The sequence below is a fragment of the Tenrec ecaudatus genome, chromosome 6, assembly GCF_050624435.1.
Source record: "Tenrec ecaudatus isolate mTenEca1 chromosome 6, mTenEca1.hap1, whole genome shotgun sequence".
Taxonomy (NCBI): Eukaryota; Metazoa; Chordata; class Mammalia; order Afrosoricida; family Tenrecidae; genus Tenrec; species Tenrec ecaudatus.
In genome coordinates this window covers 110,354,247-110,415,194 of record NC_134535.1, presented here as the reverse complement: position 1 = coordinate 110,415,194, position 60,948 = coordinate 110,354,247, and the positions used below count along the sequence as shown (strand labels likewise).

Genomic DNA, 60,948 nt, shown 5'->3' with positions numbered 1-60,948 from the left:
AGTGGGCAGATCAAACCCACTAGTCACTCGGGGGAATGAAGATGAGGCTGTCATTCTAAAGACTGACAGTCATGGAGACGCTATACATGGTGAGTGTGAGTCAGAATCAACTCAAAGGCAGTGAGCATATAAAAGCAACTTTTATAGACTAATATTTTGATAATATTATTCTTTCAATTTCCATCTCAAACATTTGTTTTATAGGAAGTTTCATAGTTGGTGTTGGAATAACTGAAAAATAGGTCAACAATATTAGATACATAATTTTTAATATTTGATTACACTTATATGTTCGCTGAACAAAATGAGCAGGTACATGACATGAGTGATAATATGGAAAAATAACCAAAATCAAGAGATAATATTTTAATGACTATAATCTATTTTATAAACATCCTGTCTAGAGTGAATAGAAAAAGCTATAGAGTCGTTCTAAATAGAATGAAAATCTAGATTCCTTTCACTTCAAAATGATAAGCTGGAATAAAATTTTTAAATCTTCTCATAAACAGAATGAACATTCCAGTCTCTGAATAACCTCAGTATTAAAAGCACACATGCAGTGGAATTAAATAGATTACCCTAACAGGAACCCTTTAGAACCACTCGAAAAAGGAGCTGTGGGAATGTACCCCTGGCGTGCATGAAGAAGGTGGTAGCTTTTTGGCTTAGACTCGAAATAGCACTGGCTCTAAGGTCCTGTCTAGAAGGTCGTCACAAATGACTTCCAGAGAAACTCAAAAGCACAAGAGACACCTCAGACGTGTCATGAGTAAAATGTCCTCTTTCGAACTTTTGAAGGACCCTGCAGGCCCTCTTAGAAATGTAACTATTGATTTCAAAAACAGCTAAGTTGTACAGTGTGTTCTCCGTCACTGGAAGCACGGTGTCATCGAACATTACAGTTTAGTTTTCATGTCAACAGCATTCACAACTTTGGAATCTTGGTGCATATCTTTGAGTTCACTTTGCTTCCCTGTACCCTTTGACTCTGTATGCGTCATTCCTGAGGAAATATTTTCACCAGGTAGTTGGCGATTTCTCAAAATAAATAGAATCGTTAAGGCTGGAACATAGCTCGCACCTCTTAGCGCTGCTGGCAGTCCAAGATAGATGTACCTACACACACACACACACAAAAAGGGGGGAAAAGCTATATTATATTTTGTTTTGCAAAACAGTGTGATGAGTACAAACTAACTTTGCATCTCTTTAAATACTAATATTTTATTCCCATAAGGACAAGAGCACCTAACCTTGCATATTGATCTTATATGAGCAATGCTGTCCTCTCTTATTAATATTAATGTTTCCAAAGTTTTTAAAATTTTCCCATCCAGAAAGTCCAATTTTCTAATTTCTTATTGATATTTTTACTTTATCATTTTCCCCATTGAATAGGAACTCCCATTTAAGTATAATGTTGACAATTGATAAGAGTTTTGCTTTGGTATTTAATAAGATGCTTTCAAAGAATCACCAACCACTACAGAAGTTTTTATTTTGTTTCACAGATGGCTTCTGATGGGCTAAAAAGCCTCCTCCCTTCTATTTTGAGTGTGCTCAAGGTTTAATTATGAGTATTCAAATTAAATCATTTTTTTACATCTAAGATGTTTCTCCTTTCCTCATAGGACGTGGTTGTTCTTAGGTGTTACTGAGTCGACTCGGAGCTATTGTGTGTGTAACAGAACGCAACACTGCCGAGTCCTGCGCCATCCTCGCAATTGTTCTCATGGTCGAGCCCACTGTTAGCAGCCATTGGTGAAGCCAACCTTGAACCTTTCTTCTTTTCCACCCCGCCCTCCACATGACCCAGCCCTTCTCCAGGGACTGGTCTCTCCTGATCCCACGTCCCAAGCAGGTGAGACAAAGTCTCCCATCCTGGCCTCTAAGAAGCATTCTCGTTATACTTCTTCCAAGACAGCTCTGCGTGTTCTTTTGGCAGTATTAACAGGCTAGATTTCATTAACATGATTACTCTAATGATGAAGCCCTAGGGCGTTTCTAGGCTGTAATCTGTACCGGAGCACATAGCCAGGTGTTCCCCCTGGAGGGTCTACTGGGTGGGTTTGAGCTGTCAATCACTTGGTTAGAAGGAAAATGCGTAAGCATTTCTCACCAAGGCTTCTTTTTCCGACATCACTAGAGTCAATACGCCAGTTTTATTCAATTGTTTGCATACATATTTCTAAATAAGATCAGCCTGTGCACTGTTTTCTTATGCTGACCTGATCCAGTCTGAATTCCAAGATCTTACTGACTTTGAAAAACTGTGATTTTTTTTGTTTTCTTAATTAACTTGTATATAGAGGTATCTTTAATTTATTGAAGGCTTGCTCAAACTAGCCTTACAAGTATCTGGAGCTGGAAACTTTGAGGGGTAGGGATCTTTGATAAATATGTTTAAATGACAAAGAGAATGCTCATGTTTTCTATTAATTCAATGTTATATATATATCTAGAAAACCAGTTATACCCAAACCAGATTTTCTCATTTCTTGATTTCTGGTTTATACTTGTGGTTCAATACAAACTCAAAATCATTGGGTCAAAAATATAAGAAACTTTTTCCTGATGAGGTTTACAATATTGTTTTATTATAAATTTGTAATCAGTCTATTTATTTCTCTGGATAATCACTCTGGGGAAAGAGTGAACATTTTATTGTGGTTTAAGTGAGAGTTTACATAGAAAAACGGTATCTCATTCATTTTGCTTTGTGTAACACCTCAATTTACCAGGACTCTTTCCATTTGCACCTTGGATTCCCCATTTCTATTCACCTAGCTTTCCTGACCAATACTACCCACTGGGGTTCCTTTGGTTAATTTTTCTAAGCATCACACTCTTCACAGGTATTATAATTCACAGGTATTATATTATAATTTTGTGGACCTGTCAATTCTTTAGCTTAAAGGTGACCTTCAAGACTGGGTTCAGTTCTAGATTTGAAGGCCTTACCAAGTGCCATAGTCACAGAAGTTCCAATGATCGCCATTAGACCAGTACATCTATATATATATATAAAATTTGGAATTTTGTTCTACATTTTCTCTCACACTGTTCAATATTTTCCACAACGATATGGATCATAACTGTCATTTGGACTCGCAGGTCTCGAGCTCACCTAGACTGTGGTTCTTGAGATCCATTCGTCCTTTGAACTAATTTTCTTTTTGTGTCTTTGTTTTTTCATCTTAGACAGGAAGGGACCACTAGCTGTATCTCAGATGGTCACTTGAAAGATTTTTAAACAATCTCTGGGTACTACTTATGAGATTTTTTTTTGTTTGTTTCCTTGAGTTTGAGGTTTTGAAATATATATTTATTCTGCTGGGTACTTGGAATGGACCCATGGCTCTTCAACTACATAAAACTCGAAGCTATTATTTCTTTAATTTATCTCTGCCATATCTATCTAGGACTTCTTTTATATACACATTTAGTTCTGTAGTCTTTCTCATCACTGAGGTGGTGCTTCTTTTTTTTAATCTCTTCAAATAATTGTGTTGACTTTTAGATAAATACTTTATCACCCTGGACAAGAAACACATCAGCCCTCTGCCTCAGAACAAGGCATCATCTTTTCTACGGTCCTGTTCAGTTTGAATATCCTGGAAAAGTAGTCAGAACGAAAGCTGCCAGTGCCTCTGTTAACGTGGTACATAAAAGGTGAGGCGTTTGTGAGCAATCCTTGTAGAGGCCAGGGCAGAGGGAAGGTTCCAACTGAGAGGTAATGAAGAGTCAGGCTAATAAGATGCTGGAATGATGGAAGAAACATAGGTACTTTAAAGAGTAATACAATTTTGATAGTAGCTTAAGTATAGCCAGTATCTTCAATGGCATATGGATTGCAGGTAAACTGAGAAAACCTTCTGAAAGGCTAGGTTAGGGAAGTCATACACTAGCCACAAATAAGGGACTGAAGTACAAGCATCGATGTTCATTCTGAAAATAAAGTCAAAATGTTTGAGACACTTGACATTGAATATTAAATGTGGATTTTGCCATTTTATGTAATCTACTGCCGAGCAAGCAGTTCGAAACTATCATCATGTTTACCTGAAGTTGGTAGAATCGTATATCCTGCATGCTCCCGGCTCACCACATTTCAAAGTTCCCCAGTGTAAACATGTGGAGTCCACTAAAGCTCCAAAATATATAGGTGCAGGAATTCCAGCTACAATTAAAAGAGAGAAAACTCACTCAACAACGTAACAATCAGGACACATTATTTTGCTGGTGAATATTTTTCCTTTCCTTGTTAGTAAAACAAATAAAACAGTAAAGCGTAAAGCTCACGCTCACATGTTATTTTTATAAAGTAAAAGTTGGCTATAAAGGGTCTCCACTTTAAAGGATAGGTAGTCTGATGAATAAATACAATTTGAAAGTCATTGCTGAGAAAAATATTTAATTAAAGATTCTACAATTTTTGTTTATTGCAATGACTTGAGCCAATCATGTGAATATTGTAACAAACCCTTTCCCGTTCATTTGATTGGCAAGTATTCGAATCACTGATTAATTGTATTGAGGTCAGGAGGATCTTTTTTTTTAAGTACTTTTATTGGGGGCGCTTACATCTCTTATCACAATCCATACATTCATCCAGTGTGTCAAGCACATTTTCACATATGCCGTCATCATCATTTTCAAAGCATTCTCTTCCCACTTGATCCCCTGATATCAGCTCCCCTTTTCTTTCCCTTGTCTCCCCCACCTGCCCTCCCTCACAAAACCTTGATAAGTTATAGATTATTGTTTCCATATCTGACATCGTCCTCTGGCACCCCTCACCCACTTCTGTTATTCATCTAGGTTGATTCTTGTGATCACTTCTCCCTATCTCCCCAACCCTCCCCTAGTCCTCCTGGTATCTCTCCTCTCATTGTTGGCCCAGAGGGAGTTTATCTATCCTGGAGTCCCTGTGTTGAGGGCTCTTATCTGTAGCAGTGTGCATGCTCTGGTCTAATCTGGTTTGTAAGGTAGAATTGAGGTCATGTTAGTAGGATGAAGGAAGCACCAAAGAGCTAGAGGAAAGTTGTATGTTTCATCAGTGCTATACTGTACCCTGACTGGCTGATCTCTTCCCTGTGCTCCTCTGTGAGGGGATGTCCAATTGTCTACAGATGGGTTTTGGGTCTCCACTCCATGCTCCACCCCAATATTCACCTTGGGTATGGTTTTGTTCTGGGTCTTAGATGCCTGATACCTGATCCCATAGACACCTCATGATCACACTGGCTGGTGTGTTTCTTCCATGTGGGCTTTGTTGCTTCTCATCTAGATGGCCGCTTGTTTAACTTCAAGCCTTTAAGACTGCAGACGCTATATCTTTTGAAAGCCGGGCACCATCAGCTTTCTTCACCACATTGACTTATGCACACGTTTGTCTTCAGCGATCATGTTAGGAAGGTGAGCATCACAAAATGCCAGATTGTTACAACAAAGTGTACTTGTGTTTAGGGAGTACTTGAGTCGAGGCCCAATGTCCATCTCCACCCTTAATTCCAAGGAAATCCTCCCTCTCTTAATTTTTATTCTTGCACTAATTGTGAAGTGTTGCTAATAAGCAAAGGGAAAATATTTGCTAAGCTATTATTCTGAGTGATATTATAACAAAGCATTTAATAATAGTCTGAAAATGGTAAGAAAATATTTTTACCAAATACTCTTGTACAAAATGTATGTATGCCCACACCAAGAGACTTCTCTTCAGACTTGATACACCTGAAAAATAAATTCACAAGAGGTTTTAAGTCTCCTAGTGTTTGTTACAAGGACCCATTTCTAACAATGATGGTTAGCAAATGTCTAACCCTCGAGGTGAGACCTTGGTTATTAGAAGAAGAATGATCCAGTTTGTAGTCTACTCAGAAGCCCCATTTCTGGCCCTTGTCATCTAAGCAATGTCAATTTTGCTTGTTCCTTTTCTATCAGAAAGTTGGTGAAGAAGAAAAGGATTCATGTCATTTTCCACCTGCATCTCCTCCTACTAAATTAGCCTGGTGGCGCTGCTGTGTGAGGGTTGCACTACTGCTGCCCAGGTGGGTGATTCCAGCCCATGGATGGTCTGTCTGTCTGTTCCAGGAGAGACTGACAAGGCCTCTGAAACCCTCAATCGTGTCCGGGTGAGTTGGCCTGGACTCCATGGCAGGAGGTTGGTTGAGTTTTTTCTGATTTATTATCTTATTTGTATTAGTAGTTCTTGCTTCTAATGGTTAAACTTCCAGCCTAAAGCCAGAGACAATGGATAGCTAGCTATATTCAAGTGATTTCCATTAACAGCATGGAAGAAAGAAGTCTAAGATTTGGCGCTACAACAAGTGTAAAACTTTCCAAAGGAAAGTGATGGGAAAATCCAAAAACAAACCTATTTTAACTGACAACAATAATATTTTCAAGAGTTAGAAACAGAGTCATTCTATTCAAAAATTTCCCTACCTGCTCACTGTTGCCCAATATCCCTAACAGTGGAATGAAGATTATAATTCCCTCCCACCCCTAAAAAAGAAAAACTTCTGGTATTTCATACACTTCAAGTCAGAACTGCTATCTGCTGGAACAACTCACTTTCAGAACTCCTCTGCCCCCCCTCCCTGACTAGCTGAAGGATGATAAAATAATAGCAGGTCTTCTTCAGAAGAGAATGCAATCGGTTTTAGCACGGTATCACTTTGATGTCAAGGATTTCGTCTTGCTTGGATACACAATCACTGTGCATGGAGGCAGCAGGGTAGAGCTCAAACAACACATTGCATTGGGTAAATTGGCTGCACAACACCTCTTTAAAGTGTTGAAAAGCAAGGAGGTTACTTTAAGGTCTAAGATGCACCTAGCCCAAGCCATGGTATTTTCTATTTTCATTTTTAAATTATTTTATTGGGGACTCGTACAACTCTTATCACAATCCATATATGCATCCATTGTGTCAAGTACATTTGTACATTTGTTGTCATCATCATTCTCAAAACAGTTTCTTTCTACTTGAGCCTATAGTATCAGCTCCTCATTTTTCTCTCTTTCCTCACCTCTCCCTCCTTCATGAACCCTAGATAATTTATGAATTGTTATTATTTTGTCATGTCTTACACTGTTAGACGTCTCCCTTAACCCACTTTTCTGTTGTCCACCACCCAAGGAGGGAGTTATATGTCAATCCTTGTAAGCTGTTCCCCCTTTCTACCCCACCTTCCCTCCACCCTCCCAGTATTGCCACTCTCACCACTGGTCCCGAGGGGTTCATCTGTCCTGGATTCCTGTTTCCAGTTCCTATCTGTACCATTGTACATCCTCTGCTCTAGCTGGATTTGTAATGTAGAATTGGGATCATGATGGGGGGCGGGGGGGGAGGAAGCATTAAAGAACTAGAGAAAAGTTGTATGTTTCATTGTTGCTATACTGTACCCTGACTGTCTCATCTCTTCCCTACAACCCTTCCATGAGGGGATGTCCAGTTGCCTACAGATGGGCTTTGGGTCCCACTCCACACTCCCCCTCATTCACAGTGTTGTGATATTTTTGTTCCTTGATGCCTGATACCTGATCCCATGAACACCTCATGATCACACAGGCTGGTGGTGTTTACAGTTGTCTCATATTCATGTGAAAGTTGGACATTGACTAAGGAAAAACTAAAGAAGAATCAATGTGCTTCAATTATAGTGATGGCGAAAAATATCGAAAGTACCCTGGACTGCCAAAAGAACAAACAAATTTGTCTTGGAAGAAGTACAGCCAGATTTCTCCTTAGAGACAAGGATGATGAGACTTCATGTCATGGGCATGTTATCAGGAGAGACCAGTCCCTGGAGAAGGATATCACGCTTGGTAAGGTGGTAAAGTAGAGGGGCAGGCAAACAAGAGAAGGCCTTCAACAAGATGACTTGACAGTGATTGCAACAGTGAGCTGCAACATCAGAACAATGATGAAGATGACACAGGACCAGGAGGTGTTTTTTATGGTTGTACTGAGAGTCACTATCAGTCAGAACGGACTTGACAGCACCTAAAACATTATGCTATTGGGATATTTTTGGTATAGTATTTTACTGGATTACTATAAAACCCAATAAAGTAAGTAGGGCACCACTGTCCTTACTATCTATCTGACACAGCTTCTTGAGAACTACCTCATCAATTCCAACAACAAAAAATTTTAGCCTAAAGATATCAGATTGCCTCAAATGAATCTGTTAAAATCCATACAAAGCTAATCAAAATTCACACATAACTCAAAATCCAAGAGTTGAGAAATCAATTTGGAAAGAAAAGAAGCAAGAGTAAAGCTGCCAAGAGTGTAAAGGTGAAGAAGACTTACCAAATGACACATTAGCCAATACTGTGAGACCGTAACTAAGTCAATATGGAACCTCCCGACACATCTGTGGATGCGGATCAAAGTGCAAAGCAGACCTGTGTCTGTATAAGAGCTTTCGATACAAATATGGACACCACAAACCAAGAAACCTGTTATTAATGTCACAATGCTGAAAAAATACCTCACTTTATGTAGCAAAACAAATAATGGATATCAATCTGCCTTTCTCGATACGTAATGATGGACTTGAGGTGAATTCAACACCTTTCTGTAAAAGATAAAGCAGTAGAGATAGTAGGATAAGATTTGGGGGGTTATTTTGTAAATTGTGAATGGGAGACCTTTTAAAATATGGCCCCTAACACACAAAACTTGAGGCAAAAAAAATTAGTGCAATTTGGACTTAACAATAGTTTGAACTTCATCTCTCAACGACTACCCTGGAAAGACAGCTAAAAAAAGAAAGATCATGATATCATGTAATCAACATTGCATTTATGCCTCCAGTTTACAAAGAAATCACCACATTCACCAGAAAAATTATAGAAACTATAATGGAAAAGGAGAAAAATAAATGAAAAACGCCATGAAACAGATGCCCAAGTAATTATAAATAAATACAATTTTAATAGATGCTGAAATTCACTAGATCAGAAAAACACATATTAAAGCATAAGAACATCAGTGAAACACCATTTTACCCATATTAGAAAGGTAAACACTCCAAGTCTTGGTGAGCCCCTAAAAAAGGGAAAACTGTCCACTGCAAGGTCCATGATTCCAACCCCCAACCCCTCCACAGGGCAGCGATGCCGCTGGGTGCTTCTGTAAGGGTTTATGGCCTTGGTAAACCAAAGGAGCAGTTCTACTCTACCCTGTAGAGTCACTGTGAGTTGGAATTGATTCAATGTCAGTGGGTTTCAATTTGGTTTTAACTAAGAAATTGGAAACTCTCATGTAGTGATGATGTAAGAACATGCATACTAGCAGTACAAATGAATTTATATACACATGGGCCTTATGACTCAGGATGAGATTTGTAGAAAACTTCCATCTATATAAATATAAAAAAGCAAAATATTATATTTTTTGTAATTTGTTGTAATCTCTGGATACATAGGAAAGTATCCAGAGAGTGGCATATAATGTTCACATTAAAATGGGGGACTATGGTGGATAGATGTTGGGAATGGAATTAAAAAAAACATAAACTATAGTCAAATAAAATAAGAAATAAAATTTGCCTTGGCCTATGATGTTAATACATTTTGAACTGAGAATTATAATTAACTTAATGGTGTTCCAATAAAGTATGAAAAAAAGGGGAAAATGCAACCCAATCTCAGGATTGTTTATTAGGCATGAAGAGTCATGTAATTGAAATAGTGCTAATCACCCTAAGTTTGAATCCTGACTGCAATTTTCTAGCTCTGTAGATTTGGGGGAAAATAATATCATTTTTTAAATTTGATTTTTATTATCTCATGTGTATGTGTGAATGAAGGCTCTCTTTCCTACACAATATTGCCGAAGAGATAATAAGAATTAACATCTATAATAGAATATCTTACAGATTTATAAAAACCCTTGAAAAATCTCTGACCTTTTATTTTTCCCATAGTCTTGTAAGAGAATTAAGCATTTATTATTATTCTCATATTTATTTAGGAATAAATAATTATGGTAACACGGGCACTACTGGAAGCTTTCTCGTCTAGTGTCCTGTGAGTTGAACTATAAGAAATGGCTGGAAGAAGGATGGGAAGTGTGTTTAGATCATAGCTTGCAAACCCCATAGGGTAGTTCTATGGTTGCTATGAGTCAAAATGGACAGTGACAGATCTGGATCATCAGAAGCATGGTCAGTCAGTCAGCGAAATCCTTCATCAATGAATAACAGTGACCTAAATTTTTAGACAACATGGACCGCAAGGGCCTTTCTTAGGAAAGCTACCTTAACAAATGTACAGAGAGTTGTTGAACTCAATAATGAATATAAATATTGTACCTCAAGAGAACCATATATCCAGGTATGGCAGCTAAGGAATAAATGAAACTACTGAGAGTCGACAGTATTAAAAAGTACTGGAGCATCAGGGCACACGTGTCTCCTTTGTCACATAGTCCAAGAACGGCAGAGGAATTGGCAGATGATTGGAGGCAGCTACAATTTTGGAACACCTGTAAAAAAGTAACATACAACTCTCCTTAAGGAGGAAAAACTCTTGAAGACAAACTTAATTTTTATTGAATAGACAACAAGACCAAATTAGAAACTATTTATACCCTTTATTTCATATCTTTTACGGTGGGTCACAGGATGAAAGAATAAAACATAATGTTGAAGAATAGCTTCAGGGAAAATGGTATTTTGTTTCTACATACTTAGAGTAAATTTTCAATAACTCAGCTTTTGTACATTTAAAAAATAATAAAACCGTGTTGCCACAACAGTAAATATGACCAAAAAGTGTGTGTCAGAATGCTCAACTGAATGTTTAGATATTTATCGATAAATGTTTTAAATGTATAATTTATTTTAAAACCAAGTAAATTCGATCCTTTTCTAATTGTGAAATATTTCCAACTCTTACTAAATACCAAATTTATACTTCAGTTTCCAATTCCAACAATTTAAGTACTGTGACATTTTTAAGCAAGAAAATATGCTTAGTTTTATTTTCGTAAAATCTCTCAGAATATGGGAAATACACCAAAAAGAGGAAAATAGCAAAAATAAATGAGGTAAGAGGAAACCAGATGGTGCCCAGCCAACACACCTACCACTGTGACCACAATAGAAAATCTCAACTAGACTAGGTTGGGCGAGGGGGGGATGAAGATCAAAATCAAAAAATATTAAAGTAGGAGCCCTGGTGGTGGAGTTAGATCACATTCGGCTCTAACCACCGGTGAGAGTTCAGAACCACCCGTTGCTCTGGGAGAAAGGTGAAGGAAGCTTTCTACTCTTATAAAGAGTTACAGGCGTGAACACTCTCAGAGACAGCCCTATTCCATCCTGTCCTATCGGATAGAGGTGGTTGCTGCAGTCAGTGTGGTTTGGGTTTGGAATGAGCTGAATGACACTTGAGGAACCCCCAAACTATTGCTCTCAGAAAACCTTCACTTAAACCCGAACACACTTCCAGAGACGAAAAAATAGATGGGGCTGTGAAACAATGTGAAAAATGTGTTCCTCAGAAAAAAGGCAATGATGCAAGAGCATCCGGATGGCATTTGCCCCAAACCAGTGGGCAGGGAAGCCATAACAATGGACACAGAGAACCCAAGAAGGAAATGTTGCGAACTCATTTAGGGAATTAGGACCAATGTCATGTACAAACCAATATGTTTATGAATTATCAATTGGGAAAATGAATTTATTATGTAAACTTTCACCAAAAACACAAAAGAACTCTTTCGTTTGTTATTAATGATACCTGAACTGCCAACTTTCTCTCGGAAATCAAAATATTTCAAAGTGTATTTTAATGTCATTTATTTCTTAAATTTCAACTTTTTGGAAATTATGTATCTGTATACTTAGGACTAGGAAGGTTTTAAATAAAATGTAGGAAATCAAAGGTAAATCAACCCCCTATGAAGAAAAAACAGATTTTCTACATACAAACAAACAAATAATAATTTGGTTTTGAAGAAAATTTTCTGTTTTACTTTTCATTCAATGAAGGCTCAGGTCATACCTGAAAGGCATCAAACAATTAGACAAAACCAAAGTCTTCTTATAAAGAAGATCCAGGCTATTACCATATTTATCCCTGATCCAACAGATTCCTTGCACCCAGCAAGACAGGCTGACATGTACGACAAGCCATTGTCCCCACAAACAGGGTCCCAGATCTTGGATGGGCAGCTGCAGTTCACGTTGCAGTCAGCAAAGATGGTACTGCCCACATACAAGTCATGCTGCATTCTGAAACAAGATAAAACGAAGCCATGGCTATTGAAGTGCTGCTATTGTCCTTTCTTTCCTTTCAATTCCCAATTCCATTTCCTTTCCTTCCACATCAAAGAAAGAGAAATCTGATCAAAGATCTCCTATATTGAATCAGAGATTTCTAAACGTTGACTTCTACTACTTTAAATCTATTTTTCCCCCCTTAGGTCCTTCACAGTCTAAAAAGCAGTCGTGGATTATATTTCGGGAGAAGTAGGAGGCAGTAAGCACTGTAGGTTTATTTTCATTCAAAGATATAGCCTTGACACAGTTTTGAGGATAAAGCGTGACTTTATTGCCAAGCTTTATGACTTCTTATTGATGAGAATGTAGCCCGGGGCTGACTCTTCAACATACCACAAATTGCGTGGATCAGAGTAAGGTGTTCTTAATCCTTGCCTACTACTTAAAAACTCTGTTACCTCTGACACTCATTAGCCTCTTAAAATTGTTCTGAAGATTCATTAGAGAAATTAACAAAAGTAGTTTTATGACTGTTCCTTTCTTTATGGTCTGTTTCATCCTGGCCCTTTGATTGAAGGGTGATTCCCATTGTCAAATGACTCCTAAAGACCCAGTTATCAATGGATAATCAAACCCACTGAGCATTTCTAGTCAAGTGCTGCAAAACATCAACGGTGTGGTGTAGGTAGCTCTTCATAAAAGATACCTGCTTCAGTCTCTGCAAAGACAGTTTGTCAGTTCCTTATTTTAAATAAATAAGCATTAATCGAGTGTCTACAATAGGCAAGGATTTTCTCAAGTACCGTCAGAATTTAAATATCGATTTTACCTACTCTGTGAGTTTAACAACGTGGCAGAAATTAACAAATTCAGTCAAACTTTATGACAGAAACATCAACCCCTAGAGCTATCAGAAAGATCAAAATCTGCACATCCTATTTACAATGTGCAATCTAAATATTTGAATAAACAAATACATTCTTCTAGTAAAAATAAGGAAATTTGTTTTATGCTCAGGGTAGCATGATTGGAAGTGCACTAGGATGGAAGTCTAGTTACTAAATTCAAGTCGTAATTCAGTGATTACATCACTGTGTGGTTTCGTACATAGTACACCATTTCTTTGGGAATCCGAAAAATTAGAGATGATTGTACTCAACAATGCTTAAGATTCTTCTTGATTTTAAATGTTGTTTCTTTATAGATGCAGTTAAAGAGCTTTATCAGGAATATCTTGGTCATTTAATCCCTCTTAGTCTCAATTTTTTTATCTGTAAAATGGAAGTAATAATAGCTATCTTAAAGAGAGATGACAAGACTCAACTATGATAATGCATGTAAAATTATACTTTTATATTTTAAAAGAGTTCAACCTTATTTTTTTGGTAATGATATCAAGAACATTTGAACATTTGAAGGTGCCAAATTTTAATTTAGCTGATTATTTAACTAACTGAATATGCCTGTTAAGTAAATTTTTTAATTAGCATCAATATGCAAGCCTTCATATAAGCTCAGATAATCCTCAAAACTCAAAAGCAAAAATTATTTAATACTGTAGATATAACTATGCAAATGATATATGAAATAAGTGAATTATAATGTGCCATGTACATGTACACTAATCGCTGTTTTAAGACCATGATTTTAGTTAGAGAACTGCATACCCTTCATAAGATGTGGTTAGACCAGCAACTGATGCATTATCACAGGTTGTGAGAAAACACAAATAGTAGAGAAGATATTCAAGTAACGATAACCAACAGCCTATGTGGGCAGCTTGCTTGACTGTAATCTTGAACTTTTTCATAATTAAGCCACCAACAATGTATCCAATGCATATTGGAGGTAAATTATAAATGCCTGTAAATGGAAGCAAAACATTATTGAAAAAGTGATTTATCAAGACAACAAACATTGTCATTTTATCGATTGTGTCTTATATAAGAAATCATATAGGCCTACCTCACAGTGACTAGGAGCCCTGGTGGCGCGGTGTTTACAAGTTGAGCTGTGATCAGCATGTCAGCTGTTCAAAACCACCAGCTGCTCCTCGGGAGAAAGAGGGGCAGAGGGCTTTCTACTCTGGTGAGCAGTTACAAGGCCCGCAAACAGAGCCCGTCTACCCTGTCGGATGGGTTGCTATGACTCAGCACCAACTCAAGGCAGTGAGTTTGAGGAACTCACAGTGAGTAAGTCCGATTTGATTTTATACCTGTGGGTTATACGTCACAGCTTTTCATATGTACACACTCAGTCAAGGTAAATTTTGAAAAGTGTACTATAATTGCAGGGTTTTGTGTAGAGACCAAAACCAACATCTCTTTCCTTCGCATACAGTAGAAAAAGAAACTTCAACATAGACTAACCATTTCCAGGCCTTGTCCTGGGTTCTAAGCACTCCTTCCTGCCCTTAAATGTTACGTAAAGTAGTTCCCGCTGTGAGCTGATGGAACCAACCCTCACCTGTGACCACGGAGTTGATTCTGACCCTACACAGGGTCTCAGCTTTTCTCCTACAGCTTTTCTACCATTGCAAAAGCTTCTTCTTTTCCTGGAACTAACAGCACAAGCCCGCTGCAGTTGAGTCGATTCCCGTATGGAGTGACCTTATAAAACAGAGTAGGATTTTCCCACTGGCTTTCCCAGGCTACCAGGAGTTACGGAAACGAAATGCCACATCTTTCTCCTGTGGAGACTTCCGCTGCCCGACATTTTGGTTCGCGATCGAGACCTTTGACCATTGCACCTGTGCAACTCACCGCCTTCAGGTCAACTCCAGCTCAGAGTGACTTCCTACTGGGTTGATGAGTGTGTAAACATGTATGCTAACAGACAGCCCAAACTTTCGTTCAAAAGAGCTGATGATTTCAAACTGCTGACCTTGCAGTTGGCAGCCCATCTCTTAGCCCTCCAGGCCACAGGGAAGGACAAGCTTGGGTTGCATTGTTTTCAGTGGCAGGGTTTGTTCGATGGACTGCCTTCTTAGGAGAGCTTGATCAAAATCCACTCCTGAACTCCACAGCAGAGAATCTGATTTAGTATGTGTGGATTAGGTAACCAGAATACAGATCTGAACAAAATATTCCACAAGATTTGGATCCAATATCTAGGAAATTAACTTTTTAAGGCATCAAAAAAAAAAAAAAAAAAGCCAGAGGAAATTTCCAAGATAGGCTAGAAGGGCTGGATTAGAGTTCACAGGAAAAGCAAGACTCTACGAGGCTGCAGAAACACTTAAAGCCACCAGGGGGATCGGGGAACTAAATTAGGGAAAAAAGACAAAACCCACAGATTAGAGCTGAAATAATCCAATGTAGGAGTAAAACGTAGAATCCCAACATGATAACTCAACTGTCCTGATTTAGACAAAATGTCTTCCTAAATTTTTATCTCATTTTTCATTCTCCAAGGTCTCCACACAGAGGAGCACGTTATGATTTTGTATTCTATCCCAGAAGGATAATCCTGGTCTCTTTCCCTTCCTAGTTTAATTCCTAATGTCACCCTGGGACTCTGGGCTAAGGACAACCATACAGCACGAAAGCTTTTGTTCTTCTTGACGCTGTCAGTGGAAGACTCTCTTGCCTCTGGCTCAGTAGCATGTATCTTGTGTCAACATCCATAATATATGGTACATCAGCCTGTGAGTTTTGCAAATTGGGTAAAGCCTCAGATTATTTTTCAGTTCTTGAGGATAGAAATACTGATTAATGTTAAGCTTTGTTCAAATTTATGTCAAACCAGTAGAAGGGAGAAAATAGTTACTGCAAATTTAATGACAGTAAGTTGTGGACAAAATCAAATAAAATGAAAAGGAAAGTGTAACTATATTCGATTTCACATTAAATGTCAATAGATCACATTTGTTTCTTACTAGATACAGCCTTTCATAGTGGATTTTTCAAAAAGAAGGGAAAATATACTGAGACAGAAATATCCTAGGAGACTTTAAGAGGTTCCTAGACCCATCATCATGCTATTCAATACATCGTGAGAAAAAGCTGGCTAATATTACACTTACCTATCAGAAAGATAGCATCGGAAGATGATTTTCCATACTGCTGTTCCAGATACTTAGGCATGAAGGAGATCATATTAACAAATGCATTGAACTGTAGTATGCTTATCAGTATGAAAAGCATGTAAATTGGATTGAGTAAAAGACTTTTCATAAATGGTAAAAAATCTGAAATGAAAGAGTAGTCCTTGTAAACAACCTTGGCTTTGCATTTTATGAAAAATCAATCTGCATATCCCCACAAACAGACAAAAACATTATGTTTTCAGTTTTATGATATAAGTATATTTGTTCATCATTTTTCACTTTGAAAGCCAAAGGTATATAGTTATTTTGGTAGAAAGCTATATAATTGCCTCTGCAAGACAATAATGCAGTTTATTAAGCAGAGACCAGAACACAATAGTTTTGTCTTCAATGTTTATTTTAAGGCAAAATTATCAAACAGCAAAATATTGTTTGTGTCCACACCGATTTCTTTTTATCATTATCTTTCATTCTGTATTAGTATCCTATCTCTTTTAGAGATTATCTAGAATGATAATCCCATACTCCCCAGCTGCCTCTGTTGTATAAAGTTTGGAAGTAAATCATTTGGGTAGACAACTTCATTCTCAAGTAGTGATACTAAGAATATTGAACATTAAAATGAATCTCAAATATGATAATAAATTATTCTCAAATACTAAAAAATGGACTGTTTTTTCAACACAACTATTTTCTTGTATCTGCTAATAGATCTCAACTTGATATAAGTTCAAACTACCTGGGGATGTTCTTAAAAATAGTAACACCCAGATTCTACTCTAGAAAATATGGACTCATTTGGTACATATTAAGGAGGATGTGAGTGCTTTAATCTATAATATTTCCTATGGACTCAAAGCAAGTTCAAAGTCAAGTGTGTGGCAGATCTTGAGGAGGGGTGCAAAACAACACCACCATTTGGGGTCAAATTCTCACTCCTTGATTCTTCGTGCGTTTCCTATCCATGCTCCCTGTCGTCTGATTTCCTTATTTTATATTATCCTGCTCTGCTTAATAAGCATCCTATAGTCCGTTCTGAAACAGAGTATGGATACATTCAAAACTTAGATGGCGAAGAACCACAGAATAATGAAAAGATTTGAATTCTAGTAGTAGAATTCCTCTTTGTGGTTACATTTCTTTGGAGCTGTTAAAATCACTGGTGTTGAAACAAAAATTTTTTTTAAAGCACTGATGTTTATTGACCCACTTGTGCTAGCCAATGTGTCTCAGTAGTTCAAATTCATTCTCTAAATGCCTGTGCTAAATTAAGCTCTCTCCCAGTTTGACAACTGAACTGATCTTGCAGACTGAAAAATAACCAAATGTTAAAATCCTCCTTTAGTCCATATCGAGCCTTTTGAAAGAGTTTGTGTCATCATGAAGACTGGATTTTAACAGATCCTGAATTGGTTCCTAAAGATCTGAGAAGGATCTAGAATTTTCATGGAGAATAAAAATGCTATCCAAATAAGGAATATAATCTATGGATAATGGTAGAGAAGAAAACAACAACAAGATAACACTAATAGTAACAGCAGTATTTGTACTAATACGGGCCAGATGTCTTCAAATCTTAACACAATAATAAGTACTATTATTATTCCCTTTTACAAATAAAAAAGTCAAACCCCTTCCTGTCACTCTAAAAATCAGTCATTTGAAAAAAAGGAAAGAAAAAAAAGTCTAGACTATCCCCCAAATGAATTGTATCAGAGTCTCCTGGGAACAATACAGAAGTCTTTGGCATCCATATTTTTTAAGAGACTTCCCATGTGCTGCCATGTATGAGAAGCACTGTTCTGGAATGCTAAATGCTCTGGTCACCTAGCTTAGCCTTCCAAAGAAAACACTGCCTGTGTATTATGCTTTGAGAGTTATTGAAGCTCAACACAAGTAAAGTTTAAAATAAAAACAAGGGTTGTTAACATGAAATGTGTCTTTGATTTTGCCAAAAAACCAGTGAACCATTCAAAATTACCAGTGTCTTTTCTTCTATGTTATTTTTCTTTTACAATCTGCTAGTTGGGGAATAATTTTCTCTTTCAGAATTATTGTCTTTCCCTCTCCCAAATATATGAAATTATATGACCTCTTATGCTGTCTTTTTCTTACATTAAATACCAGAAAGCTCCCAACAAAACTAGCTTTTTGGCTATAGAACTATGTTATTCTGGGATTAGTGTAGATTCTCTCTCTTTGTTCTTAACTTGACATTCTATTTCCCTCCCCACTAGGACTCTATTCTCTATAAAATGTACCTTTTAATACACCCAGGTCCAAATAAGTAAGCACATTTATTGAGTGCCTATTTTGGCATAAAAACTTATGTAAAGGTGAATATGAGAATCTTCAACTTGCAGGTTACATCGCTTATTTTTTCAAGGAGTGGTACAGAACCAATCTAGTTAAAAATCACAGACTGTTTATGTACATTGGTCATTTCAAATTGCCATCATGTACAATTGCATATTATAGTGTTAATAGTAGACTAAAATAGAAGCATATTTATGTGAAATAAAAAGAAAATTATATCTTATTTAACATTTTGTATTTGCCTTTAGTGAGTCCTTCCTTTTCCTTCTGGACCTCCTCTTTACGTTTTTCCTCCTTATCAACTTTAATGACGTCAACATTATCCTCTAGTCCTTCCTTTGGAAGCGTTTTTGGCAAAAAGAAAAAAGGAATGGCTGTAAGCACATTTACTCCTGCACAAATCAAAAAGCCAAACCACCATGCACCAACCCAACGAGTGTCAGTGGGAGCTATGGTCAGGTCATCTGTAAAAAAAAAAAGAAAAAAAGATAACATTAGCTTAAGTCATTATTTCTTATATGGATAATAGAAAATTACTAAAAAGCATTTTCAGGCTCCTTCCAGGTATCCAATTTGTATTTAATTTAGATACCCAGAAAACTTATCAGGTGGTACTACCAAAACATGCATGTCTAGAAATAAATTAGTTATCATGTAAGAAATTTATTTTTGGAAAGCAACTAGAAGTTCAGTGATGAAAAGGTCTATTTCACAGCCACAAATAGTGGCTGGATTAAAATAAATCGCCATCACCGTGATTAACCCTTTGGAAAACAAAGGTAGTGGTACTGGAGCAAGCCTGGATCTTGAGTCAGAAGAGAAGCATTTGATTGTGTTGCTTTCCTGCTCTGTTCACCTCTAGTTTCCTCTTTGTAGAGTGGAGAGAATCTGAGTGTCAAGTGAGGCAGCATTGGCTGCGGTCACCTGCCTGAAGATGCTCTGTGTGCTCTATATACAAAAACGGGTTTTATCGAATTACCTGTGTTCACAGATCCAGTGTCGACATAAACATTTGCACAGAATGATGCTAACAAAAGTCCAATCAAAGGACCAATAATTGCTCCTGTTTCTATAAACCCTAAAAATAAAGGAACATATAAATGTTTAAGGTTACAATTTTTTAAATGTCTTATTGTTGAGTGAGGCTCAAGACTAAGTAATGTTTTCCTTAAGTACTTTTGTTCTTACATATTCAACTTGTCATAAAATTCAACTTAGTGCACACGTTCGAAGTAATGTTTGTATCTGTAACTTTTGAAGAAGAGGCCGTATTTCAAAGCCACTTTCTTTGTTATGACAGGTCTCAAGTAGCAATTTGCTGACAGCAAAGCCAGGGATTGTGCTAATGACAAAGTCTTAACGGAACAAGGTTCTTTTGTGCCTTCCCTAGTTACAATTTTAGCGGAACTCAAGTAGTATCATCAAATGATGAGTCTTGCAGTACATTCCCCCTAAAGTTCTGCTCCCAAATTTCCAACTTCCTCTTGCTAAAGTAAAAAAAAAACAAAAGCATCCCCAAACTCACTGCCATCAAGTGGATTCCGACTCTTAGTCACCTGTAACTCGCTCACTGTCGTGAACTCATAGCAACCCCGTAGGTTGGAGTACACTGTGCCTGTGGGTTTGGGAGGCTGGCGGGTGGGATTCAGGTGGTTCACGCCGGTTGGGTAGAATCAATACGTAATTTTTGGTTGAGTTCAGCGAACCGGTTATTTAGCAGCACATGCAATTGGGGTCCTCTCTAAAATGGGCAGCTGCCCGGATAGCGCATACAATACGGAGATCACAACTTGACATCCCAGACTCCTTTTAATGTTCATCTGTGCAGCAGCTGTGTTCTAATACCAAGTTGAAATCATAAGCCACTTTTCAGTATCAATGTATTTATTTTTGCCAGTGAACCGGTTGTTAGATTAGTTGAATTCCACCACTGGAGACTGGCCTGGTGGTTAGCAGCTGGACTCATAACCCACTATTGCCACCAAGGCTCCAGGAACCCTACCGGACAGAGTACCACTGCCCTCTTGCATTGCGGCGGCTGTCAAACTTGACAAGGAGGAGAAAGCCGCCCCGTTATCCCACAGAGCAGCTAGAGGTTTGGAATTGCTGACCTATGGTAGCAGTGCCGCTCGTAATGCATTATGCTCCCCAGGGTCCCCGTGGCTAGTCCTCACCAATAGTGATACGCGATTTAGTGTTTCTCATGTTTTCCTTCTGCACTGATTGGCCGAAGTGTGACAAGGTAGCGCAAGTTTTCCTTTTGAACTTACCTATGTATAAAGGAGAGTTTTCAGATTTGGCAAAGTCTTCTATATAGGAAATACCCAAAGGCATGATGGGCGTTTCACCAATTCCACGTATGATATTTCCCACTAGCACATACACCCACATCAGTGACTTAACTTCCTTCACACAAGCTTTATTTTAAAAAAAGAAGAAGGGGGGGTGCAGAAGAGTTTGCATTACGGTGTTCATAGTAAACGATGACTAATCACCCACAGCAAGACCTCAGTGCAATTCAGAGCAACCCTCGACAGGGGCCCCCAGATTGAAAACCTTGACTCGAGCAGACAGCCAGATCTTTCTCCTTGACCTTGGACCCCGCACCACTTGGGCCTCTTCGGTTACATGTCTAAATACTCTGACAGTAAATGCAATAGGGACAGCCTAATGATTCATTCCTGGCATAAAAATTCAAATAATTTTCCAGGTACCATGTTCACCATAAGAAAGGTGAAATATTTACAAATCACTTAGAATGAAGTCCCCCTCCCCCAACGCCACCCCCTGGTACCCCCGTCTTGATTGTACTTGTTGACAGAGTTCTTAGACATGTATACGTGTAAATTCAGTGCTGGAACCATGTCCCATGGGGCAGGAGAAGTGACTATAAACATCCTTTTGCAATTCGGTGTTCAGTGGCTTGTTGAAGGTATTTACATCACAGAAATAAGGTAACACTACAAAGTAAGTGGTCTCGCCCTCCAGACAGTCGGTTCACTAGTAAAGATCGGGCCCAGTGGGCTGTTCTGAGTGCTACTATTCCTAAGCTATGTGCGGAGAGGAAAAACAAATGAGCGAACAAAATATCTTTCCTAGAAACCCAAACACAAACCCATTACCATCTTGTTAATTCTAACTTAGTGACCCAGTATCAGGTTTCTGAGAGTGTAAGTCTTTATAAAAGCAGACAACCTCATCTTTCTCCTGAGGAGCAGTGGGTGGATTTGAACTGCCAATCCATCAGTTAGCAGCCCATGGCTAACCCACCTACTACCCGGACACTTTATTTTTTCCCCTGAATTGATGCTATACTCACAATGTTAAACATACAATCACTACAATGGCATGCACTATCTACACCTCTTATTACTTGATAGACAATGAAACATTTAGCTAGTTATAATTCACATTTCTACTGTATAGCTTAGTGCATACTGTAATAACCAAATAATTCTTAATAAACAAATAATTCTCAGTCCCTAGAACAGCAGGAGAATAGCACGGAGTAGGTTAAAATAAATTAAATGGGAAATGATCGGCAGATATCTGAAGCCTTAGCATCTAACTCTTTCTTATTTTTGTTCTAAGACAAAATGGCTTCCAAACCAGGAGGAAGTTCTTTGAGGTTCTGTTTTTGAGGGAAGTGAATAATAACATTTTCACCTCCTCTAAACTGGCTGGGCACCGCCCACAGATGAGAGAATGCGGAACAAAACTGGCTCCAGGAACTTCATGGACAGTCTAACTCTCTCATTCCCAGTCCAAACAGAATCACAGTCTCTACTTCTAGGTATGCAGAAATTATTTATGGTGAGCACGGTGATTTGAGTCTAAATATCATAGGCAAATTCTATGCCCATTCTCGGGAGAAACTTAAAATATCAGATAAGCAAAGAACAGATGCGTTTTCCTAGTGATACACCAAGCTGTGAAGTGTTTCATTGATCGATTCTAGCCCAAAGCAGTACCAGAGTCGTTCCTTGCCAAAAGCCAGCTCAAGAAGACACATACTGTATGGATTGTGATAAGAGTTGTACGAGCCCCCAATAAAATGATTTTTTTAAGAAGACACATACGGGAAGAAACAGGCTCCCAACTCTCTTTGATTTTTGCAGATGGTGCTTTGGGTGCAAACTGTCTGAGACAGCCATTCTTGGGCGCCACGAACCTTAGGTTTCCTGGATGACTTGCTGCCAGTAAAATTCCCAACCTAACTGTCTGTGGTAAAAGGCAGTTCGAGTGAGTTAGTGGGGCCACTCTAGACCGCCTTTTACTGGGTGATTACATAGTGTCTTAGCACACCGAAAGGAAGTAGCACACTTGTTTTAGACTGTAAAGTCGTGTTGCTGGCAAAGCAGAGGAATGGGGAAAAAGAATCTAGAATAATTCCAAATGAGTAGAAAGAAAATAGAATGAAGTATATGTGTACACTTTCCTTGCTATCCAAGAAGAGTTATATACCACACATATTCTTAACTGTTTCTATCTGTTTCCTATTTGCATGATAGTTAGGGCCAAATCATGGACATACATCCGTCCTTCCAAGTCAACACCCCTCCTTTCTTGTAGAATTGCCTCTGCTATGGCCCTTGAATAGATGACTTTGATTTATAGTCCCATTATCAGTTTATGGAATATATAAGGCAGTCTCAATAAGTGCATGCAAAGATCCAAAAATTAATATTCCTATGTACTCTGGATCCCCATCAAAATTCCTAGAAAGAGAAAAAGGGCTTTGATCATTTACCTTACCCATTTTTAAAAAAAGAACTTGTTCAAAGCCCCATATACAGAAAATGTTCAGTTACAAATATATTGAACCAAAAAGAAAACAAAAATGAAGTATATAACCTGATGGATCTTCTGTTGGTCTGAAATTCTGGGTTCCATTGTCTACACACAAGAAGCTGTTTGAAGACAAATTGCCTGAAGCGGAAACTGTAGATTCATATTCATATCTGTTTGAACATAGGGAAAACCTGTTCATTATATTAAAGAGCTACTGAGGACAATGGGAGCATTGTGCAGATCGTTGACTCCTGCTTCACGTGAAGCACAACATCCAAATCCACTCAGGAAGACATCATAAATTAGCCTCAAAAGACCTTATCATACAGTGTAAATGCGCAGAACCTAGACAACAAGCTTTTGCTTATTTGCATGTGATAACCTTTTAGGTCGCCTGGCATTATCCTTCTGTGATTTCTTAGGTAATCATTTCCTGGAAACAATTTGTGTGGGAGAAGGAACAAACAGAAAAATAATAGACGCAACAAGGCATGATTGAGAAAACGAAGGCTCTGGGTGAAAAAGAAAACATAGCAAAACGAGTCTACACTTCTGGATTCTCTGAGGTTTCCTTGTAAGAAATATACCAGTCTGAGAAGCCAATCAATAATTCCTTGATGTATTCTTTGACTACTAAAGCAAATAAAATTTTTGCCCATCATCATGAGAGGCCTTCGGAGTATCTCAAATATCCTGACAGCGCCACATGGTGGTGTTTTCTTTTCTCATCGGAACAAAATGTGAGTTTGAGACCATTTTATTGTGACCAGGTAAATTGCCACGAAAGGTGCATGTCCTGAATGCAGAAAGTCAGCTATACACTGCAAGAAGAGAATCAAGTATGTCCAGGTAAGTCTCTCTTCTTAAAAGAATTATGCTAAATTGCTTTCAGTATTTTGTTCAATAAGAGAAAGACAAATGAAAACAAGGGTTCAAATGTGCTAAAGTCTGTTCTGCGTACCTGTCACCAGGCATCCTAATTTCTGTGCTATGAGGCACTTTTTTAAAAGACCAGAATTGCCTTAGATTGACTACGCATCATACCCAGGCTGGGACTGTAAATTGACAAACGTTTCTGCCTCCACACCCCAGAGATAAGGCAGCTTCAAACAGAAACAAAATTCAACTTTGACCGAGGGAAGGGAGTAATGTACATGACTGCTGAATGCTGCTTGCCGTGGAGTTGGCTAGGACGGCAAAGAAATACAACTAAAATGTTTCTCAGAAGCGGAGATGGTGCGAGTCCTCTCGTTTACTTTGGATACATCGTCAGGAAAGGCCAGCCATAGAAAAGAACAGCAGGTTCGGTTCTGAAAGCATGGACACTCTCAATAAATGAATCAGCACAATAGTCTAAACAACGGGCTCCGCCCTATCAAAGACCACAGAGATGGCGCAGACTCGAACAATGCTCCCTTCTTGTGCGCATCAGGTCACCGGACAGCAGCTACCCACAGTAGCAAAAGTTACTTTCCTGGAAACTTCTGAGCTCTCAAGAATCCCTGAGAAGAGAGTTTGCTTTCATTTCACTCACTCACTTTACAAAACCAAATAACTTATTCCAAATCTTTCCAGTCCAAAAATGCCAGTAAAATGACACGAAAGGGGAAAGCATGATTTCACCAAGACAAGGGAACGAAGAGAGTCGACAGTCAGGGAGCGTAACAATATGTTGAAAGCTAGAAAGCACATGAGTGAGTTAGCACCTATGAGTCAACAACTCATCACTGAGTTAACAACTATGAGAAGATGCAGCCTCAGTCCCTGCAGGAAAGCAACAGAAAGTCTTCCCAGAAATTTTTAAAAATTAGAGACACTAGATGCTTCTAAAGAGGGGGATGAGAATCGTCTGAGAAACAAGAAGTTTAGAGTATGTGTAAAATACATCAGACAACTAGAAAGACCCTCCCAATTCCATTTGAACATGGCCCTGATCTTCAAGCATCTCAACCGGCACATAGGAGGATAGGGAGTTCATACTAAAACACTCGAGGGTTCACTGAAAAGAAAAGAAAAACGAATGCCTACTGAAGAATAGGATGCCCACGTACACTGAATCATCTGTCCGTGTGCCATACTGCAGTGGCTCCGTGCATGTTATGATAAGGCTGGAAGCTAGCCTTCGAGAACTTCAAAGACAAGGACGGTCACTCATGGTGAACGGGTTTCAGTGGCATTTCATAAGGAGAAGGGCTAGAGATCCAGTTCCCAAACCTGCACAGTGAAAACATTAAGAATAACAACCAAATAGCTCATGATAGTATTGGAAGATGAAGGCCTTAGAAGAAAAAAGATCATTCTGTGATACATAGGTCCCCGTGAATCAGAGCCTTCTCCACCACACCAATGAACAACCATCTATCAAGTAACCAAGCTTTTGTGCCGCAGAGAACAAATTGGAGACTCTCTCCCTAGAAAAGTGGACAGGAAATGGGCAGTGTCTAAATAATCGCTAGTATCTGCACCATCATATTGTTGTTGTCCCCCATGTTAAATATGGACAATCAAGAACCCCCAGATGTTTGAAGGAAGCCAGTTACATTAAAGACAGAGACAAAAGGAAAAGAAAATTCTACAAAAGAGAGGATGAAAATAGCTCAAGCTAATCTAGATAATCAGCCATTGGATCTTCGAAGGGAGAATGTTTCTTACACATTCAAAGAACAAAAGAACCCTTGAAAAGCAAAAATAACCTAGCATATGTTTAAAAAGCGCTAAAAGATTTGGAAGAAAAAGTTGAATAAGAGAGTAACAGGAAGATAAATGCAGAGAAAATTTAAGAACAAAGATCAGATAAGAAAAAACTTAAGTCAAGATGTCCAATAGTTAAGCATTCTAGAAAGAGAAAGCAGAGGCAATCGAGGAGGTAAGAGGGAGAAATATTGTCAAAGAAATTGTAGAGATAAGTTTTTTGAACATTCAAATGCATTCAGTACAGGTACTATTTTGATGGAAATTAAAATAAATAACTTTCAAATTGGTCTCTGTCTGATATCCTACAATCAAACAAAATCTCATTACTTGAAATAATAAAAAAAATGCTATTGAGCCACTTCTGACTCAATGAAACCGCATGTCCCGCAACTCCATTGGATTTTCAATGGCTGACTATTTAAGTGATCGTCAGCTCTTCCTTTGGAGGTGGCTGTACCCTCTGGGCTAGCGGGTGACTGCTGAGCCATTTACACCAACCAAGAACCCCTCTTCATTAGAAGTGTCTAGACAGTTCCTCCAAAGGAAATGATCCCAAATTTTAGGAGGGTCTAATCATCTTTTCATTAGAGTTAATGGCATAAAATGCCCAAATCCAAATTTTATAAATTGGCAAAATGTGGTCATGTAAGTGGAAGTAAGGCAGGTCATAATATAAAACCAAGTGGTGGAGCAGAATCCACATCCACTTCCCACCCCAGTCCTCTGTGCTTTCAGAAGCACAGCTCCTACAGAGAAACTGAACACAGAAACTTATCAGAGACTAACTTACTTACCGACCCATAAGAAAATGAGGTAGAGATTGTAAGAAACACCCTAAGCCCATTATCAGACATCCAACACCAATCATTATAGGTCTATGCAGTTTGGTTCCAAAGTAACTCACAAATATAATCAGCACAAGGTTTCCTAGGGGAAAAAATTGAAAATGCTCATCTTAATAAATATGAAAAAAGTCTCAAACAACCCCACACATCACTCACTACCTAGCATTTATTGTATGACAACTATCACAAATATAGAAATACATAAAGGAAATAAGACCTGATGCCTAATCTGAGATACAGTTCTGTTTAACTGTGCAGACAGATACATAAGCCAAACTCTGGAGAACACCACAATTGTGAAATTGGGCACCAAAGGAGAAGCCAGGGAATGAACTGCAGATGAGAGTCTAGGAAACTTGAAGATTTTCTTTGTGATTATTATGAAGTGGGCTACATCTTAGGGTGCTAAGTACAAGGTCAGTGGTTTGGAACCTCCAGCCCCTCGGCAGGAGAAAGAAGAGGTTTGCTGTCGACATAAAGATTGACTCACCATTAGAATGCCTTTACTGAGCACAGGTGATCCACGTCTTATGCAATTAGGGTGTTAGAAGGTTGAGTGGCAGGGAGGAGGAAATCCCTTCATACCGGAACATTTTCTAATTGCTTAATTAGTATTAAATTCTGGGGTATGGCGTAAGTTTAGAGAAACCATCACCTCAGACAGTAGCTTATAAGAATTTTCTTTTTTTTTTTTTCCCCTGAACACATTAATTCCTTTACCATGTTTCCAGCAATCCCAGGTAGCCCAAGGTGTCCTACAGGTAGGCCTTGGGTTAGACCTATAGGGGTCTAGCTGGTGTTGACAGAAGGGGAACAAAGCTGGGGCAACTGGCTGGAGAGGTCAACTTGGCTGGGGTGGTACCGCGAAGCCAGCATGTTCACACGCACATGCCATGACTGCTGACCCTGAGCAGAAAGTGTCTTTCAGGACATATTTTCGGAGGATTATTAAGTATATCTGGTTCTCAGTTCCAACAGTTTAATGAAAATCTAAATAAAATGCTAGGTTCTACCTTAAAAAAACAAAACATATTTACAAGGGTAGTTGTCCTCTGTCCTTTAAGGTCCTTATGAGTCAGCAGTGAGGTGTGTGTGTGTGTGTGTGTGTGTCTTTTCTTTCTGGTTGAAGTGTTTTTATCTAGCCTTAGGGAAAGGTCCCTAGATGGTGCAAATGGCCAGTACTTGGCTAGTAGTAACCCAAAGGTTGGCAATTTGAACCTTCCCAGTGGCACTGTGTGAAAACAGGCCTGGTGATGTACTTCTAGAAAGATTGCCACCAATACAATTCTGTGAAGCAGGTCAACTTTGTTTCTTATGGGGTTTCCTGACCATGATGAGTTTCTTTCTTTCTATATGACTGGCACTTTGGGGGGGAGGGGTGATACTTCCATGATTTTTATTTTATACAATTAAAAATATGACTGAAATCATATGATATCCTATAGCCAAGGGAGTCCTTGGCACAGAAAGATTAATAACCCTTGCCGAATCCTTAGTCATGTTCCTTCACACAGTAAGCTTCACAGCCAAGACACGCGGCTCTCCGGGCCCAATTCTCCCCCTTGCCCATTTCTCCAGGCGCATAGCCTTAGGGTTCCCACCGCAGGCACTGCCAGTCAGCAGTACGGTGTTACACGTTGCTCTCTGTATCCTATACCACTTCACCCTTATGCCTCCTTTCTTTCCCTGCTTTTTTCCCTTTCCTTTTCTTCCACTGGAATTACCTTCACAGAACCATTTGCTTCTTCTAGCACATTCTAGCTCGTCCTTCAAGACCTCATGGGGTTGTAGCATAGCCTCTGCGTTGTTCTAGGGCCTAAATATGTTTACGTCACTGCACTTACTGCTCACACTGAATGTACTGTTCAGTGTTTGTGCCTCCCGTAAACTCTGTAGAGTCCTTGGGTGGTGGACTTGGTTAATTTAAGTGGCTACTAATAGAGACGTTGGGGATTTGAGTCTACCTAGAACTACCTTTGCAGAAATTCACTAGAAAAACCAACCACGGAAAACTCCATGAAGCAAAATCTACTCTGATGCGTATGCACATGTGGGGCACCAGGAGTTGGCTTCGACTTGAAAGCAAATGATTTGGTTCCATTTTTTGGGGTTGGGTTGGTTGTTTATTTCACAGTGGTTAACTCTACCCAAGAACAGGAAATACTTTTCTTCATCACTCCATCATAAACTCTGAGGGAATTAAAATTGAAGAGATGAGCTCAAGTCTTAACTGTTTTACAGTGTTGCCCCTAAACTCTTATTAAGTACCGTAAAGGCTACTGTCACTTGGACGGAAAGAGGAGCCACTGGAAGACTAGATTGTAGTCATTTTTTTCTCTTTGGCTTTGTTTGCAGAAGAGATCTTTCTGTTCTTCCCCTCCACCTGTTATCACATCTTTCTAAACTGCCATGAATAGAGTAGACTTTATTCTTTAGAGCCAAAATTAAGTCTATTTCTGAAATAAATTCAGGTGGTTGATTCAGTTTTCCCCCTCTTTTGAATTTGGAAGTAAAACATTTTCTTTTGAAAGCAGATTCATTAGGTCTCCCATGATATTTTGTAAATACTAAAAGAAACTTTAGCCTAACCATTATCAAATGATAGGTTTAAGTAGAAATTCTTTGCTGTTCATTCCAGGTAGCTAAGAAACCACTGGTAAGATACGTGGCAATCTTTATGAAATATTCAGAGATAACTATTCAATGCACTGTTTCCATGCATACTTCAAGCTTGCCAGCCTATTCCATCCACCTTAGAAAACATATGACACAATCAGATCAATAAACCAAAACAGCAATTAAGGAGCATAAGATTCATACCAGCATTATGGCTAACACAAAATATGCTACAAAGAAGCAATACAAAAATGAAGTATTACCAATCTCAAAGCTTCCATTAATAAATCCAACTAGAGATGTTGGAATGTTGAATTGTCTCTCTATTTGTGTGAGCATGGAATTCATATAAGATCCAGACAGTGTCTTGGATACATATGCGCATGTTATTGCCAACAGAAACATCTAGGAAAGAAAGAATTTAAGAAAATATATGAGAAGTTTATTTTAAATTATTTGTTGTTTGACAATAAATAAACATCTTCTATCACAGGACTGTTTCCAACTTAAGTAATATTTGAACATTCAGTGACTCTTAATGTGTTCTGTTCTGTTCTTTCCAGTTCTGTTCTCTCTTTGAAACTGAAAATGAACAAATCAATAAGTAATATAAAATTATAGCACTAGCATAATTTTATAGTCACATTATTGCACAGACATTATTTTATAGTCACATACTGTACATATGCAGACAGACAGACAAATATTAATTCTAAATTATATAGCTAATGATTCAAAGACATCTTCAGCACAAAAAAGTGTGTCTAGCACAAAAAGAATCCATAAAATCCATGAGAAGGTTGTACTGGAAAGAGGGCAACGTGCAGTAGCACTGTTTGGGTAGCAGGTTTACTTCTATTCTCTTTCATTCGAGGGAATATATAAACAGGTACACTAGATGCCATCATGTGGCCAATACATTTATTTTCAAAGTAAAATAGAGACGCTGCAATCACCAAGAGTAACATAAATTTACTAAGAAATTTGTAAATATCTTGATAGAATTATTAAATCAGAAAGAAAAGGATTTACCTTTTAGTAAATTATTTAGAAGAGCTTTTTTTTAAGCAGCAATGTATCCTGGCTAATAGGCTACTTAGATTTATTACTCCCTCCTATCAATACAATTATAGAAAAACAGATTTAGTTTGAATAGTGGTCTACAGTGATATGACATTTGGGCTTTTTTTTCTTTAGCCTTAACTAATAGTGTTTGATGATATTGCTTCCATACTGGAAGACTACTTGACCGATTCTCCAGGGAAGCAAATTCAGTTCCCTAAAATCCTTATTCCACCACTGTCCACACTCCGAACCTACTCTATGCTCCACAGTTGCCATGAGTCCACAGGAGTGCAAAATCTTGAAACAGCCCTGCAATTTATTTTCTACCTCAGGCATTCCATTCATGATTATTCATAACGTTATGTGTTTCAGTCCCCCTCCTAGCCACGTGCTTCTCATGATCAGCAAGTAACCTCAGCTACATCACCTTCAGCTGTATCCCTCCATCTACCCTTATAATTTCCTTCCAATCTTAGAAGGGCAGGTATTCCTTGATCTGTTGAAGAAAGCAGCTCCCAACGTTGCTCTTGAATCATTTCTTTGAAATTCCGAGATCATAATCCATCAAGTATGCTCCCCTTTCCTCTCGTTTCACCTTTTATTTTTATCACCTCTCTCCCCACCAATAGTTTCATATATTCAAGGTACTTCCATCCTTTGAGAAAATGCCTTCCCTCATCCATATGTCCTGCTCTTGTTACTGTCAAACAATTTCAAAGAATAGTGTCGCCTCATTTTGACTCAAAGAATAGGGTCGACATTATTTTACCTTCCATTCATCTTTCTGTCTACTTCTGTCTGGCCTAACACTGCTCTGTAAAAGGCACAGCTCACTGTCATGGAGTCAATCTCAGCACATAGAGACCCACCCTAGAGGACAAGTTTGAGCTGCCCTGTGGGTGTCTGAGACTGTAACTCTTTGGAGAGTTAAAAGCCCCATCTTTCTCCCAAGGGGAGGATCGTAAAATGCGTCATCACTACGTCACCAAGGAAAAGTCCATGAACAACCTCCGAACTTCCAAGTCCTAAGGATACTTTTTAGTCCTCAGTCTCCTTGATCACTTGGAGTCATTTGACATCAATAATCCCTCCTTTTCCAGCATTCCTTCTTATGGTCATGCATACCATTATCTCTGATATCCATTAGCTCAGTGGTTCTCAACCTTCCTCAGGCTATGGCCCTTTCATACAGTTCCTCATGTTGTGGTGACCCCCAACCACAGAATTATTTTTGTTCCAATTTTGCTACTGTTATGAATCGTCATGTAAATATCTGATAAGCAGGATGTATTTTCATTGTTACAAATTGAACATCTTTAAAGCACAGTGATTAATCACAAAACAATATGTCATTATGTATTGTGAAATATTTCTAATTACAAATAAATGAAATTTTGTCATGAAGCATGGTGTAGGCTGGGTAACAGTCTTCACACCGGGTACTCCTATGTGGGTGTATCTGCAGGTGGGTGGATCCGCCTGGAGATGGAGAGAAGACCATGTCTTGGTACCTAAGACCATTGGAAATATGTATGTGTTCTTCGATGGTCTTAAATGACCCCTGTGAAAGGTCGTTCAACCCCAACCCCAAAGGGATTATTACCCACAGGTTGAGAACTGCTGCTTTAGCGTCTATTTCTTTGATCAATTTCTTCAAGGTTTTGTCTTGTATCTACTACTACAATGCCTAGAAATATTATTCTTATGACTTTTAACTACCACTTATGTTGAAATTTCTCAAATTTATCTACAACCTGGCTATACAACTTCATTAATTTCATAGTCTCCTTTAGTCTTTTTTGCCTCCAAACTCCCTTACACCTACTACTAACATTGTTTTGGAACTAGCATATATATCAAATTATTCTACTTAAACTCTGCAGTGCTTTCTCATTATCCCAAAATTCCCAATTTTTAAAAATGACAAACAGAGCCCTTCTTGGTCTAATTTTGTTTAGCTTACTGTTTCATCTCCTGTTGCATATCCCTAGACAAAATATTCTACTTACAATTCCTTTATTTAACTAAGTTTTTGCATATCTTTTACTGGATATTTGTACCATTCTTCCACTTTTGCATCTGGTAATATATACTCAATATTCAAGACTCAGTTCAACCATGATTTCTTTCAGAAAGGCTTCCTTGATTGTCTAGTCCCTCAGCACCTTACTTCCTTCAGTACAAAGCACCTACCTCCGTGTATCACTCAGTACAGTACACTTTAGTATTTCTATAACTTCCTGGTCCAATATACTGAGGGAAATTTAGATTTAAGAGCCATGCATATAAAATTCTTTTGTAGTTTTGGTGTCTAGCACAATGCCTGATTAATAAGAGGTCATAAATGCAGATTTATTCTATCAATGACAGTATGAATATTCAAAAATTATCTGAAAGGATTTGTCAGCTAACGTAGGATTAAACATAATAGGCTCCGTACCCATTAGTTTGAAGAAATCTGAATATAAATTTACATGGAAAAAGACCTGGGAAGTTTAAATTCTATCGGACTCCTGTGATTCCAAAGTATTAGGTTGCTGCCAAAGTAGAACAGCTATATCCCTAGCTGTGTATCCTTTTACACTACGTAGACTTTTGGAGATAATCTCATTACAGTATACAAATATTTGCAGAACATGTTATTGAGGATAAATCATTTCCCATAGTCCTATAATTTCACATACTCTGTAAAGGCAAGGCTTACCACTCAAGTATATCTCAAATTTGGAAAACTAATCTATTTAATTTGAAAGTTTCCGAGAAGAAACCGGATCGATCACGATCACAGTGTTCTTTACCTAAAACACCCAGATGGATTGCATGAACTGTGTACATAGGGAAAGTAATGCGTGGCCATCCCAACCCATGTCTATGGCACAACAACCTCTGTATTCATCAAGCTGGTCCTACTAGCTTTTAACAACATTGTCCCAGGGTTTGGAGACAATTTCTCAAGGACAGTCATTTGCTGCTTTCTACAGTATTTTGCTTCACGAGTCTCTTTCTAAATTCAGTGAAGTTGAGAAACTTGCCTGCTTATTAAGCAACTGCCCAACTCCCACTTTTTCCTGATAACTTTGGTTTCTGACACAATCTTCACACTGATATCACATCTCGCCAAGTTCCAAAGTAATCAACAGTTAAATTTAAGACTCATTGCTTATAAATAACTCCTATCTTGACTTTGTTCCTCTAGAGCTATTAAAAATAATATCTGATAATTATTGAAGGTTTACAATAATTAGGTCAAGATTTCAATCACATTAATCATTTTTTAAAACAATTTAGAACTCTCATTAGCTTTTTCAGATGAGAAATTTGAGGCACAGAGAGAGTTAAAAAACCTGTCTAACATCACAAAACGAGTCAGCGGCTAACAAAGACATAAGCCTGGACTCAGATCCTTCTTTTGAGCCTGTGAAGTTTTTGAAAAAAGGAAAAACTGAGTAATCCTTTAAGGAAACTATTATTCATAATTACCTTGATATTTCAGACCAAAGTTATTTTCTAGATATATAGCATAACTTTCCACTTCCACATATATGTATAGATTTCTCTACATGTATATAGAGAGTTTATGACAGTGAGGAAATAAGTGACAGTATCATAGTTTAAAAGCTACTTGCACACACTAGCTATAGACTGAAGACAAACATCCAGATCTTTTGGTTAAAAATTTAAATTGCGTCTGAGTACAAAATGGCTTTGAGGTTAAGATAAATCATCGTCTCTGAAAGAGTCCCAAGCTCCAAAAATAAAAGCTAATAAATTGAACATTTTTCCTATAAAGAATGATGACTTTTATGTTAGCAAAGCTTGAAGAAAACCTTTGTTTTATTAAGTCACTGTGAAGTAACAACTGTAAACAGATAAACAAAGCATTTCTGTCCATTGGATGATTTTCCGCATGAGTGCCCCACACTGCATTGGCTTCCAAGTTACAGAAGGATGAAGGCTGAATTGGCCCTTGATTCAGGAAAATCGATCTTGCCATTAACAATGCATGCCTGAAGTGTTTAAGTCCCTGTCTCCTCTCTAACTCTCTCTTCGCCATTCTTGATGAAACTGCCTGATGCGAATTATCCTAGGCTGATACACAGTTACAATAAAGCTTCTTTCACAGCAAGAAATTACCAAGAGCTCAAGAAGTATGGCATTCATATAAAATCATTTATACATGTGAGCGATGCTATAATGATTGTCTAAATTAGGTAAATATATTTATATATGATACATATATCCACACACAAAAATAAATTGCATACCTTCATCTTGGAAAGACATCTTATTCTATGGGTCTCAATCCTTTTCTCAGTTTCTCCCATGTTGCTCTTCTGAATTCTCTGAGGTACTTACCTTTTAAATCTTGATATTTCTTAGTTCTAGCTTTCTGTGAAATAAAAGTCTATTAATTGACAAAATCATATGTCATAATCCTTTTGAGGCATGTTCTGAATCTGAATAAAATAATTTATTGTATTATAAAAATATTTAGAAGGTTTTTATTCAGATCTAGGAAATAATGACATTAGAGGAGATCTAGATGTTAATTCTCTATTGAAAAGTTAATGTCAAAATGACTTTAGTTACTCTTTAATGAGATTAAGGCTATTAGAATAGATTGTTATGGGTTCCTTGCAAAATAATGGCCATGAGGTTAAAAAAAGCTTTTCATGTCCTTAGCCAAAATAAACATCACCAAAGAGAGCTCCTGGACTTACATGACAATTGCAGCTTTGAAAAGCACACAGACTTTGATATCGCTCTGCCCGAGCACGCTGCCACAGCGCGCCTATCTATGAAGCCTCAGAAACCCCTGTCTGGCCAGCTCCCTCTCCAAGTTCTTTGTGTTCCAAGACTTCCCTGGAGTCTCAAGCAGGGAAACGCTTCTGGGGCACTGCTGATTCACGGAAACCTGGGGAGACATGGAATTTTAATCATGAAAAGAGCCTAAGTAAAAATAACAAATAATTGTATTATCTGGACAATAATCCTAGAGCAGCAAGTTAAGATGTCAGAGTTAGGAGAAAGCCAACATATACGTGGAGATCTATATGTTCAGATACTTATAGATATATGTATATTTAATAGGTGTATGTAACAGGTACAGGGTTGTATATAAAAAAGAAAAGATGACATAAACTCTGTGAAATTGGACGAAGCACCCCCATCAGAGATTTTTTTGTTTTGTGCTTTGAGACTAGGACAATATTTTTACCCAAATCAGTCTTTTACTTTGACAATATTAATTTTAGTAGAGCTGTTCTAAGTTAGTGGAATGCTCTCTTACCAATACTCTCAGCACTCTTTTATTAAAAGCGTTGGAAAAAGTGTCTATTCGACAAGTGGTCCTGAGTGGCACTGCATTGTCTTAAAAACCTAACAGCTTAACCTCGACAAATGCACGCAGTCTATGACTCTGTACAATAAGGCAAGCGCTAATGGACAGCGATGCATGAGCTTAGTTGTCTTTTTTTGTCCTTTCATACAGCCCTCGGTGGCTGGTGGGTTTGAACTGATGACCTTGCTGTCAGTAGTTCAGCGGTTACTCCATACCTCCACCAGGGCTCCTGCATTTCCTCATGGCAGTAACATATTTCTCCAGTGCCTACTTTCCTCGTGACTACAAAGTGTAAGTCCTGTGCCATGCACTGGCAACTTCAGCAGGGAATAAGACAAGCAAAACGTCCTATGAATAGCACACTCAGGGAGGAATAGCATTTGTGGAAGACAATTAAACTCAGAGACCAAGGAACATACACTTTAATTTTTAAAGGTGAAAAAATTAAATACAACCTACTAGAATAAACCAGGCAGAGCAAATTGTTTTCATAAATGGTTTGGTATGTAAGTGATAAAACACTTCCTAGTTCATGGGTGAAAGTCATCAAAGATCATGTGTACAGCAACGCACTGAACAGTCCCAAGCCCCCTGTAACATGTCAAATTACTTTTTTTCTCGTTAAATTTTTTAAAAATCATTTTATTGGAGGCTTGTACAATTCTTACCACAATCCATACATCCATCCATTGTGTCAAGCACATGTGTACATTTGTTGCCATCATCATTCTCAAAACATTTTCATTCTACTTGAGCCCTTAATATCTACTGCTCATTTTCCCCCTCCCTCCCCACTCCCCCCTACCTCATGAACTCTTCATAATTCACAGATTATTATTATTTTGTCATATGTTACACTGTCCGACACCTCCTCCCGCCCTCTTCTCTGCTGTCCATTCCCCAGGGAGGAGGCTATAAGTAGATTCTTGTAATCAGTTCCCCCTTTCCACCTCACACTCCCTCCACCCTCCAGTCATTGCCACTCTCACCACTGGTCCTGAAGGGGGCATCTGTCCTGGATTCCCTGTGTTTCCAGTTGCTATCTGTATCAATGTATATCCCCTGGTCTAGCCAGATCAAATTACTTTTAAAAACACAAGTTCTGTGGAGTAGATGTCGACTCTTTGTGGCCCCATGTGCCAGAGTAGAAATGTGATTCAAATGGGCTTCGGTGGTGAATTTATCAGAAGTGCATTGTAAGACTTGTCTTCTGATGCGAGTGTGGGTGGGTTAGGACCTGGAGCCTTTTGGTTAACAGCTGAGCATATTAACCATTTGCACAACCTAAGAGACCTCGTAGTCCAGCAGGTAAAGCATCAAGTTGCTCACCTCAAGATCCATGCTTTAAATCCACCAGTCACTCACAGGGAGAAAGATGAGGCTGTGGGGCTTCCATGAAAAAGTATAATCTCAGAAACTCTATGGAGGAGATCTACCCTGTCCTATGGGAACATTATGAGTCTCAGTCAGCTCAGCAACACTGGGTATGGATAGCAACTCCAAATTACCTTAACTATTGCAAACACATAGCCCTTATTTTGTAAAAATGGATGGTAAATACTAACCCTTATTTTGAAAAACTGATGACAGTAGGTAATTAGTCAAAAGATTGGAAATTGCTAAATTTTGATCCTCATTCCTAATACACCGTTTTATCAAAATCCCACAATTGTCCCCATTTCTTCCCTTTCATTCATTAGAACCCAATTTCTTAGCCCTCTTTTTCTTCAACCTTCTTTGCCAATATCTGAGCCCTATAGGATCACCCTATCAAACAATTCCCCCTTTGTCTCACAAAGTCACCTCCATTCTTTTTAGTGGTCAAAGCTTGCCTTGTAAAACTGCAGATTTCCCTGGGAAGGTATTAAGGCTTGAATTGGTGCCTCAGAAAGCCACCACCTACCAGATGTTTGCAGCTCCTCCCGCAAAGTGTGACACTAGATCACTACCCAGGGTAGGTTTCATCATCTTGCCACCAAGATTTGTTCCAAAATAGTTTTTACTGTCTTCAGAGAATGTTTACAAAAGCTGTCTTGACTGGGTTAGAGGCAGTGTTTGAAGTGAAGCACTTTGAAGGAATTAAGTGTGATTATATAAACCAGGAGCCCTGGTGTCATGGTGGTTTACACACTGAGCTGCAAACCATGAAGCCAGCAATTCAAATCCATCAGTGGCTTCACGAGAGCAAGAGAAGCCTTTCTACTCCCTACAAAGACACTCCGAAACCCAAAGGGGCAGTTCTGTTCAGCCCTACAGTGTCCCTTGGATTCAGAACGGACTTGAAGGCAGTAAGTGAGTGTGTGAGAAATTAACCCTATACAACGAAATTAATTTATCTTTCACAGCACCTTTTTGATAGAGAAAAATAAATGGTGACTAAAATCGATTCTGTTCTCTCAACAAAATTCATGAATCCAAGAGTTAATGTGGCACTCACTGGAGAGCACTTTGGCCCCAAGTTGATGAATTTATGCATTGTGTTTTTGTTTTTAATGTCCTCACAGCCCTGCAAGTGCCAGGCAAGTGAACAATTCCCTTTTGTTAGCACAGTGCTTACACTGTGACTTCTGCCCCTGGGACCACACAGCATCACCCACAAAGGCCCATCAATCGTTACCACTAATGAAAAGAGCTCTCCTGGCTGGCATTTTTTTTTGACATTTTATTAGGGGCTCATACAACTCTTATCACAATCCATACATATACATACATCAATTGTATAAAGCACATCCGTACATTCTTTGCCCCAATCATTCTCAAAGCATTTGCTCTCCACTTAAGCCCTTTGCATCACGTCCTCTTTTTTTTCCCCTCCCTCCCCGCTCCCCACTCCCTCATGTGCCCTTGGTAATTTATACCTCGTTATTTTGTCATATCTTGCCCTATCCGGAGTCTCCCTTCCCCCCCTTCTCTGCTGTCCCTCTCCCAGGGAAGAGGTCACATGTGGATCCTTGTAATCAGTTCCCCCTTTCTAACCCACTCACCCTCCACTCTCCCAGCATCGCCCCTCACACCCTTGGTCCTGAAGGTATCATCCACCCTGGATTCCCTGTGCCTCCGCCCCCATATGTACCAGTGTACAACCTCTGCCCTATCCACTGGCTGGCATTTTATTACGTGGAGAATCGTTTGATTCCCCTAACTCTCCTTCCTCAGCTTTCGAATAGAAGCAGGAAGTGATTCCGTTTGCTCTTTCATAAACATGTGGTTGGGTTTCTGCAAAGCCTAGTGATCACAACTCTCTGGTTTTGTTCCGCACACCTTAGTTATCAGCACTTAATGACCTGTCTCCCCTACAAGAAAATAAAAACCTTTACAAAATAAATAGTATTGTTTATACTTTTTCCCAATAAGTTAGAATCAACTTGATGGCAGTAAATATACTGTCCTAATTTATGATCAACTAATATTAAATGTATCACCTAAAAGTGCATGTATTTCATTTTACATTACTGTCTACTACTCAATTAATGAAGTTAAGAATTCAGTTAAGTTAAGCATACATGGAAAAAATGTAGAAGAATGTCCTATCCTTGGAGAAAAAGTAGTCATGCCAGCAAAAATCCTTATGAAGATTTATTTATTTTCAGTCTTCCAGTGGTTCTTAGCTCTTTGAGAACATCCTCTTGAACTGTTAAAATACATTTAACAAATACCAAACCAAGCAAGGATGTGTCAAATGAAGCACAGGTAGACCCTAGTTACAAACAGAGTCTATTCCTAAATGTATCTTTAAGTCGTATGTGTAGGTAAATCAGAATAGATGCATATGGATCTAGGTGCTGTGGGTTAGGTTGGGCTGCTAACCTCAAGGTCAAAGGTTCAAACCCACCAGACTCTCTACAGGGCAGGGGTGGGGCAGTGGGGCATGGGGAATGAGTCTGTCTGCTCTCATAAAGAGTTATAGTCTTGGAAACCCTATATAGGATCACTATGAATAATATCGACCTGATGGCAGTAGGTTTTTAGATTGGTGAAGGACAAAGCTTGAAATCTTTTGGGTGATTTAAAAGTTGTATGTGTAGTTTGGCTCAATCGCTACAAAATAAGGGAAAAATGTGTCATATTAAAGGGCAAGTACGAGTTGTTTTTAAACCAGATATTCTTGCCCAGGAAACTGCCTATGCATGTAGAAACAACAACCCCCTCAGAAGAAGTGGTTAGACCAACAATTGATGAGTTATTATAGTGTACGAGGAAATACAAAAACTAGAGAAGATGTTCAAGTGCTGATAACCAACATGCTATATGGGCAGCGTCTTTGACTGTCATCTTGGATGCCTGCACAAACGCCTACCCTAGTACTTAGCACAACCTCCTGTGTACCTCAGCAATGGAACCTGTTATTACACAAGAAAGCAGACCAAACTTGAATTCAACTGGTTATTAATCCCATCAATGTCACTGTCAATGTTATGGAATTATGGAAGTAAACTATTGTCAGCATGCTTGTGATATGAACTGTTAAATTTCTTCAGATTATTAGCCCATTCTTCTACTCCTAATGTTACCAAATTAGAAATATCAGTATATGTATTAAAAAGCACCATCATGTCCTTTATGTCTAGGAAACCCCGAACAGTTCCTTTTTCTCATAAAGATAAAATTACATCTGTTTATGTAACTCTGAAAGTAACTAAAAATCTAGGAAATGCTTGAATTTTTCTCAACTCATTTACTTGTGCATTTGTTCACATGATGGGTATAGGAAGGCAGCCAAATGTAATCTAATGCCGAACTCTGGTGCCCAGATGGCCTGGGTTTAATCTCAGGATAGTTGCCAGTTATTTAAACTCTGTGAATTTATTTTCCCTTATCTACGGCATTGGAATCAGTATGTCTAGCTACCTAACAAGGAACATTAAGTGATAAAATTGATCTAAGGTCTCTAGCGTGGCTGATGGAATAAAAGAGTCACTTGTAAATGGTAATGATTATTATTCATTCATTCCACAAATATTTACGGAGGTTGTGCTGCATTCCAAGCACAGTAGTAGGTGCTAAGGGATACAAAGATGAATAACATATGTGCTTGCTCTCCAAAGACCCTTCATAAGCGATTGGGAGAGAGATAATTAAGTGATAATAATAGCTAGTAAGTGCCATAAGGCAGGCAGGTTGGCTAAGAAACAAGAAGAAGCAATTAATGCAAACTACCCATTCGGATATTTTTTGGCTTCAAAAGGCCAAACCAAAATCACTGCCCACGAGTCAACGCCGACTCATCGTGACCCTGTGGAACAAAGTAGAACTGCCTGCGGGTTTCTGAGACTGTAACACTTTACCTCAGAGCAGCTGGAGGTTTCAAACTGCTGATCTTTCAGTTAGCGGCCCAAAAGGTTCCTTCGCCACCGGGGTTTCTTGTTTGGCCTCAGTGAGCACTTGAGCTTTAAAATAAACCACGCCTGGTTTTAAAGCTTGGGGCTTTGTTTCATTTTAATTACTTGTGTGATTTTGTAAGCATCACTTAGTCTTTGTATAAAATTAAAGTGTTATCTATCTTAGTATCAGCCATGGTCAAGACAGGAAAACAGATCCGATGTCAGTTTAGCAGATGAAATGTAATACGGGAAACTAATTACAAAGATACTGAAAAAAAAGAATCATGCGAAGAATCACAGGGTCACACTGGAGAAAGCGAGGCAGCCTAGACTTGTACAACAGCAGGACGTCATGGGCAGCCTCGCCCGGTGTCTCAGAGGCCAGGCAGAGCTGCAGGAGTTTGAGGCCCTGAGAGCCCCCGGCTAACACCAGAGACAGCCAGGGAGAGACAGTGCTCTGGCCTTTCCCCTTTCAGAAGGCAGTCCCTGCGCGTACAGGGCAGATCAAAAGAAGGAAGTGAATAAATTGGAGACCAGAGAGGCAAAGGATTAATACTACTATAATTATTGATGGTAGAATGAAATAAGATAATATATGTTAACTGTTGTATACCATGCCAGTACACAGTCAATATTCAGCAAACGGTAGCTATTCATATTTTTGGATTATCATACCCTCAATACTACTTTTATTCTCAATAATAAGATTCAAGATATTCGCCTGCTTGCATAATTGACCAGGATTCCCTTTTCATATGTAATCATTCCAACTTCTATGCCATCCCAAAGAAAAGATGAGGTTTTGTTCATCAAATCAACTGATATTTTAACTAACGAGTGTTATTCCTGTTAGGTGGCATCACGGCAGTTTTGAGACACAGTGATCCTGTACAACAGAACAAAACACTGTGTGTTCCTGGCCATTTTTTGTTGTGTTATGAAAGAAAATTGTTATCTTCGAACCCATTCCTGCAACTATGGTGTCATCCATCTCAATGAGAGTCTCTCTCTCTCTCTCTCTCTCTCTCTCTCTCTCTTTTTTTTTGCTCATCTTCCACTTCACCAAACTTGAATTACTCTGACATTGTGTAACCACAACCATAGTAATCAGATCTTTACACAGGTTGACCCTGTTGGCTACTCTAAGTTATATGTGTGGAATATCCAATTAGAGACCAGTAGATGATAGATGTGCTTGGTTACCACTAAGCTGTTTGTTAGAATGCTTTGCAGTCAGACTGAAAGCAAAGCATAAAAATCAAAAGGAAGCGTTTGCAAGGGTGAAAAGAGAAAAAGAGGGATGGATGACATTGTGGATAATTCATCCGGATTCCTATTATTTCTTCCTTTGTAAATTGAATTCCCTGAGGACAACATGTCTTTCTGTACCCTCACTCACTCCGTGCGGTTGTGTGGAAGGTTACAAGATCCAGTGACGACATGTGATGTCTGTCTATCTGGAGGCTTACCAGAAGGATATCTGCTGGCCAACAGACATAAGGCACATTCTCTAGAATCAACTCATTTAGATTCCATGTGCTATGCTTGTCCATGTTATTTCTCCCTGGGTTCATCAGTTAATGGGAGAAATAAACTGCTGTGTCCTGAATATGCTCAACGTATCCCCAACATACAAGAAAAACCCATCAAAACCAAATGCACTGTAATGGAGGCCATTCTAACTCTCAGCCAGCCTAGAGCAAAGCAGGAAGGAACAGGTCTTCCTAATGGCTAGCACCAGATTAGAAAATCGTAAACCATAATCTGATCAATGCAATATGATCATAGTTCTAAACTATATATCATTGGACATAAAAATATAAACATTTATTTGCTACTTGCACTATTCTAGGAGTTTTATCGATGTTAATCATTATGGCTGTCACAGAATCCTATGACATAGGTACTATTATTATCCTAGTTTTAAAGATTTGGGAATTTAAGCACAGAAAGGGCAAGTAACTTTCTTAAGGTCACACAACTGGTAAGTGATAGAGCCGGAATTCAAACCAGGACAATTTGGCCCTGCTCCCTAGGTTATACATATGATCTATTCTTGGGTATCTTTACATCTATGAAGATCTTCAAGTAAAATTTGTAGGTTCATATTGAACAATGCACCAGTGAAAGCGGGTAGCCCTGATGGCTAGTTGGTTATGCGTTGGGCTACTAACCACAACGTTGGCAGTTCGAAACTACCAGCCAGTCGGCAAGAGAAAGACAAGTAAGGCTTTCTACTCCCATAAAGTCTTGGAAACTCACAAGGGCAGTCTACCCTGTCCTACAGTGTCATTATGAGTTGGCATCAGCTGGGTGGCAGCTTAGTGACAGGAAGGAGGCCTGTGGTGTAGTGAGTGGGCTGTGAACTAAACTGCTAACCTCAAAGGCTGCAGTTCCAACTCCCCAGGCACTCTGTAAGAAAGAGATAAGGCTGCCTACTCCTATAAAACACGTCTAAGGCTCCGCTTGACTCTGTCCTGTGGTTGCTGTGAGTTGAAATCAACTCCATGGTAATGACTTTGGATTTGGTTTTGAGTTCAAGAGGAGGAGCTTTGATGGCAATATGAGTTAGGTGGTGGGCGGCCAGATCAGCGGTTCAAACCCACCAGCCGCTCTTCGGAGAAAAGACGGAGATGGACTTATCTTCCGCACAGCAGTGCCATGAATTGGAATCAACATGATGGCAGTGGGGGGATTTTTGAGTCAGTGCAAGGAAGCGAGCTTTGAATTAAACACCAGACCACTAACTGAAGGGTCAGTGTTTCAAAACCACGCGCTGCTCTACCGAGAACAATGCAGCTGTTTGTTCTGCCAAAAATCTACAAACTCAGAAACCCTAAGGAGCACATCTAGTCTGTCACATACAGCTGAGCTGGATTCCCTCTGCTGTCAGCAGGTTAGGAAACGGCAAATAAATCTAATGTTCGTAAATCGAGGACTTCCTGTACGCTAAAGTGACTCTCAGAGGTGTGTGCGTGTGTTTGGAGGTGGGCAGGACAACCCGCTGATTTATGAAGATGCTTCACAAAGTTCAGAGACAAAGGGAACCAAAAGATAATGTCATTTTACCATGAAATGTTTGAAACCCCTTGTGCAGCCTAAACCCAAATCTAAACAGTGATGATCTCTAGGCGTGATCATGATGGATATTATTGTCTTTCCTTTGGGAATCTTTACAATCTTTTTTCCCCCAATTTTTTTAAAATGGTTTGGGGGGAGGGGAGAATAAGTATGGGGGAAGTGACTTTTTTCATGTAAAAGCACAATTCGAATCCACATGAATGCCATGCTCTTAACTTTTTCTCCCTTGGGGTTTATCCAATTAATGATTTTGCTTTCTCTGGGAATTTCTTTTTAAAATATTAGTCCCTTCTTTCTTTGCCTGGTTGTTTGTGATAAGGGGCTTAAGGTAACAAAAAGGCTTGAGGCTTCTTGTAACCTTTCTTGACTGGAGCCCCTAAATGTTAGCCCCGAATGCACCTGCAGTCTGGGGCTCAGAACTTCCTAATTGGATCCGTGCAACTACAGGCAATATAGTATCACTTCAGATTTCTGCTTTTGTATTTTACAAATGTAACAATTCTCCTCTTTAAGGGAGGAGTCCCGGTGACGTTGTGGTTGCACATTGGCCTGCGATCTGAAAGGTCAGCGTTTCTAACCCGTCAGCCGCTTCACAGGAGAAAGACTGGGCTTTCTGCTTCCATAAAGCGCTAGCCTCGGAAACGCACAGGGCAGTTCCACCAGTCTTGTGGGGTCGCTGGGAGTGAGCCCCAACGCGATGACAGTGCGTTTGGCTTTTGGTTTTGAGTGAAGAGGACAGCGTGGAGCCCTGAATCAAGCAGGGTCCTCAGGGATTCGTGTTAGTCAGACAGTGCGCAGGCATGTGACTCAGACTTTGCTCCAGATTCTCCTTCAGCGAAATACAATTTGTCAGCATGGTGGTTTGGACCATTTGGCAATTCTGGTCAGAACATGTTTCGTTTACACTCTAATGGATTATTTCGTAAAGACAAAAAGCATGAAGGTTAAAGCTTAACCTATTGGGGCGCATGAACATGATAATACATTTCCCTCAGGAGTGTCTTCACCTACTCTGTAAACTTCACCTATCTGGACAAGTTCTACCCCACACCCATTCGTAGATCCACCGTTCCAGAACCAATGGTGAAAGGAACAGTACCCTCAATTAGAGAGGAATATCTACATAGGTTTTTCACACTCTGGAAAAATATCTGCAAATACGGGTGGAAATCGCACTTTGGTGTTCCTTCACAACATTACAGAATGAAATGTATTGATTTTTAAAAACAAAACTATATATATATATTTTACACGTCAAACATCATAAAACCAGCATTTTCTTACTGTAACACTTTAACATGAAATAGATAGCTCCAATCTGCATGTATAACTCCTTGAAACCAAATGCAGCATCTTTGAATTTATTTCTTAACAGGTCATCCTTTTTGTCACCTTGCAAAACTAAAATAAGGAGTATATTATACATGTTAAGCAAGGAAAGGTAAACATTGGCCCGATACTTATTATCATAATTAAAATGGATAATTGTCTAAAACATGTAAAAAACACTTTAGGTATAAAGTTTTATTGGTTTCTTTTGCAAACGTTTTTAAGAGATTATGCAGCATTATAAGAGTCAAAAAAGATTGACAAACATTAATCTGTTAAGTATTCATTTGACAAATATGCAAACAGCATCAGTTTATCTTTGTGTGCATTAGAATAGCTCGTAGGCACACAAAACATTTAGAAAATCATTTACACACTCACAGTTGTGACTAGAAGCCAAACTATTCACTGAGGTCCAGGATTATAAACCGCAACGTGTATCTCCACTCTCCATTTTACTTCCTATCCATGTTATGTAACAATCTCAGTCAGACATGAACCTTGTTTACTTGATCTGCCCTTTGGGCATTAGCATGTTTCTGATAAAATTTCAAATGGAGAGAAGAGTTGCAAGGATTATACTATGCTCTTCCATATACTTCCATTAAACTTTTGTCACATTTTTGAAGTTCCTTCAATAAATATATTTTCCTGTAATCACTTGAATGAATTGGAGATATTGTGGCCTTTATCAATAAATATTTCAGAATGTAATTCTCCAAAATAAGGATATTCTATTACATAACCAAAACAATCTTCAAAATGTTATATTTTGCATCAATTGATATTATATCTAATCTTTGGTCTGCATTCAAATTGTAGCTATTGTCCTAATCATGTCCTGTACAGATTTTTGTTTTAGTGGCCCCGGATCCAGCACCATACATTGCATTCAGTTGTCATATCTCCTTAGCTCTGTAGTTGGCTTTGTTTCTGAATAGTTTCTCAGCTTTTTAAGTTTTTTTTCTTGATTTTGATGAATTTTTTAAAGGATGTAAGCCACTTGTTTTGTAAACTACCCCTCATCATGAGTCTGTCAGACACTTCCTCATAATTAGGTGTCTGTGGCATATTTGGGGCAGGAATACCACCTACCCGAACCTCAGTACATGACATCTTGCAAGAAAAAAAATATCAGTTTATCCTAATACTGGTCTTAGCTTTGATCACATATTTAAGATATATCAGCCGGTTACCTCAACATAGATCTACTTTAACTCCCTTTTTGTTCACAGATACTTTTTAATAGAGATACACTGAGATGATAGAATGCTTACATATAAATATCCTATTTCTCATAAACCTCTAAACCATTCGATCCACTGGTTTCCCCATCCAAAGTGTATCGTCCTAATATTCATGTTATATAACACAATATGATATCCTATTCATATTGTAGTTATTAGTTAGCCTCCTGTTATAAGAAAAGGCTTTGATTCCTCCTCCCTAGACTCATTTACTTCAGGATAGACTCATTAATTTTTATATTATTCAATAAGTTATAATCTGTTACCTTCATTATTTTATTCATTCTCAAATTGTCAGGGGAAGCTCCTTCAGACAGAGTCCTGTACCCTCTGGCTAAAGTCCCCATGTCCAGGAAGAGGCCTGTAATACCATTGCCTGTATTTTTCCATACGTCCCCACCATTCCTTGAGTACTTCCTTACTTCTGCTCCAGAAGATGTTGCAGGGGTTGTGTTGTTCTTGTTGCTGTTATTGGTTTTTGTTGTTGTTTTTGTTTTTTAACTTTTCCTGGCACAGCCCTCAACTGAGCCCTTTCTTTCCAAAAATAAAAACCCTGGTTTCTTTTAATGGAGAATTATCATTAGTCACTTATATAAAAATGGAGACAAATATACATCTACACACCTAGCAAGTATACCTATGTGCCTACACACATACATAAATGTATGAATAGTAAATATACTGATATAAATAAACCAATATCATACAGATACTTTCCATTCTAATCTAATTCCACAGAGCACATCTACATTGCCTCTCTGTCCACACCCTGACCATCACGAGAAAGTTGTTTTCCATTATCCTCAATATGCTCATTTATCTGTTTGAGTCAGAATGTTTAGAAAATCGTTTCAGACCCTGTGGAAAGCAAACCTGCTAAAGGGAATTCAGTATGTACTTCAGCTTCCAAAGCAACATCAGCATTCCGTGAAATGCACATATTGCAAGCGTACTGTCAGTGTTAGGAGAACCGAATACAACGATGTGGAAGACATCCCTATTCCATCACCCCAGACAGTTCCGAATATAACTGAAGCATCCTCTCAGTAAGGCATTTTTAGTACCCAAAACAGAGGAGACTTTTACCTTGAGGCTTTTTTAGAAACAACAAATAATGTAATGGCTGGGCACACGGTAGAATACATACATAGACTTAAAATAACAATTTATAATAGGCTTATGATATTAATTTCTAAAAAGAGATCAAATTATTAAGAATCAATGAGAAATCTTTATACAACTAAAAAGGTTTGGTACCATCTGGGCTTTGCTTCTTGTAGATTCTGCTTACCATCCTCCTCTCTGGCTCACACTGATTTGCACTGAAATAACCACTCTCACATCCGTGACCGCCACCAACATCTGTGGGACACTCATTAACAATTTTGGATTTTTTTCAGGTGCTTGAGAAAGTTGGGCTTTTCTCCGATGTAGTTCACTTCCACACTTAATACACATCCTATGATCTTTGATTATATTTGTCAATATTATGAGTAGAAGCATGTAATACTATGAAATATTATAACATTTCTTACTTTGGAAATTAAAGTAAAATTAAACTTCTAAGAAAGCTTGCCTTCTTTGTAATTATTAGCCAGGATGACAGTTATCATCCTTTGCAACCACTGGCTGATTGGTCCAAGTCTGTCTGTTCTGCGTACTCTTTGTCCTTTGCCTGTTAGCTTCTGTGTTCTCTTCCAAGCTGTAGCAATAGGAAAGTCTTTAACGTGTTTGCTTTTCGTTGTTGCTGCTTTGCTTGTTTATTTTTGTTTGTTTTCCCATTTGTTTATGGCAAAGGTTAGTTTCCTAACTCTCCATTTAGTTGAAAGACATCTCTCCATTCAGTTGAAAGACAGAGTGGTATTGCAAGGCTTAAAGCCATCCTGTGGACTCTGGTGAGCACTTTGAAGACAGCAGAGAGGGCCTCTGATCTCCGTGAAGACGCACAACAAAAACGACAATGCCCGGAAGTCCATTCTGACTCAGAGCTGCCCGACAGAAGTGCCAAGGCTGTCACTGCAGAAGCAGACTGCCACATCTTACTCTGGGGCATGGATGGCAGGATAAAATCCCTGATCTTTCCATGAACAGCCAAGCATGTAACCACTGCATCAGCAGGACTGCTCCCTGTGAGTTCCTGAGTCTGTAACTCTTTCAGAAAAGAGAAAATTCTGTCGTTCTCTAAAGGAGTGGTTTCAAACCTTCATAGTTTTTCATGGGACCAGTCTGTTGTAAGCACCTAATATTTAAATGTCTCCTCTGCTTCCTTACATTTTTCTTTCATCCTCCTAGACTTCCCAATAAACGTTTTATGTAACTGCATCTCAATTATTTGAGCCCCTTGGATAAAACCATATAGTTGGGACCAGGGGTGATCTGATGAAGAAAACTGTAAAACATAATGTTGGATCAGAATCTGTCATCGAACATCCTGTCAATGCAGGCTGCATCACTGGGATGACAGCTGAGATACTGATTCTCCCCAGCATGTGTTAAAATAGAATTGTTAAAATGTTTACAACTAGTGGAATGCTGGCGTGAGGGGGGTTAAGGTTGGATCACTGGCAGGAGTTTGGGATTGAAAAGGGATTAAGCATACATACCATAGAATCCAATATCTGCTGCCAGGCACAGTGGGTACATTGGAGAGAAATAATAAAGGGTGCAGGGTGATAGGGAGAAAGTAGTCACAAACTTCAAGTCTAAGGATGAAAATCAGAAAGGAGACCATCATCTCCTTCAGAAGAGGGGAATAAGAAAGTGGAAACCCAGCCCATGACTTAACTAAACTAGAGCCCATCAACCTTTCATGCAAGAGCCAACTCTTAAACGCAGTTATTCCCTTATGGAAAGTTCCAGCCCCCAACTGGTAGCAAGTGGAACTCAGCGGCCTAAGATGAGAACATATACATTGGTCAAACGAGAATCTTAACTCACTAGGTTCCCATGACGAGTTTTCATTTCTCTCTGTAGGCTTCTATGAAGGGAACTCGGAGGTTGCCACCTTGCAAGGAAGTACAAGCTCTCTGTCTCTTCACACTTTGCCTACTGACTGCCAAGGAAATCATTAGGGTTAAGTCATAATATAACCAAGTTGGGGAAATCCGGGGGGCCTGCCAAGGGAGGAAGGTCACCGTATCCCAAAGCAGCTGCAGGACCTGGCCAATATATATTTGGTCGGTGGGAGAAGAGTATGGATGAACTAAATCCTCAGAAAGCTGGGGGAACATTGAATAAGAAAAAGCTTATCAAAATGGGTGAACTATGTTATGATGAAAGATATGATAGCCTGGATGTGAGACTGGGTTCTTTAGAGAAGCCAAAGCAGTGATGCTTGTGTGTGTATCCTCCCACCTGGAGACCTGTCCGACTCCATTGAACTAGAAGTTGAGAATGTCTCCTGGCGATTTTGGAGACTTAAAAAGAAATAGTTGTCGAAGTAGATCAATCGAGTCCAATTTAAAATGCATAGGTTAGACATAAGCTGGAGGCATCTCCTGACTAAGCAGTTGGAAGAACTGATGAACAGGAAGCAGGAAGATGAAGCAGGAGAGCCACGGGCTTGTGGATACAGAGGCGAATAAACACAGATTGGACAAATGACTCCAATTTGGTGGTCTGCTGATGGCTCCTGGGATCAGCAGGGGACACAACAGATGATCGACAAACTAGATACAGGATCCAGATCCAGTAGATCGTAAATGAGTGAGAGAGCTTGGTTCTGCTCAAATCTGTTTTACACACTAGGACACACACCAAAGGGGGCATCAATAGGCTGTAACATGATTGATAAGTTGTGCTCCATCACAACCTTCCCCCAGGTAGGTCAAGCTGAGATAAAATCTAAATATTACAAACTACCCCTTGTCAACCTAACACATGTACACAACACTTTAACCATACACAATCTCCAAATAAAGACAATGATAAAATCATACTTGCAACTAACATGTGTACACAGGGAAGCACACTAACCCCATTTCCCCCTTATATTTTATAAGCGAAGTTAAGGAAACAAAAATATTTAATGCAGACATCCAAATAGAAACTACTCCTGACAATTGCAGCTCTCGTTTCTGCGGCTGGCTCCAGGGCTGTAACTGGCATTTAGAACTACCCTCTTCCACTGCTCAGTCTGCATTTCCTTTTGCTCTCAGCAAGTACCTCAGCTGGTGGTGGGTTTTGCTCTTCAAGCTTCATTCTTGAAGAGGCTAGGCCAGTGGTTCTCAAGCTGTGGGTCGCGACCCCTTCGGAGAGTCAAACAACCCTTTCACAGGGGTTGCCTGATTCATAACAGTAGCAAAATGACAGTGATGAAGTAGCAACGACAGTAATTTTATGGTTGCGGTGTCACCACAGCTTGAGGAACACTATTAAAGGGTCACAGCATTAGGAAGGTTGAGGACCAAGGCTCTAGGCTGTTAGTAACCATGTTAGCTTTGGGGTGCTGTAGTTTATCATGGACTTTAATCACAAGACAGTACAATTTCTAGACATCACCTAAGGAATCTTCTATCATCCAGGCATATTCTTCTTTATTTCCATTATGGAAGACTAGTCCAATCACCTTGATATTCAGGACCAATCTACTACTCTTGATACAGTAACACCATCCATTGTCTGTTGATTCAGAGGCATGAGGAATCCCCAATGGCCAGGGGACATTCTTATCTACCCGTTCAATGGAATACGTGGTGTGTCTCCAGATGAAAGTAAGCCTCCCTTTGAAACTAAGACCTCCAGACCCGAGGAACAAAAGGTTGCAGGGACAAAAAGCAAAGAAATGTGAGAGGGTCATTAAAAGTAATAGTGAATGGTGCCTCTCCCATTTCTGCCCCCTAAATTCCTGGACCAATGAATCGTGGCTATTGAAAAAGAGCACCATGTTTTGGATGCTTGTTTAGAGCATATGACGTCTCCAGGAGAACATTCCCCAACCCTGCAAGGGGTTGAACCAAGCCGGCACTGTGATTGTGCCTTTAGAAGTCCATTCCCTCATTCTATGAAGCCAGCTGCTTTAGGCTGGCAGGGAGCATGGCTTCCACGAGCATGGGCCTATTACCGCACTGCATTTGCTGAGAAGGAAGTTCCTTGATCTGAGACAATGCTGTGCAGGATATCATGCTGGGAGAGGAAACATTCTGTATGTTCATGAATGGTTGTTATGACAAAAGCATTGTGTGTGAGGAAAGCAAATTGGTATCCAAAGTAGGTGTTTATTCCAGTTAGAACAAAATGCGATCCGTTCAGTGAAGGAAGTGACCCTATATCATCAACCTGGCACCAGGTTGCCGGTAGACTTTCCCAAGGAAGTCCTATATCTTAGACTCCCTGGTGGTCTTTTGCTGACAGATGGGGCACTCAGCAGTGGCAGTAGCCAATCAGCCTTGGTGCAAGGAAGTCCATGTTGCTGAGCCCATGCAGAACCTCCATTCCTGCCAGCACGGCCATGTTGTTCATGCTCCCATTTGGCAAGAACAGGAGTAGCTGAGGAAAAAGGATGACTGCTTTCCACAGAAGGGATCATCTATCCACTGGATTATTAAAGTACCGGAATATCTCTAAGAAGCTTGAAAAAAATTTATCCCACAATATATGAAGTAGAAATGCCAGAATCCCCATAGTAGAAAGTAGGAGGGCAAAAAAAATCAAAAGTCACCCCCAAAATGCAAGCAGACTAAAGTACATAAGGGAAAAATCCACCAGCCATCTGCATCTTGTGAAAGGATCCAGAGAGTGCTCCCGTTGCATAGTTACAGGAGTTCCCTAGTGGAAAAGATGGAGAAGCTCTATGGTGGCTGCTCTCTGTGGCCATGAATGACATCAGAGATGTTGTAAGCCAGGGCTCTTTGAGAGCAAATCCCTAGAGTGAAAAGAGATGGCTATTTCACAAAGGTATTCGTCAGTCTACGTCAACAGGAGAAACTGTTAGGCAGCTTAGCCTAGGGAATTGGGAAGTCCATTTACGCATGCCCAGGAGAGCCGGCATAGGACAAAGCTGGATTTTCCCGCCGGTGGGCGCCGATGGGCGTTACACCTGGAGCAGCCCACCTGGGCTATGTGATTGCAATTCAGCCAATGGGATCAACCTGGGGTCGTTCACCGCGCCTCCCCTGGGAACCCTTGAAAAGGCAGGGACCGGAAGGGAGAGGGGCTTGTCTGGTCGTCTTCATGGGAGGAAACTTGGGAGAGAGATCCTTGCATGACCCTGAGCAGCCTCTGCCAGGCCACATGGTCAAAGGAATTCTATGGGTGTCGCGTAAAACCTGAAGCTTCTTTTAACTCTCATTAAATACACTTGGATCACGAGCCAGGCTCCGGCATGAAATCTTTCTTGTATGGAGCCAAGGACCGAGGTTGGAATTTAGGCCGGAGAGAGAGACCTTACAAAACCTAGAAGGAAATTCTCATAACTAAGCCCAGCTTCGAAGAATCCTGCGTGGATATACACCTTGATAGATACAAAGTCAATGAAAAGGGTATGGATGTATCATTTGCTCAAGGCAAAGGTTTGAAGAATTGGTGGCAATATTGCAACCCCTCATATCCTTTTCTCTTAGTTACATATATTCCTTTCTTTCCCACTTCATTTAGATGGTAGGGTCTGCATCAGGTCTAGAAGCAGATCTATTGATCCAGACGCCTATGAAGATAAATGATCTTCTCCTCACACAGGGAACAGGAACAAGATAACCTCATTAAGTGTCCCCTTTCACAAAGACAGAAAATGGGGTCACACCACAATCCCAAATCTCTTGCGAATGAATTAGCTCCCAATTCTGCTTTTCTAGGCACCCCACTTCCAGCCCATTTCTCGGCATGAACTTATCTGTCCTCCCTGTCCTACATCAGTACACGAAGGACGAGGCCTTCTCTGACAACTAGGGATCATTATTGGCCTCCCAGCTATCTTTAGAAAGTGGAGGCCCACACATCTTCCACAAGTCACGGAGTCTTTAAGTAAATTGCACCATCTTTACACCAACTAAGCTGGTAGCATGTTTAACAAAACCACACCTTCAAAACCTTTGTTTGCCTCCTGAGAATCTGAATACAATCAGTACTATGCATCCAAAGCCACGCTCACAGTTTATTTCCACACATGCTTGGATCACTCTAGATCTAAATACAGGTCCTTGAGAACCCAAAGGACCGTGTCTGAACAACCCTCTGTGCAAAAGAAAGCATCTCGGCACCATCTTCATCTTTCCAGAAGGTCTTACCAAGACCAGGTCTCGGCCGTGAGGTAGTACTTAAAGGATAGTGAGTCCTTGGGTATCTCTGGTCCTGGGGCCATACTTCAATGTGGTGAGAAACTACTTAGATTTCCAATCCAGATGGATGAGCAATTTCCCCTCTTCATCCTGTTTTCCAACATGCCGTTTACTTTCTCAGAAGATCTGTCCTGTTTATGGTGCCTTCCCAATTACAGTGAGCAACAACCAGAGTACACAATCGACATTTCCTCTACACATTCTTCTTGCCAATGTACACATTCATGAGGTACCCTGCCCTAGGCCATGACAGTCAGTGATGGACCAAATGACTTACCACCAGGAAACCCATTTCCAGCCCATTTTACTGTTTCTTACCACCCACACCATCAAGTTCAGATTTTTGTTACAAAAGCACTTCATCTCCAGCAAAAGTTTCTAGATTCATCCATTTCTGATGCAATAACTCTGCATAACACACAACCTCAAATTTCGCAATGCCCTTAAAGGGGTGACTATTTCTTTTTCATAGCCATAGCACTGTTGGTGATGGCTCAAAGACAGCCATGCACAGCTGGGCCAGACTGGACACCAGGCTTCTAGTTGGGTGCAGTTCTACTTCATATGTTTTCATTTGAAGATGTGGATTTCCTGAAGCATTTTCTTTTCACATCAGTTCACAGGAATGCAAGTTAAACGAGTAGAAAAACATAATACTCACTGTCTCATTGGGGAGCTACCAGAATATCATTCTGTCCCCCATTCCACTGACTAAAGCAGGCCAAGCAACTATCAACAGGTAATACCAAAAATAACTAATCACCCACAGTAGAAAGTGATGCAAAGTGTGTGCATGCCTGAATATCCAATTAAATTGTAATTTGAGGGAGCATAACTATTTTATTTGTCTCCTTCACAATAGAGATTCTAAAAAAGCATGCTACTTAATCATCGGGGGCGGGGGGGGGGGTGCATTGGAGGCATGATGCAATATTCTTAGCCCACCAGAGAATAGTCCATTTGGCTTCTGGCAGCCAAAACTTCAAGACTGGTTATTTCCATTTGAGAGCAATAGCTTTTGTTAGCCTGGCATGCAACACAAATAACTATTTCCTGTATGTCTAAAAAAGTACTGTTCTTTTAGTAAATACTTAATGTTAATTATATAAGTGTATAACTGAATGAATGATACATCTACCCATCACTTATGGACTCTATCATTATCTGACATTTCACATTTCTGATAGTTAAAAATCTGCTCTCCAGTTATTAAACAGTAACCTATAGAGAGCTATGAAGCAAGGGTAATCAATGGTTACTGTGATGGTTAAGGTGTGTCAACTTGGCTGGGTCATGATTCTGAGTGGCTATGCAATGGTGTTATTTGGCAATTATGTGATAATGTGGCATCCTCTATTTTGTGATCTGATGTGGTCATTTTTCTTTTTCTTATAATGCCTGTTTTTTAGTAAGTATCTGGCCTTGAGAACCTAACTATGTCAATAGGTAAGCAGTGGGTGTAATCCTCTAAAACTAGCTAAATGAACACTATATTAAAATCATGAGTAACTAAGCAAATATTCTAAATTTAAAATATTCTCAAATTAGTCATGCCTTATTGTCAAAGTTCAGGATGCATAAATCAGGTGAATTTTCACAAAATTTACCTGATGTCAACACATAGAAATATATGATTGTTAATAGTACATAAAACTACATGCTTGAATAACATGTTAAAAGACCATATTGACCAACTCTTTTCTTCCACACTAAAATAGAGCCAATATGAATATGTCAGATGATAACAAATAATATGGATTCCTATAAAAAGTTGTATTTAATATTTGGTTAGTACAGGAGAAAATTACCTTTCCTCAGGGGCGATAAAAACATGCAAATGGATTTAAGATAGAAACTAATTTTATAAGTCCATTTTATTTGCAGCTAAATCGTGGATGATTTTACAAATCAAGAAATCAAACCATAAGATTGAAGTATTTTAAAATGTTGGTTTTTCTGAGCGGTCCAAGAATTATAAATAATAAAATACAAAACTGGGGGAGAAAGCCATATTAGAGCTTAAATTCTAAACACCAATTTTGCAAAATGTTGTAGAATGGAATATAGTAGAAACCCCAAATTCATGTGCAGGGTCCCTACATGGATTAAGTCTGTGAAGATCCTTTAGCCATAGTCCAGGGATGTGAAGAGTCTTACTATCAGACAGAGAGCTTTGTAAAGTGGATTTTGGCATCTGTAGTCAGGCTGAAATATAACACTTTATCATTTGATCTCCCATTTGACCCATTTTAAATTTATTGCAGTTTTAAAATATTTTCTACTTTCTTTGAAATTTTGGTTTTCCCCTGTTTTATATGGTTATTGTTTCTGGTCCCTTTTTGTTTTGTTTTTTGTATATTATTCTGTATAAAAATACAGGATAGATAAATCCATAAAGATACTAATTCCCAGGGGAATTATTGAATAGAAATTGGGGTCAACAACGAGTAAAAAAAAGAATAAACTTCTAAAGTTGATTGTGATAATGATTGTACAATTCTTCTTAATATGACTGAGCTATTGAATTATATGATATGTAAATTATGTATCAACAAAACTATTTTAAAAATAGGCTTTGCTTCCTTTCTTATATTTGGCCCTAGGGAGCTGTCTACTCGCCTGATTTTTTTTTTACCAGACTCCAGCCAAGACAAATCCAGTGGATAAAAATGAAGTTTGTCCCTCAGTTTACAGAGTTGGCCCTGAAAGGAAACCCCATAAAAACTTTCTGAATTTCTATGTCAGTTTTCAGTCCTGGAATTATTTTAACGTTTTCACCTCCCTTGCTACCATGGCTCAATTTTCCATGTTATGTTATATGGTCTCAATTTTATCACTTCATCTGATTGATACTTCTTCCCTTTAGTATTCTCAGTATCACATTTGTTCAGTGACCACGTATTATGTACCTAAAATAAACAGAATGATATTCTAAATGCTGAGACTGTTTAGAAGACATTATTTCTCTCTGCCTAGTAGATAAAATACCTGCAACAAGGTCTGTGATACAAAGTTAGTGTCGTGTCAGCAGAGCACAAGTTCTGGAGCCAGAGTACTTTGGTTCCAATATTGATGCACAATCTTCCAGCTACATAACCTTAGGAAAGTGTCTAATCTGTTTCCTTATCAATTAAATGGACTCAATAAGAGTATGTACCTCCAATGGATGGATGGATGGATTGCGATAAGAGTTATATGAGCCCCCAATAAAATGATTTTAAAATAAAATAAAAAACAAAAGAGTGTGTACCTCATAGGTTGGTTGTGAGAATCTAGTGAATAAATATGTGAAGATTTTTAACATTGTGCCTTCATGTAGAAAGTGACTAATGAATGTTAGCTTTTATTATTAAGAAAGAGAAATATTTTTTGTTTTCTTTTGCTGTTTTGTGTTTCTCTGTCTTGTTCTTGTGCATATTATTGTCTCTGCATGTCTCCCTAGATAAGATAGGCGGGATCAACAATCCAGAGGACAAAACAAGGGGACCAATGGTTCCAGAGGAACACGGGAGGAGGGGGGAAGAAGGAAGGGAAGGGGGGGAGCCAACAAACCCAGGGACAAGGAAAAAGCAAGTGATCCAAAATCGATGGCGAGGAAGGCATAGAATGCCTGGTGAGGCTTCATCAATGGCAATGTAGCCAGAGGAAATTACTGAAACCCGAATGAAGTCAAACATGATAGTAAAAGAAAACAGAGGAAAGAGCTAAAAGGCAAAGGACATTTATAGAGGTCTAAATACAGGCATATATATGTAAATATATTTATATACAATGATATGGAAATAGATCTATGTACATATATTTATAGGTTAAGTATTAAGGTAGCAGATGGACATTGGGCCTCTACTCAAGTACTTCCTCAACACACAAACACTTTGTTCTAATAACCCAACATTCTGTGATGCTCACCTTCCCTACATGATTGCTGAAGACAAAATGGGTATATAAGCAAATGTAGTGAAGAAAGCTAATGGTGCCCAGCTATCAAAAGATATATCATTTGGGGCCTTAAAGGCTTGAAGAGAAACAAGCAGCCATCTAGCTGAGAAGCAGCCAAGCCCACATGGAAGCAGCACACCAGTCTGTGTGATCATGAGGTGTCAATGGGATCAGTGTTCAGGCATCAAAGACCCAGAACAAAAAGTCCTATCAATGTAAATAAGGGGGCGTGTGGAATGGAGACCCAAAGCCCATCTGTAGACAACTGGACATCCCCTCAGAGAAGGCTCACAAAGAAGAGACAAAGAAGAGTCAGTCAGGGCGCATGCAGGCTAGCCCCATTGAAGCACCCAACTTTCCTCTAGTTCTTTAGAACGTGGGTGAAGGGAGACAGCAGTTAGTGTAAGACATGAAAAAAATTATAAATTATCAAGGGTTCATGAGGCATGGTCGCGGACAGGGGAAAATGAGCTGATACCAAGGTCTCAAGAGAAAGAAAATCTTTTGAAAATGATGATGGCAACAAATGTACAAATATGTTTGACACACTGGATGGATGTATGGATTGTGATAAGAGCTGTACGAACCCCCAATAAAATAATTTAAATTTTTAAAAAGTTTAAAACTACGTAATAAAAGCCAGAGTCTGCATACTGAATTAGAAAAGGAAATTCACAAATAGGAAGGGAAAAAAAAGAGAAATATTGCATTAGACTTATGCAGAATCAAACACAGTTTCAGGAATAAAGCAAATTCCACTCAAACTTGAGAGAGAGTTTAGAGATAAAGCAGAAAGGGTACTTCAGACATGAAAGCACAAAGCAAGTCTAGCATGAAAGGGGTAGGACTCTTTAAGAAGCTCTGTCCTTTCACTATGAGCACACTGGAGCCAGTGTGAATGGCATGAGGCCTGGTAGAGAAAACAGCAATCCTGGCTGCCTATTTGTGTGCCTCTTCCTTTTCTCACCCCCACCTCTTCTGTTTAGAACATGATAGTCTCTCTGTGTCTAAAGAATAAAACGAGTGATTAGTTGGTTGCATTATTTTCTAGCTGAGGTAACTGAGATCAGCCTGTGGCCACATAACTAGGAACAAGATGTCACCTGTCAGGCATCCAAAGCAGTTCTCTTCCTGACATTTTACCCTCCTACACCTCCATTACAAGGACACACACACAAGCATGGGCACCTACAAACCTGATTTCTCCAGCTATGTACAGCTTTAAGATGTGCATCCTAGTGTAAATATTTAGTCAATGATCCCAGTTTAATAGGAACTAAATGAAAGGAGTGAGTGGTTCCAAATGAAATAGAAGGAAGAAAAACACACATCGTATAATTAGCTGTTAGAGACATTTCTTCTTTCCATCCCTTCCTTTCCTCCCCTCCCTCCTTCCTTCCTCCCTTCCTTCCCTCCCTTATAGAATAGATGGAATCCCAAAGCAGGTCTCCTGCAGCCCAGTTGCAGCTAACTCCTCTGTTGAGCGCGGAAGAAATAGAGGAGCTGGTTAAAGTCACATAGGCACCCCAACACGAAGTGAAAAGGTCAAGCCCAAAAATTATATCTGGATTACAGAGAAAACAGTCTAAAATAAAAATTTTAAAACTATATTTTCCTTTGAGGCATCCAAATTGGCTCTGTGCTCTCCTTAATTTAGTCAATAACTGCCTTAAAAAGAAAAAAAATGGGACTACATAGAATTGTTCTCAGTACCCCACGTCATCAAAGTACTGTATCAAGTTGAAGATCTTTAGGCAACTCTTTTAATGATATCATTCAAGGTCGATTGTCATGCATTCAAATATGAACTGAACCCTTTTGAATTTTGATTATTGAGTTGCTTGCAAATGAGCTGTTACATGAAGGGTTTTGATTAATAAACTTAAATGTGATGTAGATTAGCAACTCAAGATTGATTTTTCTTGAGTTTTTCACAAAAGGTTATTAGCTATGAGTCATTGATCGCTGGTTTGCATAACTGGATAACATTTTCCTTTGATTATTCACCAGACCATAATTCTGAGTTTGTGAGAAAGTATCTGTCTTCAAATTCATCGAGCAATGACCAAAAAAGTTTCTTAGCTAATAGCTGTAATTTTCAAATATAATTTTCATTTGAAATATCATTAGCTACGCTGATGTCAAAAGAATTAATTAAGCATTTGTTGGTGATCCATTAACTTTTTCCTGTCAGCTGGACCAGAATAAGTAGTTGCTTACTCAAATAGGATTTTAAGTCAATGGACTCCAAAGGATAAAACTGACTACAATAAGGCATTGAAGAATTCATATTAACAATGTGACTCTATATGTAACAGAGCCTCAATAAGCATACATAAAGTGGCCAATATCATATCAACCACTATTAAATTATCTTATACGTATTAGGACAGTCAGTTGGTCAATACTAACAGGCCATACTTTATTAAATTGTACCACATACCTCCAATCTGGGTATAATACCCATAACCTATGAGAATCCCCAATACACACAACAGGTACACACATGAATGATATACACCTATGATTAGCAAAGAGCTGATTTGTTCTTATTATCTATTTTTCACTCCTAAACCTATACTCATGGGAGAAGATGGTCTGAGAATCCAAAGACTTGGTAGTTTCTGTTTAGTCAGCCCCTACTCGTGGTGACGTGGATACCACAAAGGGAGGAAGGGAAAGAGGGTGGGCGAGGGAGGGGGGAAATGAGGAACTGATAACAAGGGTTCAAGTAGAAAGCAAATGTTTTGAGAATGATGATGGCAACAAATATACAAATGTGCTTGACATAAG

The 60,948-nt window shown here is 39.1% G+C and overlaps 1 protein-coding gene across 3 annotated transcripts; it reads right to left on the bottom strand.

Annotated features, from left to right (window-relative positions):
* Positions 1-899: 899 nt before the first annotated feature.
* Positions 900-34,948, bottom strand: SLCO1A2 (solute carrier organic anion transporter family member 1A2). Of its 3 annotated transcripts, XM_075553058.1 has the most exons (14): positions 34,889-34,948; positions 29,822-29,963; positions 26,892-27,024; positions 23,467-23,573; positions 20,883-21,029; positions 19,592-19,690; positions 18,855-19,076; positions 16,273-16,437; positions 13,916-14,111; positions 12,095-12,260; positions 10,335-10,507; positions 5,672-5,736; positions 4,066-4,183; positions 900-1,119 (listed from the first exon to the last, which is right to left on the bottom strand). In XM_075553058.1, the coding sequence occupies exons 1-14, from the start codon at positions 34,946-34,948 to the stop codon at positions 900-902; spliced, it is 2,013 nt and encodes a 670-aa protein (XP_075409173.1). The 3 variants fall into 3 exon arrangements, with proteins under 3 accessions (XP_075409173.1, XP_075409174.1, XP_075409176.1); XM_075553059.1 differs by lacking the exons at positions 4,066-4,183; positions 5,672-5,736; positions 34,889-34,948; XM_075553061.1 differs by lacking the exons at positions 23,467-23,573; positions 26,892-27,024; positions 34,889-34,948.
* Positions 34,949-60,948: the final 26,000 nt, after the last annotated feature.

Bases quoted from the DNA above. Each gene is read 5' to 3' on its own strand.
- SLCO1A2 (XM_075553058.1), bottom strand. From the start codon at position 34,948: ATGGGAGAAACTGAGAAAAGGATTGAGACCCATAGAATAAGATGTCTT. The intron at 19,077-19,591 runs GTAATTCGATAA...TTTTTTTTACAG, and splicing joins CACTGGATCTGTGAACACAG to ATGACCTGACCATAGCTCCC. The intron at 12,261-13,915 runs GTATGCAGTTCT...ATCTTGTTTCAG, and splicing joins CTAACCACATCTTATGAAGG to AATGCAGCATGACTTGTATG.